The following is a 72,089-nucleotide window of genomic DNA, read 5'->3' on the forward strand; positions in this document are numbered from 1 at the left end:
CTTATCATAAATACACTTATAATAAGTTAATGGGTTAAAAAAATCGTGAGTTCGAATTTTTTTATCTTTTGTAAAAAAAAAAATATCATAACAATATAAAAACATAAATAAAATATTTTTTTACAAACAAAAACAAATTCTAATCACTTATCATAATATTTTTTGGAATTAAAAAAAAGAAACCAGAGAAAAAAAAGAAGAAAGAATAAAAAAAAAACGAATAATATATCGCGCAGTCCCTGTGGCTGTTTGTGATGTTACACACCCAAACCCTCACCCCTCTTCTCTCTTTCTCTTTCTCGTTCAGACTCTCTCCTCTTGTGTTCTCTATCTATCTAATCTTATACCCTGCAATTAGCAAACCCTACACACCTGTCTCTCTCTGAATCTCGGAACCCTAGCTCCTCCCATTCCCTTCGCCCTTCGCCCTTCGCCTTCCAAACCACTCCTCACAATCTTCTTCATCTTCTTCTTAATCTTCATCTTCGTCTTCATACTCTTCTTCTCTTTCTCGTTCTTCTTCCGTTCTTTCTGGATCTCTCTGTTCACCTTCGAATTCCACCAATTTCGAGCTCCACCAAACATGGGCGACGGCAAGGTCAATCTCCCCGACGATCTCTTCTCCTCCAAGCCCTCCGATTCCAAAGGTCTGATCGATTTTCCGCTTCCAACGCTTCTGTTTTTTTATTTTCTCGATTTTTTCCGTTGTTTTTACTTTTAGGGCTTTCCTTTTCCATTTTGATTTTCCTCTAAATCGCTTTCAAATGCTCGCTTCTCGTTTCGTTTTTGCAATAATTGTTCGCTTTCTCTCTGTCTTGATCCGTTGAATCTCAATCCCTGATTCGTTCTCTCTGTCAATCGCATGCTCAACACGCATGTTCCTTCTTGGTTAATTGATAATGGATACCTAATTTTGAATGTTGTTTTGTGTGTTTTTTTGGGGTTGACTTTACTGTGGAATGAAGATTGATCTACATTTTCTCTTTATTTTTATTTGTTTATTTATTTATTTTTGGTTCTTGGTTCCTGTCAATGCTTTAGCTAGTGCGAGTGGGTTATGTGTTGTTTTCTCTGAAGCTGTGTTGGGATGGATGGAGTGAGATTTCTTATTAATCTGAATCCGGATATTTGTTCTATATATTTTGTTAAAAACAGTAAGCTGATTTAACTGGGTTTGAGGGGGAGGGGGTTGTCTTCTCCAGATGTTGAGGGTTGATTTGATTTGCTTGTTCACTATTTATCTGTATTATGTAATTTGCCAGCTGTGGTGGACGATATAGATCGCGTCATTGCTTGTTGCTAAGTTGAATGAGATAGTTAACATTCGCTTTTTTGGTTGTGTTAGATGAAGCATCCGCAGTACATGGCACGGAGAAAGGGATTGCTGGGCTACTTGATGATTCGAAAGGTAAGATGTTGATATATGTCAGAATTGAAGTTAAAGCTAACAGCTAGTTGCGTTGCCCTCATTTATGCACTGTGTGGTAGCTGTTGGTGTTGACACAAAGCTGGTTTCACTTTCAGATCAAGTTTCATCGGACAGCAGCATCCCATTATCCCCGCAGTGGCTTTATTCCAAACCTGTTGACTCAAAAGCAACTGCCAACCCAGTGGGGGTATGTAATACTCACTGCTTCCTTGGATTTGAATTTCATGATCTAGATTCCTTTTTCCTCTGGTAAAATATATTGCTATCTGGTGGAGTTTGCTGTTGCTTTGCTTTATCATGTTGGAGACTAAAGAATAAACATGTCAGTTTTGTTCACGGAAATATTTTTCTCCCCTCGGTCACATTGAATTTTATAACATTGCATTTTCTTGTATTGTTTTGTAAAACTGATCTTATCTATTATGCAATTTATTGTACATCAAGGGTCAAGGGGGAATGTATAGTAGAGCTGTGGCTGCTAGTTTGACATGTGTCTGTATGGTATTTGTAAGAGCATCAGAGTGATTAAGTGATGAATAAGTGGTCTTTTCAATAATTCAATCACAAAATATTTGAAGAAAAATATGATTTTCTCTTTTGGATTTTCCTGCTTAGTGTAAAAGGTTTTGTATCTGTTGTGTCTTTTGAAGGCAAAATGGATTGTTAGTCAATCTCAAGACCCTGTTTGATTTTTTATTCAATGTAACAGCTAAGCTTTTGTTTACATTTTGACCTGGTACGAATGTTGAAAGACAAAGCAATGGTGATGTGTCTTAATTCTTAAGATTTTTCAGATTCTCCAATTATTTTCTTTGGTTGATGAGGCAGTTTCTCAAATTCTTATTGAAAATGATTGCGCGTTCAATTATCATACCAAGAATTGTTGTGTGTTCTATATTTGTAAAGAGTGATATTTCTATATTAGAAAACAATAACATAACGGGATCTTTGGTGCCACTTGGGGGGGGGGGAGACGAGCTCTTCTTTGTTTCTTTGCTTAATCATATCAAATCTGTTGGTTACTGTTTCAATTTATGGGCTAGTGTTAGAATATTTTGTATGCATATGCTTTTTCAGTTGAATTGGAGTCTTTATTCCCATTGTATTTTTGTTTAAAAACTTGTTTCTTTTAAATTTGTGACTTTCAAAGGATTTGCATCATCGCAAAATTTATATAGATATATCGGTGCTTTTGGTTCTTTGCCACAGGCGAACCCCACTGATCCCATACTGAAAGATAGTTGGCGTTTGGAGGGTTCTCAAGACAAGAAAGATTGGAGGAGGACTGCTCCAGATGTTGACATAAGTCGTCGCTGGCGTGAGGAGGAGAGAGAAACAAGCTTGCTTGGTAGAAGGGATCGCAGAAAAGAAGAGCGTCGTACGGAGATTACGTCAACCTCAGAGAACCGATCCTTGCCTGCTGATCGCTGGCATGATGGCCGTGGTTCTGGTCATGACTCTCGGAGAGAGAACAAGTGGTCATCAAGATGGGGTCCTGAAGACAAAGAAAAGGATTCTCGAATTGAGAAAAGGAATGATGTTGAGAAGGAAGATGGTCATGCAGAGAAACAGTCTTCTGGTGTTAGCAATCGACAAGGGTCTGATCGTGACACAGATTCTCGTGATAAATGGAGACCACGTCATCGATTGGAAGCTCAAGCAGCTGGTGTGGCCACATACCGTGCTGCACCTGGATTTGGGATGGATAAAGGACGTACAGAGGGAACAAATGTGCGATTTTCACCTGGAAGAGGAAGGGCAAATATAAATGGAAATCTGCAAATTGGAAGGCCTCCCTTGGGATCTAGTGTGGGCTCTGCACTTGTGGATAAGAATAGAACTATACTGGGGAAGTCTAGCCTTGGTGTCGAGTCCTATTACTATCCCAGGGGTAAGATTCTTGACATATATCGCAAGCAAAAGATTGATCCAACTTTTGACAGTATGCCTCCTGAGTTGGAGCATACTTCACCCATAACTCAACTGGATTCTGTAGAGCCATTAGCATTTGTTGCTCCTGCTGCTGAAGAAGAGGTATAATGAACAGACGAGTTGAATGGCCAATGTTATTATGCTATCATTTTGTCTTCTTTCTACCTCAAGTATTCAGCATTGATATAGTTTTGTGTACTCCTTTCAGGCTGTCCTTAAGGATATATGGAATGGAAAAATTACTAGTAGTGAAGTTTCGGGATACTCATTTAGAGGAAAGGATGGAGGGTTGAATGATGATATTTCAGGTTGCAAGTTTTCTGTGTAATGTGTATTATAGTTTGATCAAATAATCTTCTAATCTTTAATTTCCCCTGCTCTCCCTCACTATGGTCCCTCTTGACTTATTTCAGGTCCTGGTACAGCCTTAAGTGAAAGAAAACAAACTTTAATTGACGGTGGTGGAAAGGTTATCTCGGGAATTGAAATCTCAAATGATTCTGATCAAATTGCTGGTTCATCTAGAAATGCAGTTAATGGTGAGAAAATAGTATTTGATTTTATATTTATATGCTATTGATTTATTAAGTTGAAATTAAGATCTTCTGTTTTCTATACATATAATGGATTAATGATGGTTACAAGTCACTATTGTTTTTCAGATGTTGCAACTTTCCAACTAGGCAAGCAGAAACATATGTCATCAGCTGTTGTGCATGGGAGAGTGGAGAATTCTGACAACAATAACAGGGAGGGAAGTATCACCATAAACAAAGTTGTTGAATCAGAAACCTTCGATGGCGATAAGGGGCATACCAATCATGGTGTTGATTCATTTTCTACATCAGAACTCAATAATAACCTGCCTGATGCATTTGGATTTTCGCCTCTTGAGCAAAATCCAAGTATTAATCAACAGGACCTGAAATTTAATGAGAATGCATATTCTTATGAAATTGCTGCTGTTCCTGAGGAGTTAAGTTTGTGCTATCTGGACCCTCAAGGGGCAATTCAAGGACCATTTCTTGGGATTGATATAATTTTGTGGTTTGAACAAGGGTTTTTTGGGTTGGACCTACCAGTTCGCTTGTCAGATGCACCTGAAGGTTCACCTTTTCAAGAACTTGGTGATGTCATGCCTCACCTGAAAGGAAAATCAGGATTCAGTTCTGGTACGAACCTGGTGGCTCAATCAGAATCATCAGATGCCATTCAAAGGAACCTAAAAGTAGATGTGCCTAATTTTGACTTCAATGGGTCAGCTGTTAATGATGATCAACTTTGGTCTTTATCCCGTCCGGATGTTAGCGCGTGTGTTGGTGTTCAGTCTCAAATACGTAGTCAAAATTATCGCTCTGAGGTCCAATTTTCTGACGATCAGGCGTTCAGTAATATTGTTGCGCCAGAGGAGGGTAATATAATGCTTTTCCATCTGCCATTGTCACTTATTTGATATTTACTATTCTGCTTATGAAATTTGTGTCTTCATGTTGCATATGTATTTGATTCTAATTCTAATATCTATTTATATATGCTTCTTTGTAGATATGTCATTATCTAAATTTGCTGGAAGCAGCAATGACAACCCTTTGATGAGGCCTGTGGATGTTGCTTCTTCATATCCTCATCCTAACAAACCTGTCAACAATGATGTTTTGGGGAGTGATGCTCATAATGAGTCTGATAAGTTGCATCCATTTGGTTTATTGATGTCTGAACTCAGAGATGGTACTCATTTAAGGCGTGCACAATCTTCCAATAGTTCTTTGAGATTGGGCGATCAGGGTCACTTTGTAGATCCATTAATTGATCGGGATGCTCCTTTTGCTGATCAAAGCTCTATTGGGGGAATGATTAATCAGTCATCTCTCCGGGATACATGGCCTGATGAATATGGGATGAATAGGCCTTTTAACCCTAATATGCATGTAGGTTCATTGGAAGACCAGTTCATGTCCCATATGGGGCAACACTTTAATAATTTTGATGCACCTGAGCGGATGATACTGCAGAAGCTGCAGAAGGAACGCTTGCAGCAGCAGGCTACTGTATCTAATCATTTTCCTGCACATCTTACTGGGTCTGATTTAGAGAGATTTCCAGGTTTTCCTCACACTCAAAGCAAAAACCCCAATATCCAGCAAATGATGCAGAACTCGGGGTCAGATTTTGAACGTCTTCTGGAACTTCAGATCCAGCAACGCCAACTTGAGCTTCAACAGCAACAAGATATGCATCATCAACAATTGCTTCAACAGCATATGAAGCTACAACCCCAGCAACAGGCCCAAGTTCAGCAAATGCTGCTTGAACAGCTTTTGCATCAACAAATCTCTGATCCCAATTTTGGGCAGTCAAAGCATGATCTTTCTAGGGATAACATGATGGATCAGGTACAATTGAGGAGATTTCTGAATGACATGCAGCAGAATTCACATTCTTTAAGACACATTGATCCATCAGTGGAACAGATTATCCAAGCAAATATGGGCCTCAATACTGTCCAAGGGAGGCAAGCTGATTTATCAGACCTTTTGTTGCAAGCGAGGCATGGGAGTATCATGCCTTCTGAGCAACAGCTTCATTTTCAGCAAGATCAGCTGCAGGCACAGCACCAGATGTCAATGGCTCTTAGACAGCAGCTAGGATTGGAAGGGGAAAGACATTTTGGTAGGTCTTGGTCAATCAATGAAACAGGGCAGTTGGTAAGAAATCCACCAACCCATCAACTGGGTCATTCAGCAGGATTTAATGTTTCAGATATCCACAACCAGCAACAGAGGCTTTTAGCACAAGAGGAGCAATTAAATTATCTAGGAAGGAATCTTCCTGAGCAGAATCAGAGAGGGTTCTTTGATACTAATCCAATGATGTTTGAGAGGTCTGCACCTATTTCTGTCCATGGAAGGGAGTTACAAGATCGTCGTCGTTATATGCACCCAACTGATCCACTGGGTTCTTTATCTTCTCACCACCTACAATCATCTGATGATATTTATGGTCATCACTCAGATGCATTCAAGAGTTCCCTCTCTGGCAACAACGGACATGTTGAGAACAGCTGGATTGACCCACGGATGCAGCTGCAACACCTTGAAGCTATGAGGCAGAGGAGGGAGTTAGGGGATACCATTGTATCAACAGATTTGAACATTTCTGCATCTGTGGGAGCTCATGAAGAGAGTTCAGCACATGGTTATATGGACATACTTAATCAAAAACTGGGCCTTCATTCTGCCCAACCTTCAACTGTTGATAAGTGGCATCCTCTTTCATCAATAAGTCATGAAAAATCTTGGCAAGTATCTGAGGCTGGCTCAATAATTCATCCTTTTGAGATTCCACCTGATCAGCAAGTCCATATTAATGATCCATTTTTAGAAATGGCTTCGAGTGCTAAATCCAATTCCCTACTGAATGATCATTTAGCCAACATGCACATTACTGAGCAATACAATAATATAGGGAATACTGAGAGAATGCCTCTTCGGTCTAGATCTGGATCATTACTGGAAGAGCAATCTCTGTTATCTGGTAATAAGGATACTTTAAATCCCAATTACAGAATTCCTCTCATGATGGGTAAATCTATGGAAAAAGATTTACTTGAGTTGGAGACAAATAAGGGGCAGAGGCATGAATTTGTAGGTGGCACAATGAGCAAGTCTATTCCTGGGATGTTAGACTTGTCCGATCAAGTGGAGAGTACGATGAATTCCATGGAACTGCCTGTTATGGCCCATAGTAGACATAGCTCACTAAGCAGTGCAGGTAATATATATTGCAAATGCATAAATGCTTTATTTTATTTGTTTTGTGCTTTTATATAATAGTTGAATATACTGTATGGTACTATGCAGGAGGTGACGGGGGCTCATTTGGTCGTGATATGGGTTTGAATAACTCACGTGCAGATGAGGTTTCTAGTGACAGGTAACAATATTCTTAGAATATTCATGCTTAGGCTCATGTTTTAATTAGTTGTACACTAGTAAATGTAAATGTTTTGATCTGTCTGCTGGCATTCTATAAGAAGCTTTCAATTATTATCTGAATCACAGCTTGTTGAAAAATGGTATCTTGGATATATCTGATGCTCATGTCTGTCATCCTCTATCTTAACTGAATGCATTGATATAAATGGTTTAATCGTCACTGAAAATGCTGGTTATGACTGATGTAAGTTTGATTTGTTGTTGATTTTCAGAATCGCTAGTTCAACGAAACAGTTTGATAATGCTTTCCATAAGCGACCCCATGTATCTCGTGTTTTATCCTCCCCTGATGTTCAGTCAGACCAACCAACTGGATCCCATACTAACCCGAACAATATAATGAATGCTGCAGCTGGTGAAGGTATGTAATTTTCAACTGCCTACATTTCCTTTCTGTTTTTAATATCTTGGCTCAGTGAAAATAACATTTGTTGTAGGACGACGAGAACCATCTGGAAATTCGTCAATGAGTAGCATGATGGATGCTCAGGCTTCTGCAAAGAAAGAAGTTCGATTTAGAACTTCTTCCTTCAGTGAAGGTGCTGTGGCGGAAACATCTTTTATAGACATGCTTAAAAAGCCTGTTCTTCCTGAGGTGGATGCACATGCAGCCAGTGGAGGTGCCACCGAGCCATCTGATGGTGGGTTCCAGGCAGCGCGAAGCGGCAAGAAGAAAGGAAAGAAAGGGAAGCAGATTGATCCTTCTCTACTTGGTTTCAAGGTCTCCAGCAACCGGATCATGATGGGTGAGATTCAACGCCCTGATGATTGATACTTTATTGCTTGCAGATGTAGATTAGTTTGTAAATTTTTTCAATTCTATTTTCTTCGAAATAGTTTTTCCTTTCTTTTTTTATTTGGGAGGGGTTTTTAGGGTTTAATGGTGTACAGGCCGTTATATAGCATAGCTATAATATTCAATACATCTGTTTTTACGATAGGTGCAATAGATATTTGTATTTGAAATCCCGTTTGGCGATGACTAGTGTGTACAGTCTCTGATGAGTGTATATTCGAGGAAGCTATGCATTCTCGTATGACGGATGGTTCAGCGATTTTTGCGGGACAGTAGAATTAATGACAACTAATTACTTTCTTAATCCCCTTGTTTTTTCTTTTCGCGGCGGATCGTTTATTTACTTGCTATAGTTTTTCTTAGTTTCAGTACAATATAAGTCACAATTATGTTCAATTTTAAGCCATTGTCAGTGCCAAATGAATAATGTAATATTCGATTGTTCACAGGAATTTTTAGATTTGTTATCGTATAATGTTTGTAACTTGTAAATTAATGTTATCTGAAATAAAATTAAGGATGTTCGTATTCGCATTTGAAAGGATTGCACTGCATACTCGGTTGGGGCAGAAATCCTAAAACGTAAATTCTATCTATCCTATCCTTTTATCGCCTAATAAAGCCACACATTATTTAAACAGAAGAGTAATAAGACTAAGAGTACTAAGATCTAAAAATTTTACGATGAATTTGTAGGTCCTTGAAAGAAAGATAATTACCAAATAAATATTGGACAATTTATAATGGCTTATAGGTTTTCGAAGAAAAAAAGTACTCAGTCGGATATAATATTAGACATAATTTATTATTAAAAGATTAGAAGATAAAAAAAGCCTGCTATTTTGGTATATCTTTTTTTCTTTTTCTTTTTGTCTTGTTTTATTTTTTGTTTTTGTTTGTTTCTCATTTTTTTGCCAATATTGGCCTTATACGAAAAGTCTAGTAGTTATTTCTGTGCTGTCAACCTACCTCTAGCTAGTTAAAATTTCTTTCCAAACAATGTTGCTGTAATCCCAGAATTCAACCACCATAATCATCTATGGTACACATCCTTTAAGATGTCCTTTATTTGGGAAATTGAAGTCTTGTATTTTTTGCAGTAACTGTAATATTGGCTCCGGAAATGTAGCAGAAGAAATAAAAGCTAAAAGTCCAGCACATATATCTTGCAACATTAAAGGTGACTTTTGCTGAATCCACTTCAGGTGCTCAATGGCTATTGGAATTTCTTTTGCCTCAGCCGAACATTTCAGCAAAACTACATGGGCCTCTGTGTTTCCTATATCATTATTGAGGCTGCAAAGTAGTTTGGAAGCATCCATAAGATGACCTGCATGGAAAAGAAATACAATATGAGCATATGTTTATGATGGAGCAAAGCTTACAAAGTACAAGCCAGGCTTTCAATTGTGAACTTCCATTGGGCAACATAGAACATTGTTAAGTAAGAAATATCTGTGCAATTGAATAGTACCTTTCTTGCATAGTGATGATACAAATGAGCTTAATATATCTCTTGCAAGGATAATGTCCTGTTTTACATGCTTGTTATAGAGCTCAAAAGCTGCTTCAAGTTTGTCCTCATAACAAAGCCCTTCAAGAAGAGAGGTGTAACTTGTGTGATCAGGTGTTAACCCTTTGTCCAACATGTGCTGAAAGAGCTTGTAACCCTCTTCAGTTTGTCCCACGTCAGAGAACTTCTTTATCAGAATATTGTAGGTCTTCAAGTTCCCAGAACATCCACATGAAAACATCTCATCCCAAAGCTTCCTCGCTGGGCGCAGCAGATCCTCCTTGCAACACGCTTCCATCACATAATTATAAGATGACACATTAGGAATGATCCGTTTCTTCTTCATCTTTTGGAGAACAGCATAGCCCTCTTTCACTCTTCCGGCTTCGCACAAGAACGACACCATCACATTGTAACCCTCCACATCTTTGAAGTAGTTATGAGAATCCAGAACTCGGAACACCTCTAACATCTCATCTACCTTCCCATGCCTAAACAGATTTCTACTCAAATTGCTAATAGTCAAAATGGTAGGAAACCTCCCTTTACGAATCATGAACTCAAAAAAGATAATTGTAGCTCCAGGATCAATACTCGAAACTGATCCAATTAAGGCATTGAGAAGATCATCATCAATGGGGAAATTAGCACCAACAATGATCTCCCCGAGTTCTTTCACCACATTAATCCGCCCCTCAGAAACCAATTCAAGTATCAAGTCCTTGTAATCACCAATCCTCGGTGCCACCCCTAACTTCCTCTTCATCTTCAAAACCTTCACTTCCTCAGCCACATCTCGCATTCTTCGCAGTGCCGAGGCAACAACCCAATAAGCAATGAAGTCAGGTTTCCATCCCTTGCCCCTCAGCTCACCTAACATCCCTAAGGCCTCGGACACCCTGCCGGCACGACACAACCCATGAACAATCAAAACTGCCACAACCGACCCATTAATCCCCAAACAGCAATCCTTAACCTTATCCAAAACAGCTAAAACTCTATCCAAACAACCCTCTTCACAAACCCTCCACACAAACACCCCAAAACCCATGGTACTCAAAGGGGCACCCCTAACAGTCATTTCATCAAACACCTTGTACGCACTGTCCAAGTACCCAGCAGAAGCAAGTGCAGCCAGTAACCTATTACATGTGGCGCCACCCAATTCGTTGGCAAGAGTAGAAAATTCCCTAAACATAGAGAATGCATTATGAATCTTGTTCGTTGCAAGAAGAGAGGAAATGGCGGAGCGGAGAATGGAGCTATGGAGGGGGAAGTTGAGGGCTTTGGCTTGGTTGAGAAGCGAAAGAACGGAGTTTTGGTGGTGTTGGGAGTGGGAGTTGGAGAGGGAGGAGAGGAGAGAGTGGAAGGTGGAGGGAGTGTGGGCGAAGTTGGGCTGGTTAGTGGCCCAATTGAAGAAGCCCAATGCGAGGGAGTGGTGGCGGAGAAGGAAGGGGTTGATGACAGCGGAGACGAGAGGAGGCGAGAGGTGGTGGCGGCAGCGGAGAGCATGGAGGGTGTGCTCCAGGGAGGGAGTCCATGAGTGGCGGGTGGGTGAGGAGGCTGAGATCAGAGCTCTGCTTATTCGAACTGCCAGGTCTCCCGCCTCCCGATTCATCACTAAATTCGGTCATCAAGAATCAAGATGGGGTCCTGAAGACAGAGAAAAAGGAATGATGTTGAGAAGGAAGATGCTCATGCAGAAAAGAATGATGTTAAGGGTTTGTTGGTGGCCAATAGGTTATTCAATGCATAGTTATCAGAATCGAACCGATCAGACTATTGGGTCACTAAGTTACCGGTTCAACCAGTGATGGGTCACTGGTTGAACCGGTTGACCTAGTCTCACTTAAATAATTAGTTGTCCAGAGATTAATCAAGAAAAAAAAAACCCCTAAAATTGAAGTTTATAATGCAAAGGCTGAAATTATGATTGTTTTTTAACATGAACATTCCTCTGGAAAAGTTTTAAGTCACATTCATAGTAAAAAATTCTCATTGGTTTCTTTTATATACTTCATACGCTCATAAATGATCCAACATGGGAAGGTGAGTTCTTAGGAAATCATACATCCGAAACAATATCATCACAGCAGAACAAAAACAAAACCAGCACCCAAAATCTTAATGCTATCCAAGATCAATTCCACAAAATAGAACACAAAACTACGCAGACTTACAAAACACATCAACATCAAGATATGCTACATCTCCCAGAAACTATGATATATGAGCTCGAAATCATATGGCATAAAACCCTAAACATAATCAACATCTCAACCATTATTGGTACAGCTTCTCAGTCTCCTATCCTCTCTATCATATTCCCACTTTTCATTGAGACTCCCACTTCCATTTAATTTCATTAAAAACCCCTATCATAGTTGGCACTCGACACCTTATTTTTAATGCAATCAATACCCTCCATTGTTCCTTCTTCTCCTCTTTGACTTGTGGTCAATAAATAGAACAAATTACCGAGGTTCTAAAAACCGGACCGGTCATCAAACAGCTCTAATTACTGGTTCATTGGTTCAATCGTAGTTCAACCAAAAAAACCGTTTTATAATAAACACCTGATTCTATAAAAATTCAATGAATAAAGCAACTGGTTCTAAACACTCTTCTGCATTTTTTTACTTCAAAAGGGGATCATAAACAACTAGTTCTATGAATAAACAAACTACAATGATATGCAATACCAAAAATTGGCCAATGATGAAATAATAAAGGGTTTCTCTCTTCAATTCTATGTTCAAGCTTGTAGTAGACCAGAATCAACAGAGTAATACAGTTGAAATAGTCTTCCTTAATTCTTATATACCTCAGAATTTCCTACAAAATGAAAATTGAACACAACATGCAGCCTTAAAACAAAAACAAAACAACACTCAGAAATCAATCACCTCTTCCAAACACAGCCTTAAAACAAAACAGAACAACATTCAGAGTATGAGCATTGATCACAAAATTGATTTCTGAAACAAAACAAAAACAGCAGAACAACGTTCAGAGTTTGAGCATTGATCACAAAAAATTGATTTCTGAAACGAAACAAAAGCAAAAACAGCAGAACAACATTCAGAGTTTGAGCATTGATCACAAAAAATTGATTTCTGAAACAAAACAAACACAGCAAAACCAGCAGAACAGCATTCAGAGTTTGAGCACTGATCACAAAAAAATTGATTTCTGAAACAAAACAATGAAAATAGTTTTTTTTTTTTTCCTTCAGAAGAAGAAAACAATGAAAACATGAAGCATATAATAAATCAATGATCACCAATATCCAGCAATAATCTCAAAGACAACAATAAATACACAACAACAATTTAGCAAATAAACAAGAACAAGACCTAAATAGAAAATCCAACAAATTAAATTGCAGCAACCTAACAATTTAGCAAATTAAAACAACAGCAGCCAAACAATTTAGCAAATTATCAACTTAACAAGTTCAAGAACAGAAAATCACAACAAAAACAGAAAAAATAATTAAAAATAACATAAGAACAACAGAACAACACCACAAGAACAATTAGCAAATTAACAAGTTCACAATAACAGTTAAAATTTACCAGAAGAACACTAATTCAAGTGGAATCATCATGCTAATATGTTTTCTGCTATTTGTGCAGCTAAAATTTCCTAATTACTAAGATCCAATTATTCTAATTTCACATGCAATCAGCTTACTAAGTTTCTAAAAGCTAGAAATTATAAAACTAACAAGAGAAATATGGTTAAAGCATTTCATCAAACATGTCGAGTGCGGTAAAAGTAAAACGAAATAAGAGAATTCAAAGCTTAATATCAATGTGATAGAAAAGAGAACATAACTATTGTATACTTTAATTCAGTCGATGAAAAAAATCCAAACCACTACCAAATCAAATAGCTACTTATTGTAATAGAAATCAGAAGTTGCAGAGTTTGAAGCAAGAGTATTGGTGTTGTGGTGTATTGTCTGGTGGCGGGTTTAGGGAACTCACGGCGGCGACAAAAGAGAGCAGTTCGACGGCTAGGTGGAGCGCGCGGGTTGGTTGCAGAGTTTGAAGCAGAGCAACGTGGCTTCCAGACGAACGCGAATGCGAACTCGAACAGTGAACGGCGAGTGACGCGAACGGTGAACGCCGAGCGAACGTGAACGGCGAAGAACGCGAACGAAGACGACGACTGAACGAAGACGCGAACGTGAACGGCAAACAAACGGCGGCGGAAGCGCGGCTGAGCAGACAAAGACGACGGACGCCGAGCTCGAGGAAGCAGCTGCAATCGGTGACAGCGAACAGGGGTTGAAGACTTGGAGCACGAGGGAAGCTAGATAGACGGACGGTGGCAGTATGCCACTCCTTGCGGCGGTGGTGTAGGCTTACAGGGATAGGGTTTTTTGGCTGTGTTTATGTGATTTCTTTCTGAATGAAAGAAAGAAAGGGAGAAAGAAACGAAGGAGCTTCCGTTTTTTTTAAACCGGCCAGGTCCCGTTTGGTTCGACCGGCCGGTTCTCTTCCGGTTCAACAGTTGTTCATCAATTTTCTGATCAACGGTTTCATGTCTGATCAGACTGTTAATATTACCGGTTTGTAGTTGGACCATTTCGACCGGCAAGTCTGGTCCGATTTTCAGAACATGCAAATTACCAATGTTCTGAAAATCGGTTCGAACCGACCGGTCTAACCGGTCTAACCGTGAACCGGTCGCTGAAGCGGTTCGGATAATAAGAAAAACCGTAGAATTTAAAAACCGGACTTGAACCGACGAACCGGCTGGTTACCGGTCGGTCGAACCGAACTGGGACCCGGCCGATTTTTTTAATCTTGCAGCAAAACACCGCCGTTTTGTGTTGAGGGAACCCTAATTCCCTTTCCCCTTCGCAGCCTCCACTTCCTCCAGCTTTTCAGTTCTCAACTCCAGCCTCCCACAGAACAGAACGACACCTAGTCACCCACGACTCCACAAGGCCCTCAACGCACTCACCGCCGTCGCACTCACCTCAACGCACTCACCTTCGTCGCGCCTTCAGCACCGTCACGCCGTCACCAGCGTCGCGCCGTCAGCTCCGTGGCGCTGTTGGGTCCGTCGCGCCTTCCGATACCTCGCGCAGTCAGCACCTTCCCGCTGTCAGCTCCGTCGCGCACTCAGCTCCGTCGCGCCCTCAGCCACTTCGCATGTCACCTCCGTCGAGCTCTGCCTCTGAGAAAGCAATAGAGAAGCGTTGAAGCGTTGAAGCGTTGTCCTTCGAGCTCTGAGAGAAAGCAACAAATTTCCTCATTTCCAGGTAATTTTTAATTTAGTTATGAACATGATTTTGTGATGACATCCGATTCTGATGAACTGAACTCTAATGAACTGAACTCTGAGTCTCTACTCTCTGAAACTGTTATGAACTGATTTTGTGATTTCATTGATTCTGATGAACTGAACTCTGAGTCTCTACTCTCTGAAATTGTTATGAACTGATTTTGTGATTTCATTGATTCTGATGAACTGAACTCTGATGAACTGAACTCTGAGTCTCTACTCTCTAAAATTGTTATGAACTGATATAGTGATATGTGAACTCTGTGAACTCTGATGAAACTGTGATGAAATATGAATTGATTTGTGATGAAATATGAACTGATTTTGTGACATGATTGTGTGGATTCTGATTTTGTGAACAAAGAATTTTTTGAACCTGAGATGTTGTACTTGTTTGTGTACTCTGATTTTGGAATTTGGATGTTGTTTGTTCATTTATTGTGAACTTGAGAGTTGAGATTATTGGGTTGGATTGCTGGTAATATTTAGGTATGGAAGAAAGTATCAACGAAGACCTACCTAGGAATAATAATGCTGAAAATAATTCTGCTTCGAATGAACGTTCTCTTCCTCCCGCGAGTAACGAAAATCAATCACAAACTTGTAGTGTTCGGGGGAAAACTGATCCTGCTTGGAGATACGTTTCTTTACAGAATATAAATGGAAAACCGCATTACCAATGCTTATTTTGTCTGAGTACTTTTGGGGGCAGGGGAATTAATAGAATGAAAAAGTATTTGGCGAAGATAGGTGGAGACATTAAGAAGTATTCTAAGGTACCGTATGATGTAAAAAAACAAATGGAAGGTTTATTGAAAGAGATTCAGAAAAGTAAAACTAGTAAAAGGAAAGTAAGTTTCAATGAAAAGGGTACCAATGAGTGTGAGGATGCAATTGATGAAGCAATAGCGCAAGAGGAACAACAAACTCCGAGTCAGTTACCAACTAAGGAGGTTGTTGGAGGCGATCCAAAAAAGAAAGCAAAAACTATTATTCCTCCTATGTTTGCACCAAGAACAACTCCGGGCAGTCTACGAAGTCTGAAAAGCGTGTTTCATAACAAAGAGGCACTTCATGAAGTTGATAAGCGAGTGGCTAGATGGCTTTTGGATTGTAGGATTCCTTTCAATGCGGTTATGTCACCTTTTTTTCAAGATATGTTGGATGGTGTAGCTGGCTATGGGCCTGGTTATATAGGTTCTTCTTATGATTCTTTAAGGGTTGACTTATTAGCCGATCTCAAAAGGGAGTGTCAAATGGTTGTTGATAGCTATAGGTCTGCTTGGAAAGAAACTGGATGTACTCTCATGGCTGATGGTTGGACAGATCAAAGGCAAAGAACGTTGATTAATTTTTTGGTTTATTGTTCGAAAGGGTTGTGCTTTGTGAAATCTGTTGATGCCTCAAGTATGGTTAAAAATGCTTCTAGCTTGTGTGACTTGTTTTCAGAGGTGATTGAATGGATTGGACTTGATAATTTTGTTCATGTAGTAACCGATAATGCTGCGAATTATGTTGCTGCTGGTAGGCTTATTAGTAAGAAATTTGAAAATATTCACTGGTCACCTTGTGCTGCACATTTCTTGAATCTTATTCTAAAAGATATAAGCAGCATGCCACATACTTCTAGTCTTGCAACACGTGCTTCGAAGATTACTGTGTTTGTATATAATCATACGGTGTTCTTGTCCTGGCTAAGACAAAAAGATAATTGGAAGGAGGTTGTTCGTCTAGGTCCAACTCGTTTTGCCACTGTCTTCCTCACATTGATGAGTATCTTTGAGCGCAAATCGGAATTACAACAATTGGTTGTTGATACACACTTTATCGAACACAAATTAGGAAGGAGTGCTAATGGTAGAGCTGTGAGTGCAATTATCCTAGACAATAAATTTTGGGATGATTGTTTTACTGTATGCCAAATTGTGAGTCCGTTGATTAAATTGCTGAGGTTTGTAGATGCCGATGATAAACCATCATTGGGAATTGTTTATGAAGGTATGCTGAGGTCAGAAAATGGAATCAAAGAAATGTTCAAGCATAGAAAGAGTGCATATCAACCTTACACAGAGATTATCAACTCAAGATGGGACAAACATTTGAAAAAAAAATCTTCACACAGCAGCCTATTTCTTGAATCCTAAGTGCTTTTTTCTGAAAATTATAGAGAATCACCTGATATCATGCGAGCTTTACTTGATCTTGTTACATTGTATTGCAAGGTTAATAATTTAGATTCAGTTGAGGCAATGAAAGAAATACACTTATATAGAGATCGAAAGGAAAGCTTTAATAGGCCTGAAGCTGTTCCAGCTGCAAAAAAACTTCAACCTGGTAATAATATCTGTTTGATAATAAGCTTTAGTTATTTACTTATTTTATGTTTTGGTTTCCTTAATTTGATAACTAATACTTGAGATATGGGATTGTAATTTGTAGATGAATGGTGGAGGTTGTTTGGTAGTTCTGCTCCATGTTTACAAAAAATTACAGTTCGCATTCTTAGCCAAGTATCTGCTTTTTCAGGGTGTGAAAGGAATTGGAGTCTTTTTGATCAAATTCATACAACAAGAAGGAATAGATTGGAGCATGATAGGCTAAGTGATATTGTGTATGTTACATATAATTTGCGTCTTAAATCCAGGTAATCTATATTTCATCCTTTCATTTCATATCATTAGATTTTGTATAGCTAATATACTAGGCTTATCATCTATTGTATTTAATTTGTTAGGAATGAAAGAAAAAAAAGAAAGCAAAAGTCGCAATATGATCCAATCGATATTGAAACTATTGATAAGGTTGATTTTTGGGTGACGGAAGAGGTTGTTGAAAAAGAGCCTGATCTTCCAAGTAATATTGAAGACTTGCTTCGTGAGTATTATAGTTTATTGATCAGACAATAAATTACAATAGCTTTTATCTTTAATTTATTGATAATGTGTTATATTTTCTTAGATGAGATTGATGCTGATTTAGATCAAGGTGGTGGTGATGGTAGTACTAGTACATTTTATGCTGCACCATTTGCTTTTTCTGGTCCAAGTAGTGGAAATGAAGGTGATGAAATCAATGAGGCAAATCTGCAGCAAATTATGGAGGATTTTGATAATTGATGACAAACTTGGATCATTTTGATGATGCTATGTTAAGGTTGATTGGTTGTTTGTTGACTTTTGAACTTTGAATTTGTATTTGAATGAGATTATAACATTTAGTTTATGTAGTACTTTTAATTTGAATGATATTTTAAAGTTTATATTAGACTATAATTATATTTTCATGTGCTTATTTATATTTTAATTATTATTTTATTATAAAACGGTTTTTACGATTCAACCACGGTCAAACCGGTTGAACCTATGAACCAGTGAACCAATGTCTAGAGCGGTTCGATGACCGGTTTGGTTTTCAGAACCTTGCAAATTACACACACCATTCTGATATCAGCTATGACCCCCTTAATTGCTACCCACAGTTCATCTTTCATGACCACGCACATCATTATTCATAAACTCTTTAGGGTTAACCGTTCAAAATGCGTCCCAATTATTCAAATACTGATAAAAATGCATTCGAATTTTATTATAGATATCTTTAAATAATTTAAAAACGTGATAAAATGTCCAACACTAAATATATATTAGTGTTAATTTGGATATCAAAATATTTTTTGTAGGTACTCACTTAGCCTGTGTTTAAAAAAAATCGTCGTATAACTAATTTAGAGATAACAACTTCGGATAGGCTTTATAGAGCCTTTCACCTCTAAATATTTTATAATTATTTTTTTTCAAAAGTATGTGCCACCGTCGCAAGCTTGTAGAGTAAAAACTAATCTCCTACTTTTTAACAAGAGTGAAATACCAATTCGACCCCTATGCATTTCTCAAAATGACAATGTAACCCTTCACAATAAAAACGATCTACTTCGGTCCATGTCCTCTATTCTCGTGACACAACGCGGTCCCTGTGGATATTTCTCCGTTGACGTGTTAGGTTCAGAAATAGACAAAGACCTAATTGTCTCTAAATTCAAATTGGTTAGCGGTTTATCTGTTCTTATTCGCTACAAGAAAAACACCATTCATGTACACTTGAAAAATGTAGCCAAAAATGAAAAAAATAATGTCTTAGGCGAAAGCTACGCTTTTTAGCCTTCAGAGACTTTTTGTGGGGGATGCCTACACTAGTGTTGCCTATTCTCAAAGGCTACGCTTTTCTATATCAAATGCTACACTTTTGGCCTTTGAGAATATGATGCGTTTTTTAAGTGATACTGTTCAAGACCAAAGGTTACGCTTTTCAGCACTAATAGTTACCAGAATTCAAAAGAATAGACTACACTTTACAAGACTACTACATCACTTTATGAACATAACAAATAGTATACTTATAACTACACTATATAAATATAGTCTTTTGTCCTTCATTTTTTTAATTTCTGTTTATATATATATATATATATATATATATATATATATATATATATATATATATATATATAAACAGAAATTTATAATAATCTTTTTATCTAAAACCTAATATTTGGGAATATAATTATATATAAAATCATGTATTTTTAATTAAATTAATCAATTATTATAAAATAAAAATAAATACATAATAATAACATACAATAATCTTTAAATAATAAAAATTATTTTTAAACAAAATATATTTATATAATGAACTAAAAATATTGGGATGATAATAATTTTGAGTATTCATATATGCATGAGACCACTTAGAGCTTACTACTAATAAATTAGGAAAAACTAAAATATTATATCATATAAATGTATCTTCTAATTGAAGATATTTTAAAATTTAAATAATTTATTAATTAGTTTGTACTTATTATACCATATATTCAATAAAATATTCAAAAACAAATATTAATATAATAATAAAAAAATAATTTGAAAAAGATATTGTTTAAAGAATAAAGACAAATAAATTCTAACCAATTTGAATTTAAAGACAATTAGGCCTCTGTCCATTTATGAACCTGACACGTCAGTTTTCCGTTCAGAGTTGACGGAGAAACATCCACAGAGACCGTGTTGTGTCACGGAAGTAGATAACAGGGATCGAAATGGATCGTTTTTATTGTAAGGGGTCACGTTGTCATTCTGAAAAATGGACAGGGATCGGGTTGGTAGTTTACTCTTTTAACAAAAGCAACTGTGGCGGGTAAAAATGACTTTATAAAATAAAAATGGCTTTTGATGGTATATTATTGGATTAACCATAAAAAACGCCTCCAAATTATTCAAACGCTGACAAAAATACACTCGAATTTTACTATCGACAAAAATGCCTTTAAATAATTTAAAAACGCGACAAAAATGTCCAAGAGAAAATATATATTTTCAAAAAATGCCTTAAAGATTGAATTTTGATATAAATTTTTGTAATCATAATTAAAAAAATGAAATATTTTTATTCTTAAAAGTTGGTGATTTTTTCTAAGTATATTTTTTTATGATTTTTTAAAAGTATTGTTAGTTGTTAACAAAAAAATTACAAAAAATATATACTTAATGAAAAATCACCAAATTTTAAGAATAATAATATCTCATTTTTTTAATCATGCTTAAAAAAAATTGTATCAAAATTCAATCTCTAATGTATTTTTTGAGAAATACATATTTAATATTAGATAATCTTGCAAAAAAAAAAACTAACATTAAATATATATTTTTCAAAAAATAAATTAGAGATTGAATTTTGATGAGATTTTTTGCAAGCATGATTAGAAAAATGAGATATTACCAAATTTTTACTATAATAATATCTTATTTTTATAATCATTCTTGCAAAAAATTACATCAAAATTAAATCTCTAAGGTATTTTAAAAAAAAAAATATTTATTGTTGGGTATTTTTGTTGTATTTTTTAAATTATTTGAAGACATTTTTGTCGATAGTAAAATTTGTATATATTTTTGTCAGCATTTAAATAATTTGAGAATATTTTTGTAGTTAACCCAACTCTTTATTCCACAAACATAGAATACCTTTAGCACCGCTTAGTGATCCCACCCGTTCCCATTTTAGGTCATTTTCACCCCTATAGCATACACACCAAACTCCTATCCAACGCATCCTGATCAAATACTCATCAACCATAACAAACGAACACCTAATAACACCACACTACATCTATAACAAACAAGACCAAATCAAACTAAATAACAACACACAAACAACACATAATAACCGAATAAAAAAATAATATACTCAGATAAAATACACAAATTAAATCAATTAGTTTTACATATAAATATAATTTATCTAAACCTATTATAGATTAAATAAAAAATCAACATTCTTAAAAGACCACAAAATATCAACTACATAAAACAAATCAACTCCAAGCAGCATTAATCACCCATTAACTAGCCGCAACCATGAAAAAAGCAACCACAAACATATAAAAAAAAAGTAAAAATCAACCATTAACCATTTAAACTTACATTAAAAGATATGAACAACAAAAATCACTCAAATTATTAAAAATTAATATAGAATAATTTTAAAAAATTACAAAAACTCACCAGGGACGGTTGACGCCTTGACCGCAGGAAGAGAAGCGAGCCAGCACAAAGCACAGACCAGTGAGGTGATGCAGTGAAGGCACAGGAGATGGCGGACGCAATGAAGGTGCATGGACAACGCGATGCAGACGGACGCGACAGACGCAGAGCAGGGAAGGGAAGGAGCTGGCGGACGCAGAGTTGTCGACGACGAGATGGTGACCGTGCGATGAGAGGGAGAAGGTTGAGGCACCGCGTTGAGCTTCTGCCGTTTGGCCCGTTTCAGACTCTAAGAGTGAGAGAGTGAGTAGGTTGGGAGGGGAGGGAGATCCTTCGTTGGAATAGGTTTCTTTTCTTTCCTTCTAAAAATTGAACCGGTCCAGGTTTCACAAACTTTCGGTTCACCAGTTTTTACCAAAGCCTTTTGGATCAAATCAGTTTTTATTGATTCTTTTCTTTATCCAATCTTATGTTATGCTTGGATTGATTCTGTGATCGGTTCACCAATTTTTTGGTCTGGTCAGTTGGATCGGTTTGATTTTTATAACTACCTTAAATGCATAAAATAAGATTTAAACTATTGATACTTGTTTAAGTAGGCGAGTGAATTAACCACTTGATCAATCCACCTTGGTTGACTGACTCCCTTAGATATTTAATTACTATTTAATATTTTATTTTTTAAATTTATGGGCCTTATAAGTTTGGTCCATTAGAATTTTAAGGTCTTTCCTTTAGTATATGGGCAAAAAATAAAAAAAAATCTAAAAAAATCATCTCAAATGAGTAACAACACAAAATACAAAAAAATAGATGATAAGTAATTGTTAGATGTCGACCATGGCTGAGAAGTTGGACTTTACATCTAGATTTTTAGAATCTGTTAAGTACGAGTTGGAAGAATAACAACAATTCTCTAGCTATTTGTTTAAACATTTTCAAGAAAGACCTTAGTGACTGGAATAAGAATTGCTTTAACAATATCTTCAAGAGCAAAAGAAGAAACTTAAATAGGATAAAGGGGATTCAAAGAAGATGTGAATACGAAAAAAATTCTACCTAGATGAGTTGGAGTTTAGCTTAAATAAAGAGTTGAATGACATATTAGGCAAAGAAAAAATCTTTTGTACCAAGTTCTATCACACCAAAGTCATAGTTAGGAAAGGAAAAAACAGAATTTTCAAACCTAAAAGCAACTAATGGAGGTTGGATAACAGAAGAGAAGGAGATTAGAAACCACATAGTCAATTATTTCAAGAATTTGTACCAAGAAGACGTAACAATTGTTCTTTTTGGATTAATCCACTACTCACATCCTAATTTTAGTTCCTGTAATTGCAGGAGACTAATAGTCGCACCGATTGAGAATGAAATTAAGAATGCTCTCTTTAACATAGGATCACTCAAAGTACCTAAAAGATGGGATTCTGGCATTGACATTCAAAAACTACTGAGACATCATGAAGAAAAAAGTGTGTAACTTCATCCAAAAATGTTAGAATGAACTTGAACATATCAAACAAGCCAATTCAACCCTATCGCTCTTATCCCGAAGCTCAAGAATCCTGAATTCATCAACCAATTCAGACCCATTAGGTTATGCAATGTTAACTACAAGGTGTTGACCAATATTTTAGTTGATAGAATTAAACCTCATATGAATGAGAGGATCGTAGTTCTCCAATCTAGCTTTATATCAGGAGAAAAATTCATGACAACATCATCATAGCTAAGGAGCTTATGCACACCATGAAAAAGATGAAAGAAAAAAAATAGATTCATGGCGATTAAAATAGACTTTAAAAGGCATATGATAGACTAAATTAGAAGTTCATCAAAGTAAGCATGGAAGACTTCAAGCTTTCAGAGAATATAGTCAATGTTACCATACAATGTGTCAGCACTGTGTCCTACAATATCCTTTGAAATGAAAATAGAACGGAAGAATTCATACCAGAAATGGAAATTAGATTAGGAAATCCTATATCTCCCTATATTTTGGTGATATATATGGATAAAGTATCCCATTTCGTTGAAGAAAGAGTGCTGCAGAGGGTGTGGAACCCGATTAGAGTTGGGAGATTAGGACCTAAAGTTTTTCACCTCATGTTTGCAAACGATTTACTCATTTTTGCAGACGATTTTTCTCATGTCATTAATGAGAAAAAAACTTCTTTTACTTTCTCAAAGAATATAGAAGTTAGGATAAAAAAGAAAGTGGTCAATATTGCTAATCATAAAGAATAGAAAGAGCTAGAAAGGTACCTTGGACCCCAAATCATACACAGTAAGAAAGGAAAAGAAAAATTCAAAGATGTGATAGATAGAGTGCACAGTAAACTAAAAAGTTGGAAGAGTAAATGTTGGTTCTTGGCCGAAAGGATGACCCTTACCCAATCCTCTGTTAGCCCAACTCTAAGCTATTAAATGCAATATGAGAAAGTCTCAAAAGTCATATACTACAAAATAGAGATGCTATAGATGAATTTTATTTGGGGCAATGAGCTCAATCAAAGAAAAATACACCTAATTAACTGGAAAATTATGTGCTTGCTGAAACATGAAGGTGGCACAGGATTTAGAAAATTAAATTCCATGAATGATGCTTTTCTTCTTAAAGTTCTTTGTAAATGGGTAAAGACTCGAATAAACTTTTGATTAGAGTTCTACAATATAACTATTGCGATGGAAATCAAATTAATGATAACATTAGAAGTAGAAATATAAATTCAAGTTTTTGGAAGGAACTTGTGAAGTTGTGGTCCATTTTTCAAGAATACTCAATTTAGTATATAGACAATGGTCTCAATACATATTTTTAGAATGATTATTGGGTTGAAGGAGAAAAAGATCTAAGATAGTATGCTATAACTCCTTTTTTCTTTTTTTCTTTTTTTTTTATAGTTCTAGTAAGATCCCACAATGAGATAAAGTTTGAACCAATACAGGAGTATATAAGACAAACAAAGAAAAACAACCACCCACAAAAAGAACGAATAACATAACTAATTAATAAACAATCAAGCATCAATATAACTCCAAATCATTAGGCAAGGCTCTTAATTTAGGTCTCTCATGTACTATCCATATCTCACTTTGCTACATGTATGGCTTGGCCCTTCACTCATGTTCTACACCAATGCTCAATCTCTCATTCTATTGCATTTAGATTCGTATTCTTACCATTGAAGATCTTTTTATTTCTCACCTTTTAAATACACCAGATAGTTGTTAAGAACACCATAGTCCAAACCTTCTTTTCTCCTCTAGCACTAGAAGCCTCTAACCATGAGTTGAAACAGGATCTGACACCTCCTGGCCATAACCACACAATTCCCCTTCTTTTAATGCACCTTGACCACGCTTCCATGCCAAGTTACATGAGAAGAATAAGTGATAAATACTTTCTGTCTCACCTCCACATATTAGGCACGCAGCTATTTCCAAAGGAAGAATACTACATCGAGACAACCTTTCTCTTGTATTGAACTTTTTCTGCAACACAAACCACTTTAAAAGTTCAACCCTTGGTGGAAGACATTTTTTTCACAAGTTTCTTAGAGAAAGAAACCCTCCCTTATCTTCGACTTGTCTGTCTTGTGAATAATATACATACATGAAGAATTTAACAGAGAAGACACCTGATTTATCATGTAATCATTTTACCTCGTCCTCTCTACCACTCGAAAACTCCACCTTCGCTAAGACTTGAAGCAATTTTTTAAGCATTTCTTCTTCCCATATTTACAGTGATCTTCGCCACTGTAGATTCTAATTCCACCCCCAGCCGGTCCTATACCTTAAATTCTCATAAAATACAATCTCGATCTACTACCACCATGAACAATCTAGGAAAAGAATCGTTCAGCAGCCCTTTTTTAGCAATTTGTGCACCCAAAACTTTGCTCTCAGTCTATCACCAACAACAATCTGGACACCATAATTATAAATATTAGCTAAACTTACATCCTTGTTTCTAATGTTCATAATATCAGGGAGGAGGAGCAGCCATTGCGTCATCCGATGGTGGACAACCACCATCATAGGAGGAGCAGAACGCAGAAGTCAGCCACCATCGTTGGAGGAGCAGAACGCAGAAGTAGAATCAGAGGAGGAGGAGGAGGAAGAGCACCCGTAGGTTTCACATATTCAGCAGGTTTCACCATTTTAGCATCTCAGGGAGGAGGAGATAAGATTCTAAGGCTTTTAGGGCCAATCCTGTTTTAATTTTTTGAGGGGAAGGGGGGACTTAATTAGGGACATGTCTTAAAAAATATGATTTTGTAATTTTTGGAGATATAGGCTAGAATTATTTTGGAGGGTTTAGGGCCAGTTCTAGGGTCTTGGACTCAATTGACACCTCTACCCACCATGCCAAAGTCTTCTTGTAGAGTGCTCTTCATAAAAGAACTTTTACAAACATAAGGCAGGCAAAGTTTTTTGGAGATAATGGAAATGCAATTACTGCTAGAGAGAACTAAAAAATCAATTACACTTGATAAATGATTGTCAAAAAGCCTCAACAATCTGGGTTCATTCACTAAATTTCTACAACAATTCTATGAATCAAATTGGTATGAGTAGATGGAATTAAACCTAAAATAGTAGCTTGGGAGGAGCAACAAATTTGACTAAAAGGATCTATTCATTGTAGCGTGTTTGAAGCTCTGGTACTGAAGAAACAAAGAATCCCATGAAGAGAGATACAAGAGACCACATTAGCCTCATGAAAATCATCAATCAAGTGACACAGATTAAATAAATAACGGATAATTTTCACCTGATTGAGAAGAGAAGAGTGATTAGGGAGATCGACATATGCTGGACATTGCCACCGCCAGGATGGGTGAAGCTAAACATGGATGGCTCGTTGTAAGAAAGTGTAGACATTGCTGGATGTGGTTGACGTATTAGAAATGAAGAGGAAAGATGGGTGGCTGAGTTCACCTCTATAATATTGGCAATTGCTCGATGTTTAAAGCTGAGCTCTAGGGCATTTTTGAAGGATTAAAAATGGCTTGGGCAATGGGTATAAAAAGAGTAGTGGTTGAATGCGACTTTGCAGCTGTTGTGAAATTTTTAACTGGGAAAAGAAACCAAGCCAAGCATCCTAATTCTTTTGTCAGAAGAATTTTTAAGCTAAGAAAGAATGACTGGAGAATTTATTTTGTACAAATTTACAGAGAAGATAATAAATGTGCTGATACCTAGCTAGAAAAAGCTTAGATTTAGAAGAAGATTTTTTGTTCTATGACACTCCACCCCCAGAGTTAGTTAGCATCTGAATGAGGATGAGAGAGGAGTCACCTTATCCCGTATGATTTGTAATTAGTTTTTTTTTCTTTTGTTGTCATTTTTTTGGACATTAACTCCATTTTGATACTAAAAAAAATTGTTAACGGTGGTGAGACTCTAAAAGTAGTGAAAAATTTATTAGCCTTGTAAATTACATTTCTAAATTAGAGTATCATTGGAGATAGTAGATGAAAAATTCTCAAGTAGAGTTTGTGAGTGTGTGGTGTGAGTTATGTGACAAAAAAAATTGCTAACCTAATGCATAAATAAAAGATTTGCAAACATTTTACTGAAAAGAAAAAATCGCTAACAAAATCTTGAAAAACAAGACTCCTTTTAAAGTAAATTATCACGGTAAATTTTAGAAGGTTAGATTTAACAGTATTTGTATAATTTTTTGGAGTGTTTGAGAATGCTCTAGATGGTTCCAGAATGTTCTAGAATATCCTAGAAGATCCCAGAATACCCTAGAAGGTTCTAGAAGATTCTGGAAGGTCATAGAGTATTCTAGAAGAGTATGAATGTATATAGGAATATGAATAGTAGTATGGAACAATCTAGAAGTATTTAGAGAAATATGGTAGTATAGATATTTGTAGTGAAGGTTCTGGATGATCAATTTGGACTGTCCATTTTAATCCTAATCATCCATTGAGGAGGTGGATGGCTATAAATAGAGAGTGAGAGTTAGAGTTTAAGTGCGTGAGTCATTTGTAACAAATACTTGAGTAATAAAGTGTTCTTTTCACCAAAACTTCATTTCTATTGTGTTCTTAGATTTTTTTCTAACTATTTGAGGGTTAGGCTGACTTGGTCTTAACTCAAGAGGTTGAGTAAGTTCGAGTACCGTCACGATAGCGTTGGAGTGTCTAAGGCCGGGACAATTTAGTATCAGAGCAAGGTTCGAGAAGGAGCATAAGTGATTTGTGGGTATGACTTCTGGTGGAACCATGAAGCATGTTGAGTCTCAAAGGGGAAGGGATGCTATTCCTTCTCAATGGGGAGGAAAGAAGGCCCATTCTTCAAGTGAGCCTAGAGGTAAAGACTCTAACTTCTTAGAAGAGAGAATTTCTATATTAGAGAATGTTCTATTTTCTATGGATGAGCACTTCCAAAGGATAGAACATGACAAGGAGACTCTCGAGACTCACGTGTTAGGAGAACTAAATGCTTTCAAAGAAAGCATACTCCAAATCAAAGAGAAGCTTGAGAATTCGTTGAAGCTATTTGAGGAAGTTCGAGGAGGTAAAATCTCGACCAACCATTATAAGGGAGACGACAAAGATTGATCTCCCAAAGCCAAAGGAGTTCAAGGGCGTGAGGGACGCTCAAGAGGTGGAGAACTTCCTATGGCAAATGAAAAGATACTTTGAAGGCCAAGGGGTAGTCGAAGAAGCAATAAAGGTATGCACTGTAGTTCTCTACCTTTCTGATAATGCTACTTTGCGTAAATACAGAAAAAGGGTGATTGCAACATAGTCACATGGAAAGATTTCAAAAGGGAGTTGAAAAGATAATTCTTCTCTGAGAATGTGTTTTATGAAGTAAGGAAGAAGTTGAGGGAGTTGAAGCATAAGAATACGATTAGTGACTACATAAAGGAGTTCACTACTATCACGCTTCAAATTTCGAACTTAGCATCAGAGGATGCATTGTTCTTCTTCAATGATGGACTCGAACCTTGGGCAAAGCAAGAACTACAAAGAAAGAATGTTAAGGATGTCGATGAGGCCATTGTGGTAGCCGAATCACTCACTGAGTATCATAGAAGAAACTCTAAATCCAAGTCTTCCTCCAAACTTAGTTCTACTAAAGGTGGGAGAGACATGAGAAAGAGTTTCTCAACCAAGAAAGAAGAGAAATACTCTTCAAAGAAAGAGTATGAGGAAAAGAAAAAAGGCTTTTATGTCCAAAGGAGGATACTTCGTGCGCAAGGGACCACACCAAATGAAGGATTGTTCCAATTTAGGGACTCTGGCATCTATCACCGAGGAACGAGAGGCTCAATCTCAAGTAACTGAGTGTGTTGGATCTATCCAACTCATGAATGTTGTGAAAGGCAAAGAGGCAAGCACTGCAGGAAAGAAAGGCTTGATGTATGTAAAAACCTTTATAATGAAAAATCCGTCACTGCTATGATCAACACTGGTACTACACACAAATTCATCATGCCTGATGAAGCAAAGAGGCCTGAGTTGAAGATCACCAAAAAAATGGTTCGTTCAAACCCATGAATACCAAGGGTGAACCCCTTAAGGGAATAGCAAAAGGGGTTGAGATGACTCTTGGTTCTTGGAAGGGCCTTGTGGATTTCTCAGTAGCACCCATGGACAATTTCAAAATAGTCATCGAGTTCGATTTGCAAAGGAAGGCAAATATAATACCTATGCCATACTACGACATAGTATGCGTCATGGAGAAAAGGTCTCCATGCATGGTCCCTATAGTCTCTAAAGTTGGAGGACTACCGATGCTTTCTGCCATGCAAGTCAAGAAAGGGTTTAAGAAAGGAGAAATTACATATTTGGATCTATTACAAGAGAAGTCAACATCTGAAAGAGAAGCTGTTTGCCCTAAAATCAAGGAAGCCCTTGAAAAAAATAAGGATGTGATGTATCCCGAGTTACTAAAACAACTACCACCTAGGAGGAAGGTGGACCTTAAGATTGAATTGGATTTAGGAGCGAAACTGCCTGTCTCAGCACCATATAGGATGGCAGCCATTTCCATGGTCGAAGGAGATATTTTGCATACCATCAAAGAAGGGTTTCATCATGATCTCTTAGCCAAGAAATTGGTAGAATTGGCTAGAAAAGATAAGACTAAACGTTTTTGGCTAGAAGACGACCTTCTCTACACTAAAAGGAGAAGATTATACATCTATAAATGAAAAAATCTAAGAAGAAAATTAGTGAGAAAATGCCACGACACCAAGTGGGCTGGTCACCAAGGTCAGCGAAGGACCTTGACACTCATTTAATCTTCTTATTATTGGCCTCAAATGAGAGATAGAGTGAAGAGCTATGTGAATACTTGTCTTATATGCCAACAAGATAAGATTAAAAAAAGAAACCAAGTGGGTTGTTGGAACCTCTGCCTCTATCAGAGTGACCATGGAAAAGTGTTTCTTTAGATTTCATCCTTACCTTACCAAAGTTCGAGAGGTTTTGATCTATTCTCGTAGTAGTGGATCGATTTTCGAAGTATGCTACTTTTATACCTGCCTCTACTAACTGCACTACAGAGGAAGCAACACGACTTATCTTTAAGAATGTGGTGAAGTACTAGGGATTGCCTAAGAGCATCATTAGTGATCGAGATCCACACTTCACAGGACACCTATAGACAAATCTGTTCAAACTCCTTTGGTCGGAGCTTCATTTTTCAACAAGCTTCCATTCTTAAATCGATAGACAGATTGAGAGAGTGAATACCTTACTCGAGTGTTACTTGAGGTATTTTATAAGCGCTAATCAGAAGGATTGGATAAAACTCCTCGACATTGCTCAATTCTCATACAATTTGCGAAGTGTCGAGTCCACAGGGAAGAGTCCATTTGAGATTGTGACCGGACAACAGCCGCTTACACCACACTCTCTTTCTTCCTCTTACTCAGAGAAGAGCCTAGGAGCTTATCATATGATTAAGTCATGAGAAGAATAAGCAGATATCACTCATTCTTACCTTGATAAAGCTGCAAAGAGGATGAAGAAATAGGCAGATAAAAAGAGGAGACATGTAAGCTATCAAGTATGAGACAAGGTTATGATTAAACTTCTTCCACAACAATTCAAAGCCTTTCACAAAGTTCATAAGGGCTTAATCCGCAAATACGAAGGGCCATTTTAGATCATTGGATGTGTTAGGGAGGTTGCTTACAAAGTACAACGTCCCTCCCTCTATGAAGATCCACCCGATCTTCCATGTGAGTATGCTTAAACCATATCATGAAGACCAAGATGAACCGAATAGAGGTGACTCGAGTAGTATTCCACCTGTGGTGATTAGATCCTTCGATAAAGAAATCGAAGAGATCTTAGCTAATCGCATCATGCAACGAAGAGGAGTGCCACCAAGTATCCAATACTTGATCAGGTGGAAATGACTCCCGATAATCGAAGCTAGCTAGGAAGCTCATGAATATCTGTGGCGATTCCAAGAACACTTAGAGCGCTATTATGAACAGAACACGATGAGGACGTTTGCACATTATGTGGGGGAGAATGTCATGGTAAATTTTAGAAGGTTAGATTTAATAGTATTTGTATAGTTTTCTAGAGTGTTGAGAATGCTCTAGATGGTTTCGGGACATTCTAGAATGTCATAGAAGGTCCCGAAATATCCTAGAAGATTCTAGAAGACTCTAGAATGTCATATAGTATTCTAGAAGAGTGTGAATGTATATAGGAGTATGAAGAGTACTATGGAACAATCTAGAAGTATTTAGAGAAATATGGTAGGATAGATATTTGTAATGAAGGTTCTAGATGATCAATCTGAAAACTAAGAAAAGAAACATATAAAATTATTAAAAAAACCATCCAAAATCCAAAACAAAGAAATATCCAAAATATAAGAAAAAATATCTAAAACTTAGAAAAAAGAAACATCCAAAATCAGTAAAAGGAATAATCCAAAACCAAATAAAAGAAATTAACATCCGAAACGTAACAAGATCTAGCAAAAAATGAGATATCCAAAAACTTTTTAGAAGTTCTTTAGAGAGAACGCCAATTCAAATTATCATGAGAAACATCCAAACATAATGAAAAAATCTAAAGCTATTTAAAAAATGTATCATTAAAATTGAAAATTATTTTAAAAATTTCAAAATTTCAAAATTCATTTTAAAAATTCTAAATTATTTAAAAAAAATTTAAAACATAATAAAATGATACATCCAAAATTATTAAAAAAGAAAGATGTTATGGTAGCGACAGACGCATGGAGAAGAAGAAAGTCATTGCCGGCGACCTGCAACTCGAGGCGAGGAGGCAGCACGCAATGAATGCGAAGTGAAGGAGGGCGGATGACATAGCTGCTTTCGATTCGGAGCGCGACGTCGTGGTATGGATGAAAGGAATCCACGGACGATGAACGATGAGATGTGAGGAGGATGAAGTGGAGGCGCGTAGTTGTCTTCTCTGTGCGAAACGACGGCAACGAAAGTTACAAGGATACTTGACGATGGTGCGCAAAGATGGTGTGTGATGCTGGGGAGAAAGATGCACGGCATTGATTTTTGAAAAAGAGGGATTAGGATTTGTGATGTTCTTTTTAGTGTGAGAGTGAGAATGGAATCAAAGAAATTGTTGAATAGTAATTATATTTTATTTTTTTAGAAAATTTGAATTAAAAGGGGATTGGCTCATACTAGCTTATGACATAGTTGGTTCTATACTTTTTGTTTATTTTTTTTTAATTTTCTGTCCATCCAAATGAGGAAACATTATTTGGTTAATAGTCAAATTAGTCCCTAAAAAATAAGACATTTTTCAAATTCGTCCTTGAAAGATTTTTTCAATCAAATTAGTCATTCAAAAATTACGAATTAATCATATCTGTCATTCAGTTACTCCACTCACAATTTTTATCAATGATTGATGATGTGAAATGTTAATTGATAGCATATATGACACGTAACATGTTCAATTAGACGTTGACTAAATATATTTATGAAAATCTATCAATTTAGTCACTAGGTCATATTAAGAATATGATTTTTGTAATTGAGAAAAATGACTAAATTAATAAATTTTCATAAACATATTTAGTCAATACCCAATTAGACATATCAGGTATTATATATGTTATCAATTAACGTTTTACAACATCAACTTTTGAAAAAAAATATTAATGAAATTACTAGAGGACAAATATAATTAATTCGTAATTTTTGAATGACTAATTTGATTAAAAAGTTCATTTAAGAATAAATTAAAAAATATTTTATCTTTAAAAAGCTAATTTAATTATTAACCCAAACATTATTTTTTTCCGTGTTTTTTGGCGTAACATTTGGCTATATTGAAAATAATATGTAAACTTCTAGAATTTGTTTACCTAATTAATCTAATCTTACGGTAAGTAAATCTCATCATGTAATAGCCAGTAAGCCAGCCAGGTACACAAGATAAGCACGTTCCAAGTTTGGAGTCATGTTTATATTAACAATTAATTAATGTTAATGAACTGGTGAAAGTGAAACCACACACAAAGTTTAAGTTTTAAATCTTACAAAAAATGAATTTTTGCGTCAATTCACCAGCCATTATTATTAGTTATATGGTTGGTGAATTTCTTTTTCTTCCGAGTCACAAATGTGCCACGTAATGCATCACATCTTTGATATTTTTGAGTGACTTTTCGTTAGATTCGACCTACTAACAGATGTGCTTACTGCTTATGCCATTTGTCATCAACACACTTCCAAAATACGTCATCGGGATTAGACAAATCATGGCTACTTGGCTAGTGAATCATATAATTGGGAGAAATATCCTTGCACTTTTTTAAGAAAAAGTGAAATTCTTTTGTGATGGCAAAATAAAAATGCTAATTATTATGCCTTTATAATTGGGAACTAAGTATAGAAGTTAACGTTACTCAAACAAAGATGCAAAACGCCATTTTACTGTCGTTCAAAGAACGAAAGATGTTAAGTGACTCGTCTTGCATTGCATTGTACTCGTTACTCATTGTTATATGCACTTTGTTTGTGTATATAATTTTTGTATATCTTTCACTTTTAATATTAAAACTTAAAAGTGATTACTTTCACTTTCAGTATTAAAAGTGATTAGAAAAAAGTAAAAGAGATATAAAAAATATATATTTCAAACCATTAAAAATAAGTGTCCACAAAGAATAGTGCCAATATCATTTTTCGATATAAAAACTCTTCAAAGAATAGCTACTTTTTTGGATGTCATACAACTATACAAGAATCTTGGGTTCATTTATTCATACAGAATAAGGAAGCATCTAAATTTGGCAAGTTGGCCAAGATGTTGTCCCTGATTCTTATCTTTCAACAAATACAATGTAGGCATAAAGGTTTGTTCACATGACATAGATTCCATTATTTTATGGATGAAAAAGATCGGTGCTAGTAAACTTTCTAGAGCTTCAAGAAATAACAAGGGAACGCCAAATGGTAATGGTTTATATACATTGTCACATTCCTTCCTTTTAAAATTCCATTATTCTCAAATTTTAACAATCAAATCAAATTATCCCTTCCTATCCTATCAACTGGTTATGAAGATAGAATTGCGTCAATGCAGCTACAGCTCTAAAGAAAAAAACCAATGGGGTAATATACAATTATTATTTATTTATTCAAGTGTATACTATGATGTAAAGTGTGTAATACGATGATTATAATGACTGATAGCATACAATTTTAATAATATTTTCTATTATTTAACATTTATTAATTTAAAAAATTAAAGTAAAAAAATATTACCAAAATATAAATAAATACATTAATTTAACAACTTCTTAAGTGTTGCTGAAATTATATAGTCATATAACCAGTATAATTAGAGACACCAATGGGCCATAGATTCCTCCAATCTATTGCAAAGGACACCAACTGATAAATGCTATTTAATCTTTTGTACTTGATAATTCTAACAGGTTATTTACAACATACACAACCCAAGTAACATGTTACTGTACATAACCATTTACACTATATATACAAAGTTGTTTAAGCTTTCTCCTGTACAAGTAATTTCCATGCCCCTTAGTTTAGGGGGGCAAAGGTAGATGTGTTTTTGCATCTATACAACACTACCATATTAAACTGTGAAACATGGTATATGTGCTGGGAGTATACAATAGACTACTCAAGAATAAGATCTGATCAGCTTAAAATTCTGAAGAGATCGAGCTTTGAAAAAATTTCCAAACAGAAATCCGATTGTTGTTGTTCGAGGGGACTTTGGTGAGAGATACGAGTCGTGTTTGACCTGCAGGACTGTGTCGCCGATCTCTCTGCGAATGGAATCGATAATCTTGGGATCAACCGGGTTTCCAGTCACATCTGTGACATAGAAAGTGTCATTTGCCTTTCCATCCTGTGTAGATATTTCTGCTCTTCTAATACATAAACTGTTCTCTCGGAATATTCTTGTGATATCCGATAGAAGTCCGACACGATCTTCTGTGCACAACTCCAGCTCCATACCCTGTATATGAACATTTTAGCACACAACTGAATAATAGTAGTAGTGACAATTACAGCTTTCAAATGTTTTCTTGCTATACCTCAGACGCCCGCCTTTCGATGGCTGCTTCAAGACACTGTACAAGTCTGTCTCGCTCAGCCTCTGAGCTTATGGGGAAACCATCAACATGCCGAATATAAAACTCCTGGATAAAGTGAGGAAAATGTTCCATCAGAGAAAAGTTTATGCTTGAAGAAAGGTGAACTAAAGATGTGCGAGTCAAGCCGATGGAATGGCCAAATGAAACTCATGTTCATAATGATTGACACATTGTTAGACTTTTGAATCATACAGAATCCAAACACAACAACAACAGCTAACCCTTATCCCACTAGGTGGGGTTAGCACATGGATTAAATGACTCCAGTGTCCTATCATAGATCATCTCCATGTTTTAACTCTAGTAAATTCAAATAATGTATTCAAACTATTTATTGCCAAGAAATGAAGGTTAGTTTCGACACCAAAACTAATTCAGCATTCCAATCTATAAAAGTGAACTATCATTTCTAAAATGCAAAGTGGCAAACAGAAAGTTGGCTAACCTGATACGCTTCTGTCCTTGCCGTTTGGACTACACCGTGATAAACTACATACTGCATATCTGTCAACGTGCAAATAATATCAAACAACAATTTTGGTCGATCTTTTGCTCTCATGGTAACCACAGTGTAATCTTTCTCAACGCAATCAACCACGGTCACATTAGGTAATCGACTTCTATCCCTATCCCTATCCCTATCCCTATCTCTATATCTTCCCTGTCCTGCTCTTTCAACCTTGTCATAGTCCCGGTCAGCAAACATAATCTGATGTAATCTTCTGCCCCTATTTGTAACTCCAGGAGGTGAAAGTGTTGTTTTTGCTGTCTTTGGATCATCGCTCCCCCTAAGAACATTACAAAGCAAATCCCTTATTCTAGAGAGGCAGACTGGATCTTTGATGGCATGTCCACTTGAATCATCTGTCACGTTAACTACAGCAGCAGCCCTTGTATTATGCGTCCATATCTCAGCATTCACCACATTACAGTGAAGGTCCGCAAGAACAGCACAGACTTCAGACAGTAAACCAGGCCTGTCTGTACCAGTAAGTTCGATTGAGGTGTATTCTTCAGTAGGTACAACCCCAACAGACTCTCTGAATGAGGGTGCAAAACTCGGATTATTTTCAAGTCTCTGCAAAATCAGGGTTAAAAAAACAACAAATCAAATACTTCAATCTTGTTGAATAGTATATCCTAATAGGATCATATATTATTCATAAAAATTTATCATGCCTATATTCAGAGATCAGTTAAGAAACTTTGAAAATTTGGGTGAGAATATCTTGGGGAGCTAAATCAGGCATCCCAAATAATATAATAATGTTTATAATTAAAATGTCAAAATTTCACAAATGTACAGAACTCTAGATGGCAGTAAAGTGTTAACAAAAATCTAATATCTATCCGAAGTGATGGGATCCAGAAAGTTATTATTACAATGTTTGGAGGGATAAGGGAATCAATCTGAATCACAATGAATATCGAAAATGAGCAACAAATATGGTAAATTAGTTTCATAGCCAGCTCATGCATTCAGCAGCAAAGTATGATGATTCAAAACAATCAGGATCCCAGAAAAATGACCCTTCCATAGACACAAAGAATAAGAAACTAGAATGAAATTGTCTTCAAGAAAAATAAAATAAAATAAAAAACAATCACACTAGGTGTACACAAAAAATTAGACAACAAATCAGCCACTGTATAAAATTCAGGTTAAAAAACAGATACACATTGAAAACAACACATGTATTTATAAAATATATGTTGGCTATTTTTTGGTGTGCACCTAGCGTTTTTGAATAACAAAACCACATGAACTCCTACCCTCTGAATGTAATCAATAACTTCCTTATCTCTGATCTTGTTTCCATTATGATCAATAACATTAAACACTGAAAAAGGATCAAATTAAAACAAGAATCAGAAGTAAAGTTATAATAACTAACAACAATAATAATAAATAATGATAATAAATTAATAATACTTTCAGCATCCTATCCTTAACACCCCCCCCCCCCTTTTTTATTTTCTCTCTTTTCCCCCCAAGCTTGCAACAATGAAAATAGGAAGTTACCAACTTACCATCCATGAACCACACCCCATCAGAGGAGATATAGGCCTTTGTTATTACAAGGTTCATATCTGAAAGAACTTGGACTACATCCAGAAGAATCCCATGTTTGTTGACACTGTCAACCTACAAAAAAAAAAAATTCAATAGTAAGAAAGTAGATGGCTGAAAAATTAAACAATTTTTTAGTAAAATGCGATAAATTATTATTCTAAAACATCCAAACATTAAAAATTTGAAATAACAATAATAATAAATAACCGACATAACAGAATCTTTCCTGTTATCAATTCAATTTTGGCGAAACCCTAAAGAGATGGTATAGCACAAGATTTACCTGAATAACAGTGGCATCTTCACAAGCATTGTTGTCAATCACAACCCTGCAGGAGCAATTAGATTCATGATTTGATACATGTTGATAACGATCCTCAGAACAAATCACATAAAAATATTCTGAGACAGTAGCAATAAATCAAAATCGACTATGCTAAAATTATGATTAAGGAAAATTTGAAAGGTCCATGAAAAAACAAAACAAACAAAATTATGATTAATGAAGGGGAAGATCTGGCCGAACAGTGCGAAAATTGAACACAGCGAACTTTGATTTTCTAATACAAGTTTCAAAAAACGAAAATAGATAATTTGGAAATAAAAGGAAAATTGAGGTGATTCCAAAATTGGTAGTAGTGTGTGTATTTTTTATGAAAGAAGCAAAACCCCAGGTATTTGAGTACTAGATGAAGGAAAGTACTAAACTATCCCCATAATAATAAGAAATTGAGGAAGTTACCTTGGTGGGTTCATCCTCCTTATAAGCTTAGCATATTCATCATCCATATTGTGTGTGTATATGTTGGAAGCAGAACCAGCAGCTCTGTAAGCAAAGACCTTGTTATTAGTAATTAATTAAGGAGGAAGGTACTTTTACATGCACTCCTCCAAGAAGAAAGGAGAATGAGAGAGTGAGAGAGAAAGAGTGGAAGTGCAAAGTGAGCGATTTCCTTTTTAAAACAGAGAGGAATGGGGAGGGTACAGTGTTTTGTTGTGTGAGTCACTGAGTGCGTGAGCGTGTGAAGTGTGCAAGGAAGAATTAGGAGTTTAGGAGGACTAAGGAGATGGAAAAAGAAAAAGAAAAAGAAAAAGAAAAAAAATAGAGTTGCGGGTTTTTTGGATTCTAGGAAGACGTAACTGTTCGGGATTGGCGGTGAGAGCGGTTACGTGGTTCGATAGATTGGCGGCAAATCCGTACAAATGGAAGGCGACCGGGGGTATTATCTAGAATCCAATTTGGAATGCTGACGGGGGATGACGTTGTACTGTTGTACTGCCAGGTCAGGGCTTTTTCTTTATTTAAATAAAAAAAATCATTATTAAAATAAAAATACACAAACTTTTTCAATTATTTTTTTTTGAATAAAATTCAAAACAGTCTTGACAATTATTTCGAAAAATAATAAGGCCTCTAACAAAAAAATTCAACGTTTGACAATTATTTTGAAAGGACAACGAGATTTCTGTACTAAAAAAATTTAATGTTATTTTTTTTTTGCATAAAGATTAATCAGTCCCAAAAAAAAATATTAGAGGCCGAATTGAGTGTTTTTTTTAGAGATTTTCGTTGTTCTTTCGAGGTAATTGTCAGGGGTCGGATGGGGTATTCACTCTATTTTTTTGTCTTTTATAATGAAAATATATTTTTGTTTTATAAAACATCAATAATATTTTAAGCTAATTTTTTTTTGTATTGGATTGAAGGAGTGTGTTATATATAGTTTTGGAGAATTGGTGTGTTTTTTATGGATATAAAAATAACTTTTTTAATTAGAAATTATAAATTGAAGGCTTAAATTTGGGTGGGAATAAAAAACTTAAGAAAAGTATAGGGAAATTATGAGAGTAGTAAATAATGTGAACATTAGAGCTAAAAAAATTAAAATCATAAATCAGATAATTAATTAATCATTAATAATTTCAAATTTTGAAATTTAAAAAATAAAAATTTTAAATTAAACCAAATCACAAATAGTGCAGTGTGATCATGGTTGCTTATTCTTTTTCTACTTTAATGCCTAGTTTAAGATAGTCATTTTAGTAGGTATGCAGGATGGTTATTTTAATTCTTATGTGAATGATTATTTTAATTGGATTGAGTTTAGTTATATATAATTAAAATATATTGAATGTTCAATTCATTAAATATGCAGATGATTATTTTTATTCTTAAGTGGATAGTTATTTTTACTAGGGGTGAGCGATGTTGGTGGCAGCGTGTGGCAAGCTAAAGAGCGACGGTAAAGTGGGATGATTATTGATGAAGGTGGGGTGACAGCCGGTTGAAAAAAAAAAAGAGGGTTACCATGTTAGAGTGAAATACTTTGATAAATTAGAGTTTGAGATGATTATTTTTTTTTGAATAATTAAGTGGATTTTTTTATTTAGATAATTTGTGAAGTGTTTTTTATTTTTTATATGTACTGGGTTAAATTTGCAGCCCATTTATTCACATTGTTTAGATACTTTATTATCTTAAAAACTGATGGTCAGATTTTGAGTAGAGTAGAAAATTGAAGGTCGATTTTGAATTAAAAAAATAAAAAAAATTTTAAAAATTTAAATTGAAGGTCTGATTTATATGTTTAAAAAAAATTTCAACATTAAAATACAAATTTAATCATCAAATTTGTAAACTATTTAAAAAAATAAAAACTACGAATCTAACATTTAAATTTATGGTATTTATACAAAATAAAAATACACTAAATTTTTATATTATTAAAAAATACTACTTGTACTATAATACAAAAAAATTAAAAAGCCTAATATTTTGTGCTGCTATCATAATTATGTAAAATATTAAAATAATTAAATATTCTCATATTTTACGTTAAAATTATACATATATAAAAAAATTAACTATAAAAATATGGTGTATCTTTTTTCTACTTTTACATACAGAGAGCAAACAATAAATATTAAATTATTTTTTGATTCATTTTTGCTCTCTGCTTACATAAACAAAGAAAAAAATATTATGTTTTCACTGATACAATTACTAAAATATATACAAAACTTATTTTTTTAAGTCCGAAATCATTATTAAAAATACAAATTAAAATTTTTTTTGTATTCTAATTTAATTTTATAAATAATACTTTTTTTATCTAAGTAAAAAAATTCCTGCTAACTCATACCTTTTTCCCTTTTTTTCAATGCTAACCGTTTAACGGAAAAGAGACAAGAACAAGACACATAGAAATTGGGTAACTTAATAGTATCATTTTAATTAATTATATATCATAAATTTGGAGTTAAAATCTATTTTGGTCTCTAAAATTTTTTATCGACTTTAATTTCAATCTCTAAATTTATAATTATTCAATTAGCACCCTTAAATATTAGATTGTGTTCCACGTTTGTTCTTGTAACTATCTTTATTAATGGAGATCTAATATAACATGTTAAGTTGACAAAATATATATCCACATAGTAGTACCTAACTTACCAAAATGAATGTGTGATGAGTGAATAACGTAGCAAAAGTTGAATGAACTACAGGAACAAACATAAAATACAATCTAATATTTGAGGGTACTAATTGGGTAATTATAAATTTGGGGTTGAAATTGAGACCGGTCAAAAATTTTAGGGGCCAAAATGGGTTTCAACTCCATAAATTTGTTTATCTTTAAATGAAAAATATCATAAAATATTTAAGATAATACATAAAATAATAGGAGTGAACGCATATCAGATCGAATCAGATTGGATATGGTCAAAATTTTGATCCGATCCGCACTAAAATCTTCGGATCGGATTCAATATCTACAGTTTTTTTTTTATCTTTGATCCGATCCGATCCGATCTACCACATTTGCAGATCAGATCGGATATCGAATATCAGATATATCTGCAAAACATACAAATACTTTTTAAAAGCTTATTTTTATTTTAAAAAATCAATAAAATCTTTTTTTCTACTCTTTTATACATGTTTACTTTTAGAATAATATTAAACATATTTTTTTAAATAATAAAAATTAAATAATACAACATATATAATAATTATTAGTTGAAATAAAACATAAAAAAATATTTACTTATTTATTTATTTATTTATTTTTACAGATCTGTGAATATCTACATAAAATCCACAATTCGATTCTATTAGTGCACCCGATCCGATCGATCCAATAATCTTGTGGATGGATCAGATTCATATCCATAATTTTTGAATCGCATTCGAATAAATACCGCGGATATAATGCAGATCGAATCTGATCTGATTCATGAACACCCTTATAAAATAGTATGTGAACTTTCGAAGACGAATAAAAAATAATCTTTTAATTTTATAAATGACTAAATAAGTTCTTTAAATTTATTTTTGTGAATCTCATTTCGTTTTTAATCCAAAATTTTATTAATGCAATATTAACTTTAATTTGACTATTAACTACTAACATATCATATCATTCCAATGTTAAAGTAACATAAATATTCATGAGTATGATTAAAATAGTGTCTAAAATTAGTTGATTAGATTCAATTCAGTTTATTTTCAAATATAAAACCCTAACTCCTAAAATTATAGTAGTATCTTCATTTTCATCCTTTTTCTTTCTCCCATTTTATTCACTGCAAGAGTTCTTCTTGTTTTGCTTGTTGAGTAATAATGAACAGTTCTATACTATGGCACAAATTGATTATCTATTCCTAATTTAACGGCATTATATAGAATTTAATTAAGAGGATCGGACTTAGCTTAATTTTTGATAAATGATGTCAATTGATTATTATCTTTTATGTAGTATTTTATTTATCCGAAAAAGTGGAGTCTCTTTAACTATTAGGTACAAAGTTAATAAGAATAAAATAACACAATTAAAATTTGTGAATGAGAAATAGATAAAATTAAACTGAACAAAAATTTTGGACAATAATAAAAATAATATAATAACGAGGTGAAATTATAATTTTTTATAATATATAAAAAAATTATAATACTCTTTTACATATTATAAAAATTCATACAAAGAATTACACATATAAAAGATCTTACTACTTTTTTTTTTAATTTTATTTACTAATTCTATGCAAAACATGATATACATTAGTAAATATCATAATTATCTATATAATACATAGTATTTTGTGAAGGTACATTTGATTTGCAAGTTAATCAAATTGTGCAAATTGCACAAGTGTATGTACTAAAATCTTCTTTTATATTCATCTTTATCAAATTGTAATCTTTGACTAAAATTTTTTACTATACAAATTGAACAACTTGCTGTCAAATAATTTCATGAATCTTTACTTGATAAAAACATACTTGATTTTAGATAAAGCTTAAATTCTATAATATTTTCTAATTTTTTAAAATTTTATCATACTCCACTTATATCACTTATAACTTCTAATTATATATATAATTTTTACTTCCAAAAAAAAAAAAAAGAATTTCGCTTTTACTTTTCACATCAACAAGGAGTTCAATACCAAGATCACTTCTGGCAACCATAACCTAAAAAAGAAAAGGAGTAGTAAAGTCAATGTGCATTCTGTAATATATACTAAATTAACCTAGCAACAAGCATTAAGAGTAATGCATGGAAAAGGTTAAACATTCTCACAGACAAAGTGATAATGAAATTCGAATTTGATATAGAGTATGCACTTTTAATTTTTATGATGACATGTATATCAGTTTCACAACATGTAGTATTGAATGAAAAATTTATAGTACTAAATTTATCAATTTCACAGTTCGCAATATTTAATTACTCGACAAACAAAACAAGTAAAAACTCTTGCAATTTGAAGAGAGGAGAATATGAAGATGTTGCTATAATTTTGGGGTTTAGAGTTTTATATTGGAATAATAACTATATTGAGTCCACTCAACCAATTTACAACATTATTTTGATCATATTCGAATGCCATGTTAGCACTTAATAGTCTAAATCAACACTGCATTAATGGAAGTTTGGATTGATAGAAATGAATGAAAATTTACGAAAGTAAATTTTAGTTGGCTACTTACGAGAGTGAGAGAAGAAAAAAGCTATCTTGATTTATTTTTGAAAATTTAAGTACCATTTTGAGTCTCATTTTTCCAATATTTTATAGCACAAATTAAATTAACATAAATGATAAATAATATAGATGAAGTAGAAACTAATTATTTCACAAAAAGAAGACAAAAACTAATATTTCAGTCGAAAAGTGAGAAAGAGTTCAAAAAAAAAATTGATTTAGTTGATATATCTTAATATTTTTTATTTAATTAGATAATGGCTTATATGCTTTAATTTATGGGAAAAGCTCTGCAGGGCTTGTATGCTTTACAAGTTCATTAAACAATAAAATCAAATTACGTGCTGCTCCACGTACGACGCGCTACATCCCTTCTTCTTTTCCTTCTTTTTCGATCGTTCTTTTCTCCTCCTTTCTCACTGGTTTGTTCTTCGTCGTTGACGTTAGTTCCTCCACATACTGTTACGGCACGTTTTCATTGCACCTTCTTCTTCTTCTTGCTGCACGTTCTTCTTCCTCTTCCTCTTCTTCTTCTTCTTTTCTTTTGTTTCTTGCCTTCTCTTTCTCCTTCTTCATTTACGTGCTTTTCTCTCTGTTTTCTTTCTTTGTTATTCTCGATTTCTATTGTTTTTTGACATGAAGCTCTGAAATCGTTTTTGAAGAAGAAGAAGTAGCAGAAGATGAGGAGGAGAAAGAGAAAGAGTTCTGAATTATGCATGATTTTGGGTGTATTTCTTTAAATCCTTTGGGTGTATTTTCTATAATCTTTTGGGTGTATTTCTATAATCGTTTGGGTGAATTCCTGTAACCGTTTGGGTGTATTTCTGTAATCTCTTGGGTGTATTTTATGTAATCGTTTGGGTGTATTTCTGTAATCTCTTGGGTGTATTTTATGTAATCGTTTGGGTGTATATCTGTAATGCTTGCCATTTTTTCTGAAATGAAAAATACACCCATAGATATCAGTAAGATACACCCATAGATATGAGTCAGATACACCCATAGATATCAGTCAGATATCACTCAAATACACCCAAAGGGTTACAGAAAATACACCCAAAGGATTTAAGAAAATACACCCAAAATTCGTTGAAGTACATCTTATGCATAATTCAGAACTCTTTCTCTTTCTCCTCCTCATCTTCTGCTGCTTCTTCTTCTTCAAAAACGATTTTGCCATGAAAAATCGAAAAAAATGAGAAAACAGAGAGAAAAGACGTAAATGAAGAAGAAGAAGAAGAAGAGGAAAACGAGGAAGAAGAACGTGCAGAAACGAAAGAAAATGAGAAGAAGAAGAGTAAGAGGAAGAAGAACGTGCAGCAAGAAGAATAAGAAGAATTTCAGAAACCATGAAAATCGGAAAAAAAATGAAGAAGAAGAAGAAGAAGAAGAAGAGAAAGAGGAAGAGGAAGAGGAAGAGGAAGAGGAAGAAGAAGAAGAAGAAGACGAAGACGAAGAAGAAGAAGAAGAAGAGAATAAGAAGAAGAAGAAGAAGACGAAGAGGAACCGTTTGAGTGGGGCGCGTGTAGTTACGCTCCATTCAAAATGAGTTAATGCGCGTGTTAATGAAGTTTGGGCTGATAACTTGTAAAACTTGTACGGCCTTTTTACTTGTATGTGTAGCAGGCCCCTTAATTTATTTAGGCATTAATTCTAATTATTATATCAAAATGTCCATTATTTATTAATCATCACGAAATTCAGGTATCCCATGTGTGAATCATTCCACGTTCTCATTATTCTGGGTTCTAATTGTCTAGGTCTAAATAACTAGGAACTTGGGCTAGGTATAGTTGTCGTTTTGTGCGGAACGAAAAGTCTTCTACTTCTTCAAATTCTTCTTGATTTTCAAATGCTTGATAATGAAGAAAGAACATTGAATGAACTTATTTAAGTAAATTCCCAAAAACAAGCTAAGTAAGAGGAAATATCTAACACCCATATCAATATGAAATTTTAAAATTAAGATGCCTAATTGAGATACCAAATTTATTACGGATGTAAAAAAGAATTTTTGTTTGAAGGTTAATGTTTGTTAGTTGTTTACTAGATTCAAGAAATTCAAGAATTACATTGTCCTTTTAAATATAATCTCTTATAAAATAATGTAGTGATGCTTAATCTCAATATATTAGGTTTTTGAATGTAAAATTGGATTCTTGGTTAAATTTATTATCCTTGTATTATCACATTTTATGAGAATAAGATCAGGGTTGAATGCATAGTCAACTAGTTGTTTCATACAATGAAACAATATAACGTTTATTTGTTTTTTTTGAAAGAAATTCTATTTATATTAAACTCTACAATTCAAAATATCAAAATAGATCCAATTACATATTTTTAATTTTAAGGGTGTCTCTTTCAGCCACATTATATTTGACTTGGTAAGAGCTATTCTTGCTAAGTAATGGGCTGCTAAGTTCCCTGTCTTCTTACATGTAAAATTTTAAAATACATGAACCTATTCAAAAGAGTTTTGCAATTGGAGATTATCCCTCCAAAAGAACCTCCAAATGGGTATTTAGATTTAAGGCCTTCACCATTTATATATTGTCTCTTTTCAACTCAATATCAAAAAAACAGTATTGGGTTGCAAATTCCAAACCCAGATAACAAGCCATAGCCTCAGCTTCTCTAACTGAAAGAGATGAGGTAATCTCCAACGTGGCAGCTGCTGCAACTATCCCTTCACTATCTCTAGTAACTACACCAACTCTTCTTCTTCCTCCATTATTAGTAGCTGCATCAACATTTAATTTAAAGGTGTTTAGTGGAGGAGCACTCCAACAGTCATCACTTTTTGGCTACCCAGTGAAAGTTTTTGAGACAACAAAGATCTTTCTACCATTAAATTTGCTTCGGTGAAATTTTTTGGACTCTCTCCAACAATACTTCTGGTGGGGATTGATCATTCTCGAACACCAATTTATTTCTCCCATGCCAGAGGCTATGGAAGCTGCATAAGAAAATCTCTTTTTTATCCCCCAATTTCCTTCAAGGTTACATCAATCCAGTCCAATAGAGGAATTTGTTCCGCTGATTCTGTTCTCAAAGTGAAGGGAGAGATAAACCAAAACCTCCTTGTCCAGTTGCAATCCTTGAAAATGTGAGATTCAGTTTCTTCTTTTTCAAAACATTTAGGACAAATTGAAATGCATCTGTCTCCCCTTTTTTGTAAATTTGATTTTGTAGGTAGTGATCTATGCATGAGGCTCCACATAAAATTCAAAGTTCTGGGTGGTATTCTCATCTTCCAAAGATGCTTCCATCGCTACTTCTCTTCGAGGGTTGGTACGCTACTGTGCCCTTGTTCCTGGCTGTACTTCCTTATCAGGTGATAAGCTTTCTTCACTTCATATTTCCCAGTTCTATTAAATTTTCAGTAAAAATTATCTTCTTGTTCTTGGATATGTAATGGTAGTGCTAGGATTTGATCTGCTTCAAAAGGTAAAAAATTGTTTGTGATTAATTCTTGGTTCCAAGTTCTGTTTTCCTGGTTGATAAGGTTGTCCACTATGGCTTCTTGATCAAAACTTGCTCTGGGACTCTAAATTTTGTGTCCGTTTTGATTAGGAAGCCATGGATCTCCCCAAATTTTGGTGCTCCTCTCTGTTCCTATCTTCCAAAGTCCACCTAATTTCATCACCCATTTTGTGCCCCAGATGCTCCTCCAAGTATAACTAGGATTGTGTCCTTTGTTTGGATGAAGAAAACTTTTTCTTACAAAATATTTGGCTTTTAGTATTTTTACTGTTAGTGAATCAGGTCTCTTCATTAATCTCCACCCTTGCTTGGCTAGCATGGCCTGGTTAAATGCTTCAAAGCTTCTAAAGCCCAACCATCCTTCTTCTTTTGCATTGCTAAGCTTGTTCCAACTTACCCAATGTATTTTTTCTCCTCCTTCCATGGATCTCCCTAAATTCTGGTGCTCCTCCCTGTTCCTATCTTCCAAAGTCCACCTAATTTCATCACCCATTTTGTGCCCCAGATGCTCCTCCAAGTATAACTAGGATTGTGTCCTTTGTTTGCATGAAGAAAATTTTTTCTTACAAAATATTTGGCTTTTAGTATTTTTACTGTCAGTGAATCAGGTCTCTTAATTAATCTCCACCCTTGCTTGGCTAGCATGGCCTGGTCAAATGCTTCAAAACTTCTAAAGCCCAACCATCCTTCTTCTTTTGCATTGCTAAGCTTGTTCTAACTTACCTAATATATTTTTTTTCCTCCTTGATGTCCTAGTAGAAATTGCTAATCATTCTCTCCAAATGGTTGCAAAGACTCTTAGGTAATTGGAAGCATGCCATGATGTAAGAAGGGATAGATTGAACAACTGACCTGAAGAGAATTTTTTTTCCACTTTTGATAGAGTTTTCTCTTTTCAACCTTTTAGCTTCTTCCAGATTTTCTCTTGAACAAATCCAAAAATCTGCTTCTTGGATCTATCGACCATAGTTAGTATTCCCAATTATTTTGAGTGACTTTTCACTGCCTTTATATTCAGACAATCTTTGATAAGCATATGTCTGGTAGAGGTACATTTCGGCTAAAAAAAAATCTTCGACTTGTCCAAGTTAATTCTCTGTCCCGAAGCTAATTGGTAGTATTTAAGAATCTCTATCAGTACTTGAATGCTCTGATCTATTGTTTTAAAAAAAAAGATACTATCATCCGCGAAAAGGAGATGGGTAATTTCTGGTGCCTGTCTTGCAATCTTGATCCCCTGTATAGATTTTCTTTCTTGTGCTTTCCTTAGAAGATCGGAAAAAACTTCAGCGCACAAGATAAAAAGATAAGGAGATAACGGGTCTCCCTGCCTAATTCCTCTTCCGGGATTAAACTCTTTTGATGGACAGTCATTTATCAAAATAGAGAAAGATACTGTGCTTATGTATACCCAAAATAGATCAATCCATCTTTGTGGGAAGCCCATAGATCTGAGCACTTCAATGAGAAAGGACCACTCAATCTGGTCATAGGCCTTCTCCATATCTAACTTCACTCCCATGTATCCCTTGTTGTCCTCCTTCTTTTTCTTCATGAAATGAAAGATCTCAAATACTACTAGACCATTATCTGTTATAAGTCTTCCTGGTGTAAAAGCGCTTTGAAATTCTCCTATAATGTCTGGCAGGATCAGTTTTAGCCTATTTGCAATTGTCTTTGTCACAAGCTTGAAAATAACGTTGCAAAGAGATATTGGCCAGTAATTTTTTGTGTGGCTCAGGTGTTTGATCTTAGGGATGAGGCAGATAAAGATTTTGTTAACCTCTGAGGAATCTCCTCCATTTTTAAGAACGTTGAGTGTCCACTTTGTCACATCTTCTTCCACTGTATTCCACATCTTTTGGTAGAAAAGAGCCGGTAATCCATCAGGCCCTGGTGCCTTTGTTGGGTGCATTTGGCTCAAGGCTATCTTGACTTATTCTTTGGTAAAATCGCTTTGAATTATATCTAGTCTCTCTTGTGTTATTCATCCCCTAACAATCTCAACTGCTTCTTCAATTCTCTCTGTATTTTCAGCAGCAAACAACCTTTTAAAATAGGTTGTCATCACCTCTTCAGTTTTTTCTTCTTCTTCATATTTTACTCCTACATTATCTAAAATTTTCTGTACTCTATTTCTTCTCTTCCTTTGAGATGCTTTTTGATGGAAGAACCTTGTATTCCTATCTCCTGTCTTTAGCCAATTTACCCTTGATCTTTGTGACCACCAGATTTCTTCTTGATTTAGGAGCTCATCCAATTCTTCTTGGATTTTCTTTGATTGTATCATTACTGTCTGTGTTTGATCTCCATCTTGCACTTCTTGTAGCTTTTTTTTTTCTCTTTAATGGCCTTTGGGATCTTACCGAAGTTCTTCTTGCCCCACTCCTCTAAAGATTTGCTGCAGTTTCCTAGTTTTCCTTGTAGATTAGGTGTTCTTGGTATCCATGTTCTCTTTACTATCTCTTCACACTCTTTATTTTCCAGCCATACTTGCTCAAATCTAAAGATATGTGTTCTCTTTGTCTTTTGTTATGATTCTCCCAGCATATCTACAAGTATCAGGTAGTGGTCCGATCTATATCTTTGAAGATGCTGGACCACCGCTCTTGAAAAAGCCTCCTTCCAATCTATGTTGGCAATAGCTCTATCAAGTCTCTCTTGCACATTCTGATTTCCAGCCTAGTTATTGGACCAAGTAAAATTATGTCCTACAAAGCCCAAGTCAAGAAGTTCATTTACCTCTAAGGCTTCTTTGAATCCTCTGGTTTGTGTATAGGTCACCAGTAGTCTTTCTTGTCTTTCTCTTTGTTCCAGCACTTGGTTGAAGTCTCCAAAGACCATCCATGGCATGTTGTTGGAATGGCCAAGAGAATTAAGCAATTCCCAAGATTTGTGCTTGTTGTTTGATTCTGGACATCCATAAAAGCATGTGGCTCTCCAAGGGTTGCTGGCTCCTTCTGTTTGAATTACCATATCTATATGATTTGAGGACATTGAGATTATCTCCACTATTGTATTTTTCTCCCACATAACTGTCAGTCCTCCTGATCTATTTCTTTCTTCTCCTTCACAGTCTACCCCTATAATATTCTCAAGCCCCCCTTTTCTTCTTAATATACTTACTTCATCTGCCTTTTTCCTTGTTTCCATTAGAAAGACAAGGTTGGGATCTTTTTGGTTTAAGAGCTTATCCAAAGCTCTAACTGCCCATGGGTTTCCAAGCCCACGGTAGTTCCAGCTTATTAGCCTTATTGATCTCGGCAGGGCTGTTTTGCAGCCTCTGCCGTTGGGGTGCTAGGTTGGTGCTTTTTTGGTTGAGTCTTCTCTTCTACAATCTCCATCGGTGCTCCTTCTCCAAGCTTCCTCTTTCCTTCTGGATTTATTTTCTTTTCCCTACTTCTGGTTGAGCCGTTCTTTTCCACTTCTTCTGCTCTCCTTTCTCCTTTTTTTACTGGTTTTTTTGCATCTTTACTATTGTCTCCTTCAGGAACTTCTTTCCTTGTATCCTCCTTTTGCACTTCTTTGTTTTGTATCTTTAGGATTGCAAGTTCTATTTCTGTTTCTCTTGTCTTCCATGATTCTTTCTCTTCTATTTGTTTCTGCTTTTTCTTACTGATTTTTTTGTGAGCTTCTTCTCTGCTGGATTTGATATCTTTCCCTTTCACCTTTTCTGCACCTCTAGAATATGACATTGTAAGATTTGCCAGCTTGCTTAACAATTTTTCTTGGTTTCTTCTGAGTTTTCCTTCGTGCTGTGGATCGTCCTTTTTCCTATCTTTCTCCTTACCTGTTTCTTCTTTTTTTTTCCACCTTCATTCCGAACGTATCAGCTCTTATCCAGTCACCCAACTCTTTCGACTGCCATTTTATACCTTCTTCTAAAACCTCTTTCTTCTCACAGTTTCTTTCATCATGTCCTAGCATCCCACAGAAATAGCAGAAAGTTGGGAGCTTCTCATACTTGAAATCTACCCAGGTTATGCCATCTTTTATGTTTCCAATATTGACTCCCTTTTTATTGGTTTATTTATTTTCATTCGCACTTTTACTTTGATGAACTATCCCTGCCCATTTTCACTTTCAAAAATGCTACATTCTACTATTTCCCCTATAGTTGCTGCGAGTTTTTTTCTCAGTTTTACTGTTTTGCAGTGTTATGGTAATTTTCAAATCTACACATTTACCTCTATCTCTGAGAAGTCCATTTCTTCTGGAATGATGTTCCTTTCCCATTTCTCCAGCAGAAGCCACGAGTTTCTGAAAGTCTATGGGGTTCCTTTTAGTGCTCTCTTCATATCTCCCTTCTTTTTAAAAAAGAACTGGTATAGTTTAGTCTGGATCTCTTTCATCTGAAAACCTTCTGGTTTTTTCCATATATTATACATGGCACTTTGTACCCAGCTTGGGTTAATATATTTTTCAGTGATTAATTTTCCCACAATGCTATATTTGCATTTTTGGACTCCTTCTTCAATGTCTCCCTCATCATAGATAACTAGTGCTTCCTCTTCTTCTTCATTGGTCTCTTGCTGAGGTGGATCTTTTTCATTGATTGCTGATGTTGATGCTTTCATTTCAGATTTACCTAAATGCTGAAGATCTTGAATTTTCTGCACTTAGCGATTGGGCTCGATTTGTTTACAAACCGAGTTGTATTCGATTTTACGGATGCTATTCACTACCCTCCCCTTCCCTGTTTGGTTTTGCCCTAGCAGAGCAGGAGAGAGAGGATAAATAAAAGGGTAAATGTTAACGTTTACTTGTTTTTGGTTGTATGAAGACATCAAAGAACTACTAAATAAGTGACATTCATCTAGTGATTTTCTATATTCCGATTTCAATTTCGCTAGAATAATCATGTATGTGGGTTCTTTATGATACTATAATACTACATTCAATGTACTAACTAGATATTTCATAATCTTTTTAATCCCACTAAAATGGAGTTAAACCCCAAAATGATTCTTGAGATTGGCGTTGTACACTAAAATCGTCCCTGAGATTTCAATTCCACCAATTACGTACCTGAGATTAAAAAAAGTGCACCATATTAGTCCCTGGTCTATTTTCCATTAACGACGTGATGACATGGCATGATGACGTGGACTGTAAGTGACACGTGTCACTTCATGATTTGGCCACGTGTAATGGTATGATGATGTGGTAACCAGTGACACGTGGCATGCTGACGTAGATGATTGTGCCACGTGTCACCATGTTATTTGGCCACGCATCTGTTTGTGCCACGTGTCGCAACAGTATTCGTCCACGTGTCATTCATTATGTCATTGTTGTATATGCACCAAATTAGTCCCTCACTTTGCATTAAGTGACTCATTTTAGTCCCTGAAATTGAATGTCGTGCACCAAACTAATCCATTCATCAATTTTTTTCTCTTTTTTTTTCTATAAATTCAAAATTCTCAATATTTTTTAATGCATTAATTTTAATTCTATTTTTTCACATGTTCTTCAAATAAAAGTATTTTTATAAAATATTTTTTCTCTTGCGAATATCCTAACCATCGACTTGGAGTTGACGTGAAGACATTTCAAGTACCTTCACTACCATCTCCGACTTCTTTCAGTATTTTTATAAAATATTTTTTTCTTGTGGATACCCCTAATAACCGCTATCTTGGAGTTGATGTGAAAGCATTTCAAGCTTCCCTCATTACCATCTCCGACCTCTTTTGTCTAGACTGTAGAGGTTAAAGATTGTAGTGAGGAAGTTTGAAATGCCTTCAATCTAGCTCATTTACACATAACGAAAACATGTATTTCATAAGAAAAAAATATTTATTTTAATTATTAATTTCTTGTTAAAAATACATGTTTTTTTATGAAAAAATATATTTAATCAGTCATATAATTTTTTTTATAATAATATACTTATATATTACAAAATTTATCAATATTAAATTATTAAAAAAATTATATAATTAAAATTAAAATCTTAAAATTTTTTTATGAAAGCACTTGTATTTAAACGATATATGAAAAAATAGAATTGAAATTAGTGTATCCAAGATATTAAAATTTTAAATTTAAAAAAATGAGAAAAAATTGATGAAGGGACTAATTTGGTGCACAACATTCAATTTCAGGGACTAAAATGAGTCACTTAATGTAAAGTGAGGGACTAATTTGGTGTATATACAACGATGACATAATGAATGACACATGGATGAATAATGTTGCAACACGTGGCACAAACGGACACGTGGCCAAATAACATTGTGACACGTGGCACAACCATACACATCAACATGCCACGCGTCACTGGTCACCACATCATCATACTATTACACGTGGCCAAATCATGAAGTGACACGTGTCACTTACAGTCTACGTCATCATGCCATGTCATCATGTCGTTAATGGAAAATAGGTCAGGGACTAATATGGTGCATTTTTTTTAATCTCAAGGACATAATTGGCGCAATTGAAATCTCAGAAACGATTTTAGTGCATAATACTAATCTTGGAGACCATTTTAAAGTTTAACTCTACTAAAATATGATTCTCTAAGATTTACTTGGTATCTAATACACACAAAACACTAAATATAATTTATTTCTTGTAAGATAGGGTAAAAAACATATTATATCTGGATATTTTTTTTATATATATCTACTCCTTTTTTTCGTTTTAGTCGAGATAACAAAATATATCAATTAGTGTGTTCATTATTTGGTTGGTTTTTTTATATAAAAATTATTATTGTGTTATTCTCAATTATAAAAAAAATATATTTTAATTTAATATAGAAGTATTCACAAATCAAAGAATTTGATTTACATATTTAAAGAAATTTTAATATTGAAACACATAAAGAGAAAGTTTTATGTTTTAAAAATTTTAAAAAATTAAAATTCACAAATCGGAGAATATATTTTGTGTTACTTCACAAATTAAAAGATAAATTTTGTGTCAGTTCACAAATTGGAAGGTAAATTTTGTATTTTAAAAATAATAAAAAAAACTTCACAAATCAAAGAGTCAATTATGATCTCTATATAAAAAAAATACACCAAATTTTACATATTATTAAAAAATACTACTATAAATCCAATATTAAAATTAAAAACTCCTATTATTTTAGTATTGTCCATTCCAAAGTTTTTGAGTAATTTTTTGGCTTGTCTAGTTTAACTAATGCAAGTTTTTTTAATATTTGAATATTTTTGTTATAAAAAAATTATTTTTTCTAAAATCCAGGTTAATTTATTTATAGATAAATTCATCATTACTACAAAATTTTATAAATAGTGTTGGGTTTTTTGGGCTCCCTTTCTATGTGGAGAAAAAACCCAAATACTAGTATCCAAGTCTATGAATAATTGAAGTGGCTGAGGTGAGTTAGGGTTGAGTGAGAGAGGTCATTTTGAAAAGAGGAAACCAAACATTAGCAAGAAAAGAAGAGAGAAAGTTATTTTCGCACATACACAAAGCTGTCTCTGTAAATTAGTCGCTACAGATTCGTCGTTGGATCGAGCTCAAATTTGAACAGTGTGTTCTACACATCTGGTTCTTTGATTTTACTGTTCGGATCTTCGATTCGATGTCTGTAGTTGGAGATATTGGCCATGCACAGTAGTTCTATTTTTGTGATATTTTCATCTTTTTGTTCTTGTTTTGAAAGTTTTGAAGCTTGAGTTGTTTGACTTGTTGTATGCACGTTTTGTGCAGTAATTTGTGACTTTCTTATACCTTATTTTTTCATCATAGTGAAGCTATATCCTGATCTTGGTGACTTGTGGTTTTTACTTCTCTCATTGAGGAGGTTTTCCACGTTAAAAATCTTGGTGTGTTAGCTTGTTTCTAATTTCTGGTTTATGTGATTTTTTTCGCTGCTATTGGGTATTATTGTGCTGGTGTTAATACTTGTTGTGAGTGGATATTGTTGCTCTTCTAATTCTTGCAAGTAGAAAATTGTGTTTTATTTCTATCAATTGGCATCAGAGCTCAGTTTTGGGTATTTAGTTATAACTTGCTTGAAAGATGGAGGCAAATAATTCTACTAGAATGATAAGTTTGAATGGCACTAATTACCATCTATGGAAGGGCAAAATGAAAGATTTGTTGTTTGTTAAAAATCTACATTTACCCGTATTTTCTATGCAAAAATCAGAATCTAAAACAAATAAAAAATGGGAGTTTGAACACCAACATGTTTATGGTTTTATTAGGCAATTGGTGGATGATAATGTTTATAATCACATTGCTAATGAGACTCATACTAGGGCTTTGTGGAATCAAATTGAATCCTTGTATGTTTCCAAGTCTGGCAATAATAAATTGTACTTGTTGAATATATTGATGAATTTGAGATACAATGAGGGGTCACAAGTATTAGATCACTTGAATGAATTTCAAGGAGTTTTGGATCAGTTGTCAAGCATGGAAATCAAGTTTGAAGATGGGGTTCAAGGATTGTGGTTGCTAAATACTCTACCAAATTCTTGAGAGACATTTTGTATCTCTCTTACTAATTCTGCTCCGAATGGTAAAGTGAGCATGCAACTTGTTAAAAGTGGCATTTTAAATGAAGAGATGAGAAGGAAGACGCAGAATTCTTCGTCACACTCTGAAATGTTAGTCACTGAAACTAGGGGAAGAAATCAGAATAGAGTTCAAAATGATAGAGGTAAAAGCAGGAGCAAATCCAAGGGAAGATACAAGAATGTTGAGTGTCACTACTGTCATAAAATGGGTCACGTTAAAAAATATTGCTATCTTTGGAAAAAGGAAAACAAAGGTAAGTAAGAAAAGAAGGATGATAGTGGTAATGATCGTGTATCTTCTATTTCAGATGATCTTTTTACTGTTGATATTACTGATTATGAGTACAAGGTCAATCTTGTTTCTGATGATGAGTTCAGCTGGGTAATTCATAGTGGCGCCTCAATACATGTTACACCGAAGAAGGAGTTCTTCACTTCTTATACTCCAGGTAATTTTGGAGTACTTAATATGGGTAATGATGGCTTGGCCAAAGTTATTGGTGTAGGAGATGTTTGTCTTGAGACTAATATGGAAATGAAACTGCTACTCAAAGATGTTAGACATGCTCCAGATGTTCGCTTGAATTTGGTTTCAGTTAAAAGAATTTATAATGAAGGCTTTGTAAACACTTTCGGCTTTGGACAATGGAAGCTTACTAAAGGCAACTTAGTGGTTGCTCGAGAAAAAGGTACTTCAAGTTTGTATGTGATGCATGCCATGATTGCAAAAGGTAGTGTGAATGCGATTGAAAGTAAAGAAGTTTGTAGCTTGTGGCACAGACGACTTGGTCATATTAGTGAAAAAGGACTTAATTATTTAGCTCAAAAGGATGCTCTTTCAGGTTTGAAGAATGCAGAGTTGGAGAAATATTTTCATTGCATGGCTGGAAAACAAAGAAGATTATCCTTCAAGAAGTATCAACCTTCAAGAAAATCAAACTTCTTAGAATTGGTGCACTCCGATATTTGTGGTCCTTTGAAGGTACAGTCTTTTAGTAGAGCTATTTACTTTATTACTTTTATCGATGATCATTCAAGAAAGCTTTGGACTTATGCTTTGAAAACAAAGAACCAAGTTTTGAAAAAGTTCAAACAATTCCAAGCTTTGGTTGAGAGGTAAACAGGTAAAAAGCTTAAATGTATTTGCACTGATAATGGTGGTGAGTATTGTAGACCATTTGATGTGTATTGCAAGCAACAAGGTATTAAGCATGAAAACACACCTCCTAAAACACCTCAGTTGAATGATTTGGCAGAAAGGATGAATAGAACTTTGATTGAAAGAGTTATGTGTATGCTTACTGAAGTTAAGCTACCTAAAGTCTTTTGGACAATGATGTTCCGGATCATGTTTGGTCGGACAAAGATGTCTCGTATGGTCATTTGAGAGTCTTTGGATGCAAAGCATTTGTTCATGTTCCAAAGGATGAGAGGTCTAAGTTGGATGTGAAGACAAGGCAGTGCATTTTTATTGGATATGGAGAAGATGAGTTTGGTTACAAGCTTTATGATCCAGTTGAAAAGAAGCTTGTAAGAAGCCGTGATGTAGAGTTTATTGAAGACCAGACCATTGAAGATATTGATAAGGAAGAGAAGAGTCAATCACAAGAGAGCAGTGACTTGACTGATGTAGATCCAGTTCAGCCGCCTCCTTCGTCAGAACAAACAGAGAATCAAGATCAGAAGCATATGCAGCAAAATGAGCCTTTGGTTCCTGATGACCAGGAGATGGGAGATCCAATTGATGCTCTAGTTGATGATGATGCTGATAATGAACCTGAGCTACCTGAAGATCCACCAGGTTTCCATCCTAGGAGGTCTACTAGAGAGCGACGACCTTCAACGAGGTATCTGATAAACCCCAATTTGACGGTTTATCTTGTATTGAATTTAGAGTATTTTGACGACCTTTTCTCACATTTAACCTATGAATTAGCATGGTTTTATAATCTCTCCCGTATTTGTGCTTAAGTGTAAAAACATGCTTTTTAAGCCTTATTTTGATGAATTCTAATTCCTCTTTGATTCCATAAGATGCCTTGATGTGTTTGCTAGTAATTCCAGGATTGAAATAGGCTAGGCATGGATCAAAGGGAGCAAGGAAGGAAGCATACAAGTGGAGAGAAGCATGAAAAGTCAAAGAAGTGAAATCAACCAAGCACGCGCACGCGCACAAGGCGCTCGCGTGCACATTGCAGAATCGGCCAGGGGCGCGCACGCGTACCGTGCGCGCACGCGTCGCAGTCCGCACATGACTTCATTAAAGCAACAAGTGCCTGGCAATTTGGAAGGGTTTCTGAACCCATTTTGGCGCCAATTGCTGATAGAAAGGAATAAAAGGATCAAGGATTGAAGGGGAAGACATATTGGAATCATTTTTAGCATCATTAGGATTAGGATTAGTTAGTTTTAGAGAGAGAAGCTCTCACTTCTCTCTAAGAATTAGGATTAGGTTTAGGTTAATCTCTCTTCTTAGATCTAGGTTTAATTCATGCTTTGATTCACTTTTCCTTTATCAATTCTTAATCTTCTCCTTTTCCTCTCTCTAGTTATGTACTTTACTTCTTATAATTCTTCATTTTGTTTTGGATAGATTGTTGTTCCTTTGTTTTCTTTCAATAATGCAATTTGAGGTAATTCATGATAATTGTGATTTCCTTGATTGTTGTTGTTAATTCCTTGCAATAATTGTTGTTAGATTTAATTCTTGTTGTTGATTTACTATGCTTTTCTTTTGTGCCTTCCAAGTGTTTGATGAAATGTTTGGTTGGATTTTAGTGTAGGTTTTGTTCCTCTTGGCCTAGGTAGAGTAATTAGTAACTCTTGAGTTATCTAATTCCTTTGTTGATTGATAATTAGAAGTTGCTAATTGATTTGAATGCCTCTAAAGCTAGTCTTTCCTTTAGGAGTTGATTAGGACTTGCGGAATCAAATTGATTCATCCACTTGACTTTCCTCCATGGTTAGAGGTTAACTAAGTGGGAGCAATGAACAATTCTCATCACAATTGAGGAGGATAACTAGGATAGGACTTCTAGTTCTCATATCTTGCCAAGAGCTTTGTTAGTTGTTAGTTTATTTCCTTGCCATTTATATTTCTTGTATAAAATCTTAAAAACCCCAAATATAACTCACAATCAATAACAAGACACTTCATTACAATTCCTAGGGAGAACAACCCGAGGTTTGAATACTTTGGTTATAAATTTTAGGGGTTTGTACTAGTGACAAACAACTTTTTGTGTGAAAGGATTATTGTTTGGTTTAGAAACTATACTTTACAACGAGATTTCATTAGTGAAATTCTAAACCATCAAAAATCCAATCATCAAAATGGCGCCGTTGCCGGGGAGTTGCAATGGTGTTATGTTATTGGTTGTTGTATATATGTGAATAGTGTGAATATCTTGCTTTTGCTTTATTTTCTAGTTTTTGTTAGTTTTATTTTGCTTTTCCATTATGAATTCTCACTTTGGCTATGAGTTTGGTTCTAATTATGTTGTAGGAAATGAGAGCTTCAATGAGGATGTGTATCAAGGATGGGATAACCAAAGGTGGGAGGAGCCATATGCATATGATCAATCTTCATGGCAACAACCCCCACCAATGCACTATGAAGAAGAGCGATTCTATGATGCATATCAATCCAATGGCTATGGTGAATCACCTTGTGACTTTCAAGAACCACCACCATATGCCTATGAACCATATCCTCAACATAACTCTCAACCATACTCACAAGCCCCTTCTTACCAACCATCTTTATATGACCCTGATCCATATCCATCACACCAACCAACTTTTGAGCCATATGAGCCATATATGGAACCACCACAATATCAACCCTTTCAAGAGCCAACTCCATACCATGACCAAGATGAACCACCTCCGTTATATGAAAATTTCCAACCACAAGATGAATTCTACCTTCCACCACAACCTCACATGAAAGAATATTCATGTCCATCAATCCAAGACCCATATGATCCCTATCATATTACCCAAGAGGAACAAGAGTCAAGGGATCGTCTCAAGGAAGCATTGGATCAATTTCAAGCAACCATGGAGTGTGTTGTACAACAAGTGGAAAGAATGGAGAACATTGAACCACCACAACTCTACCAAGAAGAACCATTTTCCTACTATGAACCATTTTCCCAAAATGATGAATCCTTCCACCCACCCCAGTCTCTAATGGATGAAACCCTTGGTGTTCTTGTTCAAGGGCAAGAAGAGATGAAAAGGGATGTGCAAAATTTCATGGCCGCCTTGGATGCGGTAACAAATCAATTAGCATCCCAATGCTTGAACACTCAAGGAACTCCCATGGCTACATATGGAGAATCAAATGAAGAACATAGCATGAAGGAGAGATTGGAAACTCCAGTGGAAAATGAGGGAAGTTGCTTTGTATTGGAACAATTGGAGGAAGCTTTAATTGTCGAAGACAAGGAAGAAGTGGTAGACGACTTAGGAGATGCGGAGCCTCCATGGGAACATAGAGTTGAAGAAAACCCCTCCAAGATGATTGAAATTGATGCTAGGAAGAAAAGTGCACACCTTCCAAGGCATATCCCATGTGAAGACTTGGATGAGATAGAGAAAGAATTGAGTTCCCTTGGTGACGAAGAGCAAGCATCAAGTCCTAGTGGTGGAGAATCCTTTGAACTTGAAGAACCTTCTCCCGGTGCATTTGGAAATGTTGTGGAGGTAAACTTCTTTCACCCTCCCAATTATAGTTTGATTAAGGGAAAAGGCTTAGATAGTATTAATGAACAAAGGATTGAATTAGAGAAATCTTGTGAAGAGGTGGAAGTCCTTAGAAATAGAAGGATGGGAGTGGAATACGCTTTGTCAAGATCGTTGGAAGCATCTTTGCCTAGGTTACCATCTACACCTCCATTTGAGTGGGTAAAATTCGTTTCTATTAGCTTTATTGTCCCACTTGAGTATGGCTTGCTTGAAACGGATGGTCAACTTAGGATGCTTTGTGGGATGAAGCGTAAGCGAAAGATGTTTCGTGGTTGGCGTTGCAAATCAAGGCTCATTTTGGTTGATACTTCAAGAGTTGAATACAAAGGTGGGAATAGTGCTCAAATAGATGGGTCTAGGAGGATTGTTGGGCACTTCATAGAGAATTCATCTTGTTCACCACCCGGATGGACCAATAATGATGATCAACTTCAAGACGGGTGTGAAGATAAAGTGTGGGATCCCGGATCACAAGAAGAGGATCAACTTTGGGAGCCCCAAGCTTGTGAAGAACTCCATCAACACTTGGCTCAATCCATGAGAAATCTTGGGGCACAATGGAGAACCAAGCATTGGTTGGAATTCCAAGACGAGTACAAGCACAAGCCACCATGACAATGAGTCTCTCAACATGTCCAACTTAAGGACTTAAAATAAAAGTACTAGGTGGGAGACACCCCACCATGGTAAACTCTTTCCATTCTCTTTTAATTTTGCTTAATAAGTGATTTGAGTTGCCATTGTAGGTAGATGTCTCATATAGATTTGTTTGTACAACTTAATTGTTAGCATAGTCACATGTATGTTGTGTTTAATAGTAGAGGAATAATATCAAATTGTATTTTTTTGTGAATTGTATGATGGTTGATTGAATAAAGAGTTGTGAGCAGTATAGGGAGCACCTGAGCACAATTTTTCTGCTTAAAGGGCAATTAAAAAAAAAGGGGTTAGACGCACGCGCACGATGTATGCGTACGCGTCCATGAGCGGATGCATCATCACCCAAAATCCAGAAAGTTGGGCCTCTCTTGGGCAAACACTATGCCCTGACCCAACACAACCCACGCTGACGCGCACTACGTGCGTGCGCGTCCATACAGCTCTAAGGAAATGCACGCGGACGCACACCTGCCGCGTCCGCGTCGATCTGCTGCCGCAACTTCTGAGCCACTATCCAGAGAGTTGCGCTGGATCTGCGCCCACTCTAAGCCCCCAGCCCAACTCATCTCGCGCGGACGCGCACTCGCCGTGTGCGCGCCCATCTACAAAAAGAGGAAAGGATGCGAGCGCACACATCGCGCTTGCGCGCTTTTTGTTACACCACCGATGAACGCGAACGCACACTTGCCGTGTGCACGTCCTCTAGCTGATGCCACCATTCCAGGCCTTTGTCCAGAGAGTTGGGCGTCCGCTGAGCCCACTCTAAGCCTCCAGCCCAACTCATTCCACGCTTACGCGCACTGTACGCGTACGCGGCTCCATATAGTTTCCCCATCCATGCGTGAGCGCGCTGTACGCTCACGCGTAGGATCCTAATTTCATCAATGTACGCGGACGCGCACAGTGCGCGCTCACGTCGATTCAAAAAGAAGATAACCCTAGTACGCGAAGAGCACTACGCAGCAGCGCACATCTCTTCTTCTTCCCCTGTCACCACCTCCGACCCCTCTCCATCCCTCATCTCACCTTTTCCACTCACTCAGCCTCTGCTCCGCCGGCCACCACCACCACTCGGCCAGTTCCTCTCTCTCTCACCATCAGCACCAACCCTTCTTCGCTTTCTCTCTCTCTCACTTACCCACTCCGCCCCTGTCTCTCACTCCCTCGTCGCTCCGCCATCACCGCCGGCGACAAGCACTCGGCGGCCCCTCCCTCTCTTTCCCCATTCACATTCTCCTCTCACTCTCCCTCTCTCACTGCCGCCAGCTCCCCTTCACTCTGCCTCTACGCCACCGAGCACTATCACTGCTCCACCGTGACCGCCACCATCCACGGCGGCGCGGCTCTTTGATTCTATTGTTCCCGTCCCAACCCCAATTTCCTTTTTCATTTTTAGTTCTTGTCTACTCCCAGGTTCCTGCTCCAACTCTGTTCTCCATTAATTTTTTGTTTCTGTTAGCTGCTATTAGTTTTCTATTAGTTAGTTAGAATTGAAATTTTGCATGTTAGGTTAGTTAGAAATAACTGCGGTTAGGTAGCTAGGATTGGATAGAGGATTCTAGGCCTGATAAGTGCTCCATTTGTGCATATTTGCTATTTGTTTACTTGGGTGTTGTATGCTGATTTTGGGTTGCTATTTTTATGCAATTTGTGTTGTTGGGTACTATTTCACTGCTGCTGTGCTTAATTGAGGTTGTTTTCTTGCTATTTGTGCTACCTTGCTATCCGAGAACGTCCAATTTTAAGCCGGGATGCTGCCCAATTTTCAAGAAATCTATTTTCATCTTAACTCTATTACAAATTTGGGCTAATTTCTGTTTCCTTTTGACTTCCCGGATTTGCACCAATCATTGTGAACATGAACCACAACTCCTCTGTTATTAAGCCTAAATATTATCATACCACTAATCCACTTTCCTAACTTACTAATTTCTTTAACCATTTAACTTCTACTCACATTTAACCCTCTTTAACCATTCTTTCAAAAGTATGATGATTTTATTGCTTAATGAGTAAGAGTTGTTAACTTTAGTGAACATTGCATTCTTGGTTTACTTGTTCACTTATGCTTACTTGTTTACCAATTCTTTTCAAGTTCAGTTCACATCATGATTGCTTATTAGCCAATTGATATCCTGAACATGCTTTCTCTGTTACATGCTAAGTGTTTCATTCCTTATATTCTATCATACTTTTCAGGATGTCGGATAAAGGAAAAGCTATAGCCACTACCTCCAAGAAAAGAAAACATTCTACACCCTCTATCCCCTCCGTTTACAAGAATTATGCTAAGAATCCGTTCAATGATGAAGAAAAGGAAAATCAGTTGCTACCCTCTACCGATCCAACAAAGTTTCCCAATCTATACTGTGAGCTTCGCTTCCAAAAATATCGAACGACGAAATTGAATACTGAGAAGAAGCTTGTCCTTCCCAATGATGTGAGACGAGCAATTACTAATCGCATCCTAGAGTTGGGTATGGACTTTGTTGATAGAGATTTGGGAGGTATCAACATTTCTTGGGTTAAGGAATTCTATTGCAACTTCTTCTGTCCTACTTTAGATTCGGTTCAGTTGCGGGGTAGAGAGGTTATGATCACTGAGTCAGCCATAGAGGAGGCATTGCAGTGCCGACATCTCATTGATGGCACCTGCGCTCATCAACAGGCTGAGATAGCTATTCACAGCATGACCTTTGACTATGAGGCGCTCAGGCGCGTGATTGATTTACCAGATGCCACTTGGGTCATGGATGCGAACAACACTAAGCCTAAAGGGATGCTCTTTACTCATCTGACTAGAGAGGCCAAGACTTGGCAGATGATATTTGCCCACTATGTCTTACCCACCACTCACTTTTCTGAGATCCCTATGGAGATGCTACTTTTGATTGGTTGTGTTATGGAGGGAAAAGAGGTTTATTTTCCTCGACTTATTCGGCAGTGTATGTGGCGAGCACATATTCGTGGCCTACTTCCGTTTCCCACCTTAATTACCAGTATGGCCGCCTTGGCTGAGGTCCCCTGGTTGGATGATGATGTGACACCACCACCCCCAGATGACGATGACAAGGAGGTTATTATTCTTTGGGGTGGTTGGGTGCACGGGAAGCCCCCGGCTAGACGCCGATCTAGGGCTAGAGCAGTGGTAGGGACAGCTGGATCTTCAGCAGCCCCGTCCTCTTCTACAGCAGCAGCCCCATCTTCTTCGACACCCCCTTCTTCAGCACCTAAGCCAACTTACCTACTGGTTCAGCGTCTGTTTCGGTTTTTGGAGCGCGAAAAGCGCCACATCAGGCGCTGACTGGATCGGATGGATCAGGCACTCATCTCCCTGGGCGCCGAGTTACCTCCGCTCCCAGACTCTCTGGCCTCCGATGAGCAGGATCATCAGGAGGAGGATGTTGATGAGCCGACTCAGCAGGATGCACCTCCAGCTGCACCTGACGCCACAGAGATTTCACAGCCTCATACAGAGTCAGCACCTACGGTTGTACCTTCCCCTGATCCTCCGGCTTAGCATCGAGGACGATGCTCGATCTTAAGTGTGGAGAGGTCACCAGTAGCATCATTAGAGGACCGGTGAACATTTTGGCCACTTTTCTATTATCTTACTTTGCATACCTTTGTATATATTTGATGCATTTTGAGTTTATTTTGGATACTCTTACTATTTTGGTTCGTTTTGGATACCTTTACTGCTTATTTTGGATTTTTAGATGTTTTGGATGATAGATTCCATACTTTTAGTTGGATTTTTCTTTATACATTGTTGCATATCTTCTTTTGTATATCTTTCTTTTTAGTTTGTGGTTGTGATTAGAAACCATGTTTAGAATTGTTAAAACTTAGTCACCATTTTCGCATAAGAAATTGGTTTTAAGTGAAGAAGGAAAGGGTAAACTAAGAAAAATTTTTGAATTTTTCAATCACAACAATGCTTAGTCAAATATTGAGATTTTCCAAGAAACTTACTTACAGGGCACCAACCCAATTGATTGAAAAAAAAATATTTTGAGGTAACTTGCTTGAATTTCATATTTTGTGAAGCATGTATTGAGCTTAGAACACAAGCTTGTGAGGCTTGAGCCTATTGATGTGGTTACATTTTATAACCACATATTTTCCATTCTTGTGTGCAATTGTTCTCTTTCTATGATTGTGATCCTTGATTTGCTTGATTCTTTATGTCCATTTATTTCTTGTATTCATGCATTTGTATGATTGAGGCCATTATTTCATTAGCCCACATACCCAAATAGCCTACCTTTTACTCCCCATTGTTAGCCAATTTTGAGCCTATACTTAACTAACTTGTTCTCATTTTAGCACATTACAAGCCCAAGGCGAAAAACTAATGAAAGTCCCTTGTTTGGATTTTTGATTAGCCTAGGCTAGTGAGAGTGTTTATTATTCAAAGTTGGTAAGGCTTAGGAACATTGGATGGGATAAAAAGGGTAGTATACTTCTATATTTAGGAATTGAGAATATATTCATGTATTGATTGAATGTATAAGACCTTATGCAATTGATGCCCTTGTAGAAAGTATAAAAAGAAAAGAAAAAGAAGAGAAAAATAAAATGAAAAAAAAAGAAAAAAAAGAAGAAAATGAAAAGAAAGCAATCAAAGGGGTGCAAAATGCCCTAAAGTGAAGTTCAATAAAAGGGAATCAATGCATAAGTGTTAAAAATCAAGGAATAGAATGCATGAATATGTAAGAAAAAAAGTGAAGAATGGGTAGTTAGAATAGTTTGAATTTGTATAGATTATTATATAGGTTAGGTGGGAAAGTCTATGCTAATCCAAGATCTAAACTCTAGTCCACTTAACCATAAATGATCCTACCTTGACCCTAACCCCATTACAACCTAAATGAAAGACCTCATGATGAATGTATGTATGCATTGAATAGGTGTTGATTGTTAGAAGAAAATCAAATTTTGGAAAGTATGATTAGAAGAGAATTGAGTGAATTAACCCTTAAACACTTGAGTGAATAGAGCGGATACACATCCGGTGAGGGTTCAAAAGTTCAATCACATGTGTTCACTCATATTATCTATATTCTTGCAAGCATGAATTTCTTTTGATAATTCAATACAATTGTGGTTTGGACTTGATCCCTATTGCCCTAGCTCTTGTGCCTACACATGTTCTCTTGGGAATTGATTTGTTTGAACTAAGCATTTGCATTCACCTTAGGTAGTTGCATTTAGATAGGTTCATATAGTTTAGTTGCATTTAATGAATGTCTTACCCCTTAGTTCCTTCTTATTTTAGCATGAGGACATGCTAAGGTTTAAGTGTGGGGAGGTTGATAAACCCCAATTTGACGGTTTATCTTGTATTGAATTTAGAGTATTTTGACGACCTTTTCTCACATTTAACCTATGAATTAGCATGGTTTTATAATCTCTCCCGTATTTGTGCTTAAGTGTAAAAACATGCTTTTTAAGCCTTATTTTGATGAATTCTAATTCCTCTTTGATTCAATAAGATGCCTTGATGTGTTTGCTAGTAATTCCAAGATTGAAATAGGCTAGGCATGGATCAAAGGGAGCAAGGAAGGAAGCATACAAGTGGAGAGAAGCATGAAAAGTCAAAGAAGTAAAATCAACCAAGCACGCGCACGCGCACAAGGCGCTCGTGCGCACATTGCAGAATCGGCCAGGGGCGCGCACGCGTACCGTGCGCGCACGCGTCGCAGTCCGCACATGACTTCATTAAAGCAACACGTGCCTGGCGATTTGGAAGGGTTTCTGAACCCATTTTGGTGCCAATTACTGATAGAAAGGAATAAAAGGATCAAGGATTGAAGGGGAAGACATCTTGGAATCATTTTTAGCATCATTAGGATTAGGATTAGTTAGTTTTAGAGAGAGAAGCTCTCACTTCTCTCTAGAATTAGGATTAGGTTTAGGTTAATCTCTCTTCTTAGATCTAGGTTTAATTCATGCTTTGATTCACTTTTCCTTTATCAATTCTTAATCTTCTCCTCTTCCTCTCTCTAGTTATGTACTTTACTTCTTATAATTCTTCATTTTGTTTTGGATAGATTGTTGTTCCTTTGTTTTCTTTCAATAATGCAATTTGAGTTAATTCATGATAATTGTGATTTTCTTGATTGTTGTTATTAATTCCTTGCAATAATTGTTGTTAGATTTCATTCTTGTTGTTGATTTACTATGCTTTTCTTTTGTGCCTTCCAAGTGTTTGATGAAATGCTTGGTTGGATTTTAGTGTAGGTTTTGTTCCTCTTGGCCTAGGTAGAGTAATTAGTGACTCTTGAGTTATCTAATTCCTTTGTTGATTGATAATTAGAAATCGCTAATTGATTTGAATGCCTCTAAAGCTAGTCTTTCCTTTAGGAGTTGATTAGGACTTGAGGAATCAAATTGATTCATCCACTTGACTTTCCTCCATGGTTAGAGGTTAACTAAGTGGGAGCAATGAACAATTCTCATCACAATTGAGGAGGATAACTAGGATAGGACTTCTAGTTCTTATATCTTGCCAAGAGCTTTGTTAGTTGTTAGTTTATTTCTTTGCCATTTATATTTCTTGTATAAAATCTTAAAAACCCCAAATATAACTCACAACCAATAACAAGACACTTCATTACAATTCCTAGGGAGAACGACCCGAGGTTTGAATACTTCGATTTATAAATTTTAGGGGTTTGTACTAGTGACAAACAACTTTTTGTATGAAAGGATTATTGTTTGGTTTAGAAACTATACTTTACAACGAGATTTCATTAGTGAAATTCTAAACCGTCAAAAATCCAATCATCAGTATCCTTCTAGTGAGTATGTAACATTTACTGATGGATATGTGACCTTGACTGATGGGAGAGAACCTGAATGTTATGCGGAAGCTATGGAAGGTGACGACAATAAGAAATGGTTTGATGCAATGCAAGATGAAATGAAATTCTTGTATGATAATCAAACATTTGAGCTTGTAAAGTTGCCAAAAGGAAAGAAAGCTTTGCAGAACAGGTGGGTTTATAGGTTGAAGCATGAAGAAAATTCTCAGTGTCCAAGGTACAGGCTAGATTGGTGGTTAAGGGCTACAGGCAGAAAAAGGGAGTTGACTATAGTAAAAAATTTTCACCGGTTGTGAGAAGATCTTCTATTAGGACTGTTTTGAGTTTGGCTACAAGTCTTGATTTAGAGATAGAGCAGATGGATGTGAAAACTACTTTCCTTCATGGTGATCTTAAGGATAAAATTTACATGGAACAACCTGAAGGTTTCATGGTAAAAGGCAAAGAGGATCATGTTTGCAAACTGAAGAAGAGCTTGTATGGCTTGAAGCAAGCTCTAAGACAATGGTACAAGAAGTTCGAGTCTGTTATGGCAGAATAAGGCTACAAGAAGACTACTTCTGATCATTGTGTATTTGTTAAACAGTTTGCTAGTAATGATTTTATTATCCTTTTGATATATGTTGATGACATGCTTATTGTTGGTCAGAATGCTTCTAGGATTGATATGTTGAAGAAGCAACTTGCAATGTCATTTGCAATGAAGGACCTTGGGCCAGCAAAGGAGTTTCTTGGCATAAGAATCGAGCGTGATAGAAAGGAGAAGAAACTTTGGTTGTCACAGGAGAAATACATAGAGAGAATGTTGCATAGGTTTCAAATGGAGAAAGCAAAGGCCGTCAGTACTCATCTTACTACACACTTCAAATTGAGTTGCAAGTAAAGTCCATCAAGTGATGAAGAGAAGAAAGACATAGAAAAAGTTCCATATGCATCAGCCGTGGATAGTTTAATGTATGCTATGGTATGCACAAGACCGGATATAGCTCATGCTGTTGGTTGTATTAGCCGTTTTGTTTCAAACCCAGGAATAGAGCATTAGAATGCTGTAAAATGGATAATGAGATATCTTCATGGTACTTCTAACATGAAGTTATGTTATGGAAGTGATAAGCCTATTCTAGTTGGTTACACTGACTCATACATGGCAGGAGATATTGACTCTAGAAGGTCCATTTCAGGCTTTTTGATCAACTTTGCGGGTGGAGCTGTGTCTTGGCAATCAAAATTGTAAAAATGTGTTGTTTTGTCTACTACCGAGGCCGAGTTTATTGCCATTACCGAAGCGTGCAAGGAGATGATTTGGATGAAGAAATTCTTGAAGGAACTCGGGTCTACTTAAGAGAGGTATGTGTTATTTTGTAATAGTCAAAGTGCTATACATCTTGGTAAAAACTCTACTTTTCATTCTAATCCAAACATATTGATATGAGGTATTATTGGATACGTGATATTTTGGATGTAGAGTTGTTGGAACTTGAAAAGGTTCATACTGATGAGAATGATTCTGATATGATGACCAAGACATTACCAAGATGGAAGTTTGAAGTTTGTTGCTTAATCGCCAGATTGGCGGTTACCTCCACATAATTGTGAGGAGGAGATTTGTTGGGTTTTTTGGGCTCCCTTCCTATGTGGAGAAAAAGTCCATATGCTAGTATCCAAGTCCATGAATAGTTGAAGTGGCTGAGGTGAATTAGGGTTGAGTGAGAGATGTCATTTTGAAAGGAGAAAACCAAACACTAGAGAGAAAAGAAGAGAGAAAGTTATTTTCACACATACACAAAGCTGTCTCTGTAAATTGGTCGCTGCAGATTTGTTAACCGTTAGATCGAGCTCAAATTTAGATAGTGTATTCTACACATCTGGTTCTTTGATTTCACCGTTCGGATCTTCGATTCAATATTTGTAGCTAGAGATATTGGCCACGTATAGTAGCTCTGTTTTTGTGGTATTTTCATTTTCTTGTTCTTGTTTTGAAAGATTTGAAGTTTGGGTTGTTTGGCTTGTTGTATGCACATTTTGTGCAGTAATTTGTAACTCTCTTGTACCCTATTTTTTCATTATAGTGAAACTATATCCTGATCTTGATAAGTCGTGGTTTTTACTTCTCTCATTGAAGAGGTTTTCTACGTTAAAAATCTTGGTATGTTAGCTTATTTTTAATTTTTGATTTATGCGATTTTTTTGCTACTATTAAATATTATTGTGTTAGTATTAATATTATTACTCCTCTAATTCTTACAAATAGAAAATTGTGTTTTATTCTGTCACATAGAAATACGGATTTACTATGTATGTTACCTTATCTTTGATGGGGGAACTAAGAGTGATAGAAAAGCTATAAACGTGGTGTTTCCCACGCAACTTAGTTTTGGATATCAAGATTGTGACATTCAGAAGCTAACAAAATTTCCCCTTTTCATCTTTCTTCGATACATCTTCAATCTTCTTTATCCTATAGCACCCCATATCTGCAAGATAAATCAATGATATAGTGTGACATTTTCCCCTAAAAAATTAAATAATGAAAAATATTATGGAAAAATTTCATGCTTGATTTAATTCTAAAGGTTTTAGTAGATATAGTGTATGTAGTCTTGATAATTAAGAGAATTTTTTAAACTAGCTATTAGTCAAAAATGGACCGTTTATTTAGCATAATTATTAATATAACTTAAGAACATATATTTCTGATTAAGCTTTATATATAAACTTATTAGACGATTTTTATTTATCATAAAAACAAAAAGTGAATTCCTTTGGACCAACTTTATCGGTCAAAGTCTATCAAAATTGAGTTCATCAACCAGTCAGTTCATTCATACGACTGAGCTAAGCCACTTTCATATATTAGCTGAAATAAAAACATTAAAATATAAAATTGTATTTAATGAATGAGATAGAAATAGAGATATAGAATTAATTTTTTTGTATTTATTTTGATAAAAAATATAAAAATATTAATAAAAAACATAATTATTTTTTATTATTTTTATTAATTTTTTATAATTATATTTTTTGTTATTATATATTTTTTAATTTTTTTAATAAAAAAATAAAAATAACTTAAATTTTTATAATTTTTTTAGTTTATTACTAAATAAAATACAGGAATATTAGTTTTTATATTTTTATTTTTTATATCTTAGTTTTAGTATGTTCTCTTATCTTATTTTGAAAATCAAAGGTAACTTAAAATACTAATAAAATTAGTTCAAAAAAAAACTAATGTATTTCTTTTTTATGTGACATCATTGTTGTACTGTACGAGACATAATTCTTGAACCCACAATCTACTACTACTAATAATAATAGTAATAATAATATTATTATTATTATTATTATTATTATTATTATTATTATTATTATTATTCACAATAAATATGAAAGTTATTGTCACTTAACACAAATTAACTCTAGAAATACAATCCAGAAAAACATATAAATAAATTTATTAGAATATATAAAACACATAAATTCTTGACAAGCAACACGGAAAAGTAATATAAAGGACATATTTGTCTTTTTATAATATCCCAAATTTATTGAAACGAATTCTAATTGAAAATTAAGAATTTTATTTCTTAAAATAGGAATTAGCTCGTTTTCTCTCTTCAAAAGAAAACGGTTAAAGATTAGAGTCAAATTTATATGATTAAAAACTTGAATATAACTGATAATTTAAAAATGATTATACTTTCACCCCGTAATTTCTAATAATTGCAATTCAGTCTTAAATGGTTTAATTTGCATTATTGATTTTAATTTTATTATTACTTTTTATGTGTTTAATTTTATAATTTTATTATTATTTTTGAAAATTTAGAATTTGAACGTAAAACTCTAATTGGACAAACTCGATTACTCGAAAACACACGACAACTCGATTTTTAAATTAAGTTATCTCTATTCACCCACACCTAGAGATAGAAGTAGAATCAACTTTATAAACACACATACAAACCGGTCAAATACACTTTATCTCACTTATTTTAAAAAATTTAACCAAGTTCTTGAAGGTTTATGCGTGAGAGAGATGCAATTCAAGAGTGATTGAAGTAGGAAGAAGGAGAAGTGGTCTTCCTTCAACACTATCACCAAAGCAAGGAGAAGCTCACCTTTCTTGATAAAGATGTGTATTAGTGATTAAGAATTGTGCTTAACCTATATCGTCAATAAAATAGATTACTTACTAAGAATGTTAATGAGGTGAGACAGGGACGAAAAATATCTTTTTATTTTTTATTTTTGATAAAATTGTGAAAGAATAGAAAAAGATAAGAAGAGATGAAAAAATTTTATTGATTGTTGATTGATTGAATTGTATTAAATTATGAAAGTAAAACTAAATATATACAAAGCATTGTTTACGAAAGATAAAAGTAAACATAAGATAAGATAAGATAAGATAAGATAAGATAAGATAAGATAAGCAGATAGCATAAAGATAAGATAAGATAATAAAGACTAAAATTATAACTGAATATATGTATTCTGTTGGGGTGAATTTGTGGGTCACGAGACTTCTTTATTGTTGTCATAAACTAAGGTGGAAGAGTAGTTTAATACGCCCCCGTAAGCTGGTGGATGGAAGAACAACTTGGATTAATTCGGATGAAATTGTTGAAGAAGATGCGTTTGACGTGGTG

At 35.4% G+C, this 72,089-nt stretch overlaps 4 protein-coding genes and 1 long non-coding RNA gene across 7 annotated transcripts; 2 read left to right on the plus strand and 3 right to left on the minus strand.

Annotated features, from left to right (window-relative positions):
• Window positions 1-232: 232 nt before the first annotated feature.
• Window positions 233-8,456, plus strand: LOC112697163 (uncharacterized). The gene is made up of 11 exons (XM_025750219.3): window positions 233-647; window positions 1,346-1,408; window positions 1,525-1,616; window positions 2,639-3,463; window positions 3,570-3,669; window positions 3,775-3,900; window positions 4,024-4,773; window positions 4,907-7,132; window positions 7,222-7,294; window positions 7,569-7,717; window positions 7,794-8,456. Exons 1-11 carry the CDS (start codon window positions 584-586, stop codon window positions 8,126-8,128), a joined length of 4,803 nt encoding a protein of 1,600 aa, XP_025606004.1. The 5' UTR covers window positions 233-583; the 3' UTR covers window positions 8,129-8,456.
• A 681-nt stretch (window positions 8,457-9,137) lies between these two features.
• Window positions 9,138-23,908, minus strand: LOC112697164 (pentatricopeptide repeat-containing protein At5g14080). 2 transcript variants are annotated; one of them, XM_025750220.2, is made up of 3 exons: window positions 21,530-23,908; window positions 9,627-11,318; window positions 9,138-9,482 (listed from the first exon to the last, which is right to left on the minus strand). In XM_025750220.2, the coding sequence occupies exons 2-3, from the start codon at window positions 11,281-11,283 to the stop codon at window positions 9,190-9,192; spliced, it is 1,950 nt and encodes a 649-aa protein (XP_025606005.1). In that variant the 5' UTR covers window positions 11,284-11,318; window positions 21,530-23,908; the 3' UTR covers window positions 9,138-9,189. The 2 variants fall into 2 exon arrangements, with proteins under 2 accessions (XP_025606005.1, XP_025606006.1); XM_025750221.2 differs by lacking the exon at window positions 21,530-23,908 and adding an exon at window positions 13,658-14,103.
• LOC112697165 (uncharacterized) lies at window positions 15,458-18,082 on the plus strand. Its single transcript, XM_072198284.1, has 5 exons — window positions 15,458-16,974; window positions 17,134-17,300; window positions 17,406-17,610; window positions 17,710-17,840; window positions 17,925-18,082. The coding sequence occupies exons 1-5, from the start codon at window positions 15,458-15,460 to the stop codon at window positions 18,080-18,082; spliced, it is 2,178 nt and encodes a 725-aa protein (XP_072054385.1).
• Window positions 23,909-24,368: 460 nt separating the features above from the next.
• Window positions 24,369-26,827, minus strand: LOC114924156 (uncharacterized). Its single transcript, XR_003810901.2, has 2 exons — window positions 26,289-26,827; window positions 24,369-26,181 (listed from the first exon to the last, which is right to left on the minus strand). It is a non-coding gene; the product is annotated as an uncharacterized lncRNA (long non-coding RNA).
• A 7,577-nt stretch (window positions 26,828-34,404) lies between these two features.
• Window positions 34,405-38,410, minus strand: LOC112697167 (ACT domain-containing protein ACR6). Of its 2 annotated transcripts, XM_072197428.1 has the most exons (7): window positions 37,954-38,410; window positions 37,495-37,540; window positions 37,169-37,283; window positions 36,911-36,978; window positions 35,583-36,215; window positions 35,078-35,182; window positions 34,405-34,998 (listed from the first exon to the last, which is right to left on the minus strand). In XM_072197428.1, exons 1-7 carry the CDS (start codon window positions 37,998-38,000, stop codon window positions 34,657-34,659), a joined length of 1,356 nt encoding a protein of 451 aa, XP_072053529.1. In that variant the 5' UTR covers window positions 38,001-38,410; the 3' UTR covers window positions 34,405-34,656. The 2 variants fall into 2 exon arrangements, with proteins under 2 accessions (XP_072053529.1, XP_072053530.1); XM_072197429.1 differs by lacking the exon at window positions 36,911-36,978 and having other exon boundaries at window positions 37,954-38,353.
• Window positions 38,411-72,089: the final 33,679 nt, after the last annotated feature.

The sequence above is a fragment of the Arachis hypogaea genome, chromosome 6, assembly GCF_003086295.3.
Source record: "Arachis hypogaea cultivar Tifrunner chromosome 6, arahy.Tifrunner.gnm2.J5K5, whole genome shotgun sequence".
Lineage (NCBI taxonomy): Eukaryota > Viridiplantae > Streptophyta > Magnoliopsida > Fabales > Fabaceae > Arachis > Arachis hypogaea.

Coding starts and splice junctions, on each gene's coding strand:
- LOC112697164 (XM_025750220.2), bottom strand. CDS start 11,283: ATGAATCGGGAGGCGGGAGACCTGGCAGTTCGAATAAGCAGAGCTCTG. Junction 9,483..9,626: donor ATCATCACTATGCAAGAAAG/GTACTATTCAAT, acceptor TTTTCCATGCAG/GTCATCTTATGGATGCTTCC.
- LOC112697163 (XM_025750219.3), top strand. CDS start 584: ATGGGCGACGGCAAGGTCAATCTCCCCGACGATCTCTTCTCCTCCAAG. Junction 1,409..1,524: donor GCTACTTGATGATTCGAAAG/GTAAGATGTTGA, acceptor TTTCACTTTCAG/ATCAAGTTTCATCGGACAGC. Junction 1,617..2,638: donor CAACTGCCAACCCAGTGGGG/GTATGTAATACT, acceptor TCTTTGCCACAG/GCGAACCCCACTGATCCCAT.
- LOC112697167 (XM_072197428.1), bottom strand. CDS start 38,000: ATGGATGATGAATATGCTAAGCTTATAAGGAGGATGAACCCACCAAG. Junction 37,284..37,494: donor AAGATGCCACTGTTATTCAG/GTAAATCTTGTG, acceptor TTTTTTTTGTAG/GTTGACAGTGTCAACAAACA. Junction 35,183..35,582: donor CAAGGACAGAAGCGTATCAG/GTTAGCCAACTT, acceptor CACTTTATCCAG/GAGTTTTATATTCGGCATGT.
- LOC112697165 (XM_072198284.1), top strand. CDS start 15,458: ATGGAAGAAAGTATCAACGAAGACCTACCTAGGAATAATAATGCTGAA. Junction 17,301..17,405: donor TGCAAAAAAACTTCAACCTG/GTAATAATATCT, acceptor TGTAATTTGTAG/ATGAATGGTGGAGGTTGTTT. Junction 17,611..17,709: donor AATTTGCGTCTTAAATCCAG/GTAATCTATATT, acceptor TAGGAATGAAAG/AAAAAAAAGAAAGCAAAAGT.